Source organism: Panthera onca, chromosome D3, assembly GCF_046562875.1.
Source record: "Panthera onca isolate mPanOnc1 chromosome D3, mPanOnc1 haplotype 2, whole genome shotgun sequence".
Taxonomy (NCBI): Eukaryota; Metazoa; Chordata; class Mammalia; order Carnivora; family Felidae; genus Panthera; species Panthera onca.
This window is the reverse complement of record NC_138350.1, coordinates 29,899,061-29,971,149: the sequence shown is the minus strand read 5'-3', so window position 1 is coordinate 29,971,149 and position 72,089 is coordinate 29,899,061. Positions and strand designations below refer to the sequence as shown.

The 72,089-nt window shown below is 43.9% G+C and overlaps 1 protein-coding gene, 1 long non-coding RNA gene and 1 pseudogene across 2 annotated transcripts; 1 reads left to right on the top strand and 2 right to left on the bottom strand.

The window, feature by feature from the left end:
• Nucleotides 1–19,639: 19,639 nt before the first annotated feature.
• LOC144613974 (28S ribosomal RNA) lies at nt 19,640–23,002 on the bottom strand (annotated as a pseudogene).
• A 22,548-nt stretch (nt 23,003–45,550) lies between these two features.
• LOC145712984 (ankyrin repeat domain-containing protein 26-like) lies at nt 45,551–55,657 on the top strand. Its single transcript, XM_081790765.1, has 5 exons — nt 45,551–45,836; nt 46,374–46,591; nt 47,838–48,066; nt 54,041–54,086; nt 55,487–55,657. The coding sequence occupies exons 1-5, from the start codon at nt 45,642–45,644 to the stop codon at nt 55,618–55,620; spliced, it is 822 nt and encodes a 273-aa protein (XP_081646891.1). The 5' UTR covers nt 45,551–45,641; the 3' UTR covers nt 55,621–55,657.
• LOC145712985 (uncharacterized) lies at nt 49,226–70,390 on the bottom strand. The gene is made up of 3 exons (XR_014135869.1): nt 68,487–70,390; nt 50,116–50,242; nt 49,226–49,918 (listed from the first exon to the last, which is right to left on the bottom strand). It is a non-coding gene; the product is annotated as an uncharacterized LOC145712985 (long non-coding RNA).
• Nucleotides 70,391–72,089: the final 1,699 nt, after the last annotated feature.

Here is a 72,089-nt window from a genome sequence, read left to right as displayed (position 1 = left end):
ATACACAACCTAAACTTACACCTTAAAGATCTGGAAAAAGATCAGCAAATAAAACCCCAAACCAGCAGAAGAAAAAAAAATAATAAAGATTAGAGCAAAAATCAATGCTATTAAAACCAAAAAAAAACCCCAAAACAAAACAAAAAAAAAAACAAAACAACCCCCCCCCCCCAAAGAAAACAGTAAAACAGATCAATGAAACCAGAAGCTGGTTCTTTGAAATAATTAACAAAATTGATAAACCACCATCCAGGTTGATCAAAAAGAAAAAGGAAAGGACCCAAATAAAATCAAGAATAAAAAAGGAGAGATCACAACCATCACAGCAAAAATAAAAACAATAATAAGAGAATATTATGAGCAATTATACACCAATAAAATAGGCAATCTGGAAGAAATGGACAAATTTCTAGAAACATATACACTACCAAAACTGAAGCAAGAAGAATAGAAATAGAAAATTTGAACAGACCCATAACCAGTAAATAAATCAAATTAGCAATCAGACAATTCTGATTGCTAACAACAACAAAACAAGAGTCCAGGGCCAGATGGCTTTCCAGGGGAATTCTACCAAACATTTAAGGCAGAGTTAACACCTATTCTCTTGAGGCTGTCCAAAAAATAGAAATGGGAGGAAAACTTTCAAACTCTCTCTACGAAGCCAGCATTACCTTGATTCCAAAACCAGACAAAGACCCCACTAAAAAGGAGAACTATAGACCAATTTCCCTGATGAACATGGATGCAAAAATCCTCAACAAGATATTAGCCAACTGGATCCAACAATGCATTAAAAAAATTACTCACCATGACCAAGTGAGATTTGTACCTGGGATGGAGGGCTGGTTCAATATCCACAAAACAATGTGATTCATCACATTAATAAAAGAAAGGACAAGAACCACACCATCCTCTCAATAGATGCAGAGAAAGCATTTGACAAAATACAGCATCTTTATCGATAAAAACCCTTGAGAAAGTAGGGATTGAAGGATCATACCTCAAGATCATAAAAAACAGATACAAAAGATGCAACGCTAATATCCTCAAGGGGTAAAAACTGATAGATTTCCCCCTAAGGTCAGGAACAAGACAGGGATGTCCACTCTCACCACTGTTGTTTAACATAGTGTTGGAAGCCTTAGCCTCAGCAATCAGACAACACAAAGAAATAAAAGGCATCCAAATCAGCCAGAAGGTCAAATTTTCATTCTTCACAGATGACATGATACTCTATAAGGAAAACCCAAAAGATTCTACCAAAAAACTGCTAGAACTGATTCATGAATTTAGCAAAGTGGCAGGATATAAAATGAATGCATAGAAATTGGTTGCATTCCTATCCACCAACAATGAAGCAACAGAAAGAGTAATCAAGGAATTGATCCCATTTACAATTGCACCAAAACCCATAAAATACCTAGGAATATATCTAACCAAAGAGGTGAAAAATCTATACCCTGAAAACTATAGAAAGCTTATGAAAGAAATTGAAGAAGACACAAAAAAATGGAAAAATATTCCATGCTCCTGGATAGGAAGAACAAATATTGTTAAAATGTCAATACTACCCAAAGCAATCTACATATTCAATGCAATACCTATCAAAATAACACCAGCACTCTTCACAGAAGAACAAAAAAATTATTTCTAAGAAATAAAAATTGCTACAGATGAAAAATCTCACTGCCCTGCAGATTGTAATTGATACTGTTATTTTTAAAAATATCTTTGCAATCCCATATCAGTTGGTTATAGACTCTCACTTGACATTCTCCCCACCAAGTAAATTGTATATACCAACAGCAATATATGTGCTAAGATTGTAATATGCAATTCTATTGGGAAAAAAATAAAGTAATATTTTGACCTCAGACACAAAAAGGTGAGCTGGCCTTAGGGAAAGATGGGGCCTCATCCTCTCTGCTATCCCTTGCAGGTTCTTCCAATCAAGCTAGCAAGGGACATTGGTAGATACACAGAAACTGTGAATACACTGGTAGGGATGCCCAGGAATCACTCAGGGATGATTGCTTGATGTAGATATGGGCAAAAGTATATGGATGTGGGCGTCTGGTAATTCCATAATTGAGCTGCTGTGGGGCCATCCTCCTTGGTGGATGAAGGAAGGCAGAGGAGAGGAGCAGGGGAAAAATGAGAAAAAAGAGCCTCTGGCTTTGTAGCAAAAAGGAACTAAATGATGTGAAAGAGTCAGCCTAAAAAAATGGTTTAAAAAAAGAGTAAATACTAAAATGTATGCTATGTTGTAATGAGAGTCCTGCCTTTTTGAAGTTCTGCACAATTTCTGCTATGTTCTTGACCTCTTCCAAGACCATTTCTTTCTCCAGTATCCACATGTACTGCTACTGCATTCATCATCTTCTCTATAAGATTTTGTACTTGATTAAAGGCAAACATACAGAGATTTTATTCAATCTTAGTAAAATATTATATTTATTTAACAATCATTTGACATAAAGAAAATCAAATATAGAAGATTTGAAAATAGTGACATCCTACCATTTAACAATAGTCACGATCAATTATGTGATATTTGCCTTCCTGTCTTCCTTTCCTATGTAATGTTCATGTGTCCACTGTGTCTGTGGCCATCCCAGAAGCCATCCAACAAGTGGGATAGTTCATTACAGAGAAAAGGCATGCAACTCTCTAACCCAGGTTTGCAGGGGATTTTGCTCCAAGGGGGTTGGGTATGAAGCTAATACCTATGTTGTACTCTGAGTTCTTATTTGCACTATCTCTTGAATGTGTGGTTACAGATTTGATCATTTCTAAAGCTTATGGTAATGTTATCAATACATTAAGTATCTTTTGTTATCTACTTTTGTCCATGTATAAGAAATGATTCCTGACAGTGCAATATGGGTTTCAGGAGTAGAATTAAGTGATTTCTCACTTATATACAATACCCAGTGCTCATCACAAGTACCCTCTTTAATAACCATCACCCATCTGTATTATCTCCCACCCAGCTCCCACCATCAACCCACAATTTGTTCTCTATCATTGAGTATCTGATGGTTTTCCTCCTCTTCTCATGTGTTCATGTTTTGTTTCTTATATTCCACATATGAGTGAAATCATATGGTATTTGTCTTTCACTGATTGACTTATTCACTTAGCATAATACATTCTAGCTCCATCCTTGTTTGTTGCAAATGGCAAGATTTCATTTTTTTGATGACTGAGTAATATTCCATTGTGTATATATACCACGTCTTCCTTATCCATTCATCAGTCAATGGATATTTGGTCTCCCTCCACAGTTTGGCTATTGTTGATAATGCTGCTATAAACATTGGGGTGCATGTACTCTGTGAATCTGTATTTTTGTATCTTTTGGGTTAATACCAAATATGGCAATTTCTGGATTGTAGGGTGGTTCTACTTTTAGTTTATGTGGAACCTTGAAACTGTTATCAAGAGTGGAGCCTCATTCATGGAGGTTAGACAGGCCCAGGAGGTCTTTTAAAGGCTTGGAACAGATGGTAACACACCTGCTCCCCCCTGAAACACAGCCTGGTTTCCACTATTACACACTTGGCATGACCCAGGGCAAAATCTCACGAGATCTTGGGTGCCCTCTGGTGGGCGCCTGGCAAGAGGTGGAACTCCCGCACCCAGCCTTGTTAATGGTGACAAAACAGTCCAGGAAGCACGTTTCCAGACTTGGGACAGGTGGTGACACACCTGCTCCCCCTGAAACAGAGCCTGGCTTCCACTATTACACACCTTGCATGACCCAGGGCCAAATATCGTGATGTCTATCTAAGGCCAAATCTCATGCAACCTGAGGCTCCAACTGGTGGGCACCCAGCAAGAGCTGGAAGTCCCAAGCCGAGCCTTGTTCATGGCAGCAAGAGGAGCCCAGGGGCTCTTTTCTGGACTTGGGACAGGTGGGAATAGACCTGCTCCCCCTGACACACAGCCCGGATTCCACTGTTACACACTTTGCATGACTGGGGGCCATATCTTGCAAGATCTAAGAACAAAACTCTGAGATACTGGGCACCATCAGCCAGGTGCACCACAAGAGCTGGAACAGCCCAGCTGAGCCTCACTTATGGTAGTGAGACAGGCCAGGAAATCCTTTTTGGAAAGCAGGACAGGTGGGAATACAATTGCTCCCATGAAACAGCCTGGCTTCCACTATTACACACCACCATGACTGGGGTCCAACTCTCATGAAACCTGATGCTACATCTTACAAGATCTCAGGTGCCATATCATGGGCACATGTCAAGAACCAGAAGTTCCAACCTGAACCATGTTCATGGAGGTGATACAGGCCTGGAAGGCCTTTTTCAAACTCAAGACCAAACCGCTCCCCAGGAGACACAGCCAGCCTTACCTTTTTACACACTTCATCTGACCCAGAATGAAACTTCAGTTGATCTAAGGCCAAATCTCGCAAAATATTGGGTGCCATCTTATAGGCACCCCACAAGAGCTGAAACTCCCAAGCAGAGCCTCGTTCATGGAGGTGAGACAGGCCCTGAATTCATTTTCAGAACTCTAGACAGTGGGAACACACCTCCCACCCCTGAAACACAGCCTGGCTTCCACTCTTGCAGACCTTGCATGACCTGGGGCCTATCTTGAGAGATCTAAGGCCAAATCTCATGAGATCTCAGGCAACACCTTGTGGGTGCCAGTGGAGAGCCGGAAAACTCCAGCCCAGCCTCAGTCATGGGGGCAACAGACTTGGAAGGCATTTTCACACTGGAGACAGGTGGGAACACACCTGCTCCCCCTGAAACACAGCCTGGCTTCCACTATTACACACCTTTCATGAATCGGGGTCAAATCTCTGTTAGATCTCCAGCTCCATCTCACAGGTGCCCGGCAAGAGCCAGAACTCCAGAGTCTGAGACTCTTTTATGGCAGTGGGCCAGGCTTGGATTGCCTTATCTGGACTGGCACAAGTGGGAACATACATACTCCCCCTGAAAAGTAGGCCGGCTTCCACTATTACACACCTCCCATGACCTGGAGCCAGATCTTGTGAGATCTAAGGCCAAATCTCACAAAATCTCAGGCAACATCTCGTGGGCACCCAGCAAGAGCCAGACTCCTGAGTTGAGCCAGGTTCATGGAAGTGAGACAGGCCCAGGAGGCATTTTTCCGGGATCGGAACCAGTATGAACACAACTGCTCCACCTGAAAAGCAGGCCGGCTTGCCTTTTGACACACCTCGCATGACCTGGGGCCAGATCCAGTGAGATCTAAGGTGAAATCTTGAGAGAATTCAGCTGCCATCTCAGGGGTGCATGGCAGGAGTCAGAACCCCAGGACCCAGCCTCGTTCATGGAGGATACACAGGCCCAGAATTCATCCAGACTCTGGGTAAATGGGAAAACATAGATAACTACTTAAATGGAGTTCAGATTCCATTTTGACACAACTCACCTGACCAGAGTCAAATCTCATGATGTCTAAGGCCAAATCTCGTGAGATATCGGGCACCAACTCCCCAGGTGCACAGTAAGAGCTGGAAATCCTGAGCCAATCCTCCTTCATGGCAATGACAGGTTTTGAAGGCCTAACCAGTTTGGGACAGGTGGCAACACAAGTTCATCCCCTGGAAAGCAGCCTGGCTTCCATTTTGACACCTTGAATGATCTGGGGTCAAATCTTGTGTGATCTAAAACCAAATCTCGTGAGATTTCGGGTGCCATCTTGCCAGGCGCTCAGTGAGAGCCCAAAATCTTGAGCCAAGCCTCCTTAATGGCTGTGACAGATTAAAAAAAATTTTTTTTTAATCTTTATTTATTTTGGAGAGAGAGAGAGAGAGACAGAGTGCGAGCAGGGGAGGAACAGAGAGAGTGGGAGACACAGAATTCGCAGCAGGCTCCAGGCTCCGAGCTGTCAGCACAGAGCCCAACGGACGGCTCAAGCTCATGACCCGTGAGATCATGACCTGAGCTGAAGTCCGACGCTCAACCGACTGAGCCACCCAGGTACCCCTATGGTGGTGACAGATTTTAAAAGCCTTTATGGGACTTGGGACAGGTGTCAACATAAGTTCATCCCCCAAAACGCAAGCCTGGTTTCCATTTTGACACACCTTGAGTAACCACAGGCAAATCTCGTGGGATCTGAGGCCAAATATAGTGAGATCATCAGGCACCATCTGGCTGGGTGCACAGTAAGAGCCAGAAATCCTGAGCTGATCCTCCTTCATGGTGGTGACAGGTTTCAAAGGCCTAACTAGTGCAGGACAGGTGACAACACAAGTTCAGTCCCAGAAACACAGCCTGGCTTCCATTTTGACACCACTGAGGTCTGGGGCCAAATCTCATGATACCTAAGGCCAAATCTCGCAAGATACTCGGTGCCATCTCCGTGGGCACTCAGGAAGAGCTGGAAATCTTGATCCAAGCCTTCTTCATGGTGGTGGCAGGTTTAGAAAGCCTTTTTTTTTTCAATATATGAAATTTATTGTCAAATTGGTTTCCATACAACACCCAGTGCTCATCCCAAAAGGTGCCCTCCTCAATACCCATCACCCACCCTCCCCTCCCTCCCACCCCCCATCAGCCCTCAGTTTGTTCTCAATTTTTAAGAGTCTCTTATGCTTTGGCTCTCTTCCACTCTAACCTCTTTTTTTTTTCCTTCCCCTCCCCCATGGGTTTCTGTTAAGTTTCTCCGGATCCACATAAGAGTGAAACCATATGGTATCTGTCTGTCTCTGTATGGCTAATGAAAGCCTTTGCAGGACTCAGGACAGGTGGCAACACAAGTTCATTCACAGAAACGCAGCTTGGCTTCCATTTTGAAACACCCCACGAGACTGGGGGCAAATGTTGCCAGGTCTAAGGCCAAATCTCACAAGATATCAGGTGCCATCTCAATGGGCACTCAGTAAGAGCCGAAAATCCTGAGCAGAACCTCCTTCATACTGGGACAGGTTTTGAAGGCCTAACCAGACTTGGGACAGTTGGCAACACAAATTCGTCCCCCAAAACACAGCCTGGCTTCCATTTGGACACCACCCATGATCTGGGGCCAACTGTCAGGCGAACTAAGGCCAAGCCTCACGAGATAGCAGGTGCCATCTCACCAGGCGCACATTAAGAACTGGAAATCCTGAGGCCAGCCTCCTTCATGGCTGTGACAGGATTTGAAGGCCTTTATTGGCCTCAGGACAGGTGGCAACATAAGTTCATCCCAGGAAACACAGCCTGCCTTCAATTTTGATACACCACACTTGACCAGGATCATATTTCATGAGATCTAAGGCCAAATCTCTTGAGATATCAGGTGCCATGTCACCAGGAGCTGAGTACAAGCAAAAACTCCTTAACCCAGTCTCCTTCATGGCAGTGACAGGATTTGAAGGCCTTTACCAGCATCGGGACTGCTGGCAAAACAAGTTCATTCTGGGAAGCAGAGTGTGGCTTCCATTTTGTCACAACTCACATGACCAGGGGCAAATCTCATGTGATAAAATGCCAAATCTCACAAGATACCGGGTTCCATCTCACCAGGTGCTCAGTAAGAGCCAAAAATCCTGAGCCAAGCCTCCTTCACAGCAGTGACAGATTTTAAAGGCTTTTCCCAGACTCAGGACAGGGCGCAACACAAGTTCATTCCAGAAACACAGTGTGGCTTCTATTTTGACACACCTCACGAGCCCAGGGTCAAGTCTCATGAGATTGAAGGCCAAATCTCATGAGATATCAGGTGCCATCTCCCTGGGCTCTCAGTAAGAGCCAGAACTCCTGAGCCCAGCCTCCTTTAATGGCTGTGACAGGATTTTGAAGGCCTTTACCAGACTCCAGACAGGTGGCCACCCAAATTCATTCCAGGAAGCGCAGCCTGGCTTCCATCGGGGTCAAATTTCGTGAATGCCAAAGACACATCTTGCCAGATATTGGGTGCCATCTCACTGGGTGTTCAGGAAGAGCTGGAACTACTAACCCAAGCTTCTTTCATGGTAGTAACAGGTTTTGAAGGAATTAACCAGACTCTGGAGAGGGGGCAACACAAGTTCATTCCTGAGAAACGCAGCCTGGCTTCCATTTGGACACACCTCGCTTGGTGTGGGGACAGATCCTGTGAGATCCTAAAGCAAAATCTTGAGAGATTTCAGGTGCCATCTGAGGGGCGTCCAGCAGAAGCCAGAGCCCCAGACTCAATCCTCATTCATGGAAGATATACAGGGCCAGAATTCATTTTCCAGAATCTGGATCAGTGGGGAAACATGGGTACCCACCACAACTCAGTCTGGCTTCAATTTTGACATATCTCACGTGACTGGGGAGCAAATCTCATGAGATATCAGGTCCCATCTCTCCAGGCACTCAGTAACAGCCAGAACTCCTGAGCCAAGCCTCCTTCATCATGGTAACAGGATTTGAAGGTCTGTACCAGACTCCGGATAGGTGGCAACACAAGTTAATTCCTGGAGATGCAGCCTGCCTTCCATTTTGACATACCTCATGAGACTGGGGGAAAATCTCGTGAGACTGTAGGCCAAATCTCCTGAGATATTGGGTGCCATCTAGCCAGGCACCCAGTAGGAGTCAGAACTCCTGAGCTGGGGGTCCTACATGGCAGTGACAGGTTTTGGAAGCCTTTACTGGACTCAGGACAGGTGGCTACACAGGTTCACCACTGGAAACGCAGTCTGGATTCCATTTTGACACACAACACGTTACCTAGGGCCAGATCCTGTGAGATGTAAGGCGAAATCTCAAGAACATTTGGGTGCCATCTCAATGGCACCTGTCAAGAGCTGGAACCCCCAGGGCTGAGCCTCATTCAAGGAGGAGACACAGGTCCAAAATTCATGCTCCAGAATCTGGATCATGGGGAAACCTTCGTACCCACTGAAACACACCGTTTTCCATTCTGACAATCTCACAAGAACAGGGTCGAATCTCGTGAGATTGAAGGCCGAACCTCAGAGATACCTGGTGCCATCTCTCCAGGTACTCAGTAAGAGCCAGAACTCCTGAGCCCAGCCTCCTTCATGGCCGTGACAGGATTTGAAGGCCTTTACTGGCTTCGGGACTGCTGGCAAAATAAGTTCATCCTGGGAAATGAAGCCTGTCCTCCATTTTGACACACCTCACGTGACTGTGGGCAAATCTCATGAGATCTAAGGCCAATCTCGTGAGATAATGGGTCCCATCATGCCTGGTGCTCAGTAAGTGCCAGAACTCCAGATCTGAGGCTCTTTCATGGCAGTGACAGGTTTTGAAGGCCTTTGCCGGATTCAGGACAGGTGGCCACCCAAGTTCATCCCAGAAATGCAGCCTGGCTTCCATTTTGACATACCTCACATGATCTGGGGCCCAATCTGGTGAGTTCCAAGACCAAGTACAGGGAGATATCAGGTGCCATCTCCACACATGCTCAGTAAAGAGTTGGAATTCCTGAGCCGAGCCTCCTACATGGTGGTAACAGGTTTTGAAGGCCTTCATCAGACTCAGGACAGGTAGCAACACAAGTTCATCCCCAGAAATGCAACCTGGGCTCCATTTTGACATACCTCCCTTGATATGGAGACAGATCCCATTCAATCTAAGGCATAATCTGTAGTGAATTCAGGCACCATCTCAGCTCAGCAACCCCCCCCCCCCCCCCCCCCCGCCCAGGAGCCATTACGTAACCTCTGGGTCTGATCCTCATACATGGAGGATAGGGATAGACAGAGCCAGAGTTTGTTCTCCAGAATCTGGATCAGTGGGGAAACACGGGTACTCACTGAAACACAGCCTGGCTTCAATTTTGACACAACTCACATGACCGGGGGCAAGTCTCATGAGATATCAGGCCAAACTTGGGAGATGTCGGGTGCCATCTTGCGGATTGCTCAGTAAGAACTTGATCTTCTGAGCCTAGCCTCCTTCATGGTGGGGACAGGTTTTGAGGACTTTTACCACACCTGAAACAGGTGGCAACTCTAGTTCATCCCCAGAAATGAAGCCTGACTTTCATTTTGACACACCTAAGGTGATTGGGGGCAAATCTCATGAGATCTGACGCCAAATCTCATGAGATATCAGGTGTCATCTCGCTGGGCACTCAGTAAGAGCCAGAAATCCTGAGACAAGCCTAGTTAATTGTGAAAGGTTTTGAAGGCCTTTACCAGACTTGGGACAGGTGACCACCCACGTTCATCCCCAGAAACACAGCCTGGCTTCCATTTAGACACACCTCGGGGACTCTAGGCCAGATCCCATGAGATCTAAGGAGCTATCTTGAGAGAATTTGGGCGCCATCTCAAGAGTGTCCAGCAGGAGCTGGAACCCTTGGGTCCAAGCCGCATTCATGGAGGATAAACATGCCCATAATTAATTTCCATAATTTGGATCTGTGGGAAAACATGGGTGGGTACCCCCTGAAACACAGCCAGGCTTTAATTTTGACACACCTCTTGTGACTCTGGGGAAAATCTCATGAGATCAAAAGCCAAATATCATGAGATATCGGGAAGGAGTCATCTCGCTGAGCATTCATTAAAAGCCTGAACTCCTGATCCAGGTCTCCTTTGTGCTGGTGACAGGTTTTGAGGGTGTTTGCCATATTCAGGACAGGTGGCAATACAGTTTCATTCTTTGAAATGCAGCCTGGCTTCCACTATTACACCCTTGCATGACCCAGGTCCAAATCTTGGGACATCTCTGGCTGCATCTCACCAGTGGTCAGTAAGAGCCAGAACTCCTTAGCCACCTCTCATTGCTGGCCGTGAGTCAATCTTCATTGCCTTTTCCAGATTCTGGATATTTGGGAACACATCCTCTCTCCCTGAAATGCATCCTGTTTCCGCTGTTACACACCTCATGTGAGGAGGAAAGAAATATCATGAGTATAAGGCCAAATTTCATGAGATCTCAGGCCCCACGGTGTGGGTGCCAAGCAAGAGCAGGAACTCCTGATCTGAGCCTCCTTCATGGCAACAGGTTTCCAAGGCTTACACCAGACTTAGGACAGGTAGGAACACACTTGCTCCCCCTGAAATACAGTTGGCTTTCACTATTAGAAAATTTTCCTCACTTCTGAATAAAATCTCATGAGATCTAAGGCCAATTCTCAGGAGATATCAAGTGCCATCTCACAGGCACCCATTAAGTGTTGCCAATCCAAGTCTCTTTCCTGGGGGTGAGACAGGCCTGGAAGACCTTTTTTGGACTCTGGACGGGTGGAAACACACCTGCTTCCCCTGAAATGCAGGGGTGTTTCACGGGGAGCACTATTATACACATTGCATGATCCAGCACCCTATCTGGGGAGTTCTAATGACAAATTTCTTAATATTTTGGACATCTGCTAGGTGCCATGGCAGAGCCAATACTCGAGGCTCATTCGTGTCAGACAGACCATGATGTTTTTTTCTGGATTCAGGACAGGTGGAAACACACATGCTCCCCCTGAAACAGAACCTGGATTCCATTATTATATACCTCCCATTCCCAGAGACAAACGTATCGAGACCTGAGGCCAAAACTCATGAGGTCTCTGCTGTGATATCACGGGTGCCAGACAAGAGCAGAACTACCTAACTGAGCTACTGTCATGCTGTTGATAGACCTGGAAGGCCTACCTGTAACTCAGGACTTCTGGGAACACACTTGTTCCACCTGAAACACAGACTGTTAATCTTTCAGTGGGAATAGTTGTGTTCCCACCTTTTGTGAATCAGGAAAAGGCCTTACAGGCCTGTCTCACCTACATCAATGAGGCTTGGCTCAGGAGTTCTGGGTCTTGCCAGGCCCCGTGAGATGGCTCCTGAGAACTCACAAAACTTGGCCTTACATGTGGCAATACATGGTCCCTGGTCATGTGAATTGTGTAAAAATGGAAGCCAGGCTGTATTTCATGTGGAGCAGGTGTGTTCCCACTTATCCTGAGTCTGGTAAAGGCTTTCCAATCCTGTCACTGTTATGTACACGGCTCTTCCCAGGAGTTCAGCTCTTGCCAGTTGTCCAGGAGGTGGTTTCCAAGATCCCCAGGTCAAAAAAGGTTTGTAAAAATACAAGATAGGCTGCGTTTCAGGGAGAACAGGTGTATTCCTACCTGCCGTGTGCCCAGAAAAGGACTTCCAGGCCTGTCTAACCTCCATGAAGGAGGCTAACCTCCAGAGTTCTGCATCATGCCAGGCACCTACAAGAATGTGACTGAGATCTTGTGAGATTTTGCCTGTGATTTCAAGTGATCTGGCCCAGGTGTCATACAAGTTCTCTAATAGTGGAAGCCAGGCTGTGTTTCAGGCAGAACAGGTGGGTTCCCACCTATCTTGAGTCTGGAAAATGAATCATGGCACTGTCTCACCTCCATGAATGAGGCTTGATGTGGGAATTTCAGCTCCTGACAGGCACCCCAGAGATGGTGCTTGAGATCTCACAAGATTTGTCCTTACATCTTGCGGGATCTGGCCCTGGGTCATGCAAGGAGCGTAATATTGGAAAACAGGGGGTGTTTCACGGGGAGCAGTTGTGTTCCCACCTGTACTGAGTACAGAAAATTACTTCTAAGCTCGTCGCCACCATGAACAAGGCTCTGCTCAGGACTTTCAGCTCTTGCCCAGCACCAGTGAGATGGAGTCCAATATATCATAAGATTTGGCAATATATACCATGAGATTTGGCCCCTGTGTCCTGTGAGATGTGTTAAATTGGAAGCCAGCCTCTGTTTCTGGAATAGCAATTGTGTTCCCACCTGTCCTGAACTGGAAAAGGTGATCCAAGCATTTCTCACTGCCATGAATGAGGCTTGGCTTGGGAGTTCAGGCTCTTGCCGGGCGCCCTGGGGTATGCACCGCAGATCTCCTGAGACTGTCTTAGATCTCACTTGATTTGACCCCAAGTCATGGGAGGTGTGTAATAATGGAAGCCAGGCTGTATTTCTGGGGGATCAGGTTTTCCCACTATCTCGATTCTGGATAAGGGATCCCAGGTCTGTCTTGAGGCCATGAAGGAGGCTCAGCTCAGGAGTTCCGGCTCTTGCCTGGAAGCAGCAAAACACCACTTGACATGTCCCAAGATTTGGCCTTAGATCTTGTGATATTTGGCCCTAGGTCACACAAGGTGTGTAACACTGAAAGCCAGGCTGTGTTTCAGGGGGAGTAGGTGTGTTCCCTCTTAAGTCCGGAAAGGGCCTTCTTGGGCCTGTCTCACTTCTATGAATGTGGATCAGCTCAGGAATTCTGGCTCCTGCCATGTGCCAGTGAGATGGCACCCAGGACCTCATGAGATTTGGCCTTAGATCTCAAGAGATCTGGCCCCAGGTCAGGGGGTGTGTAATAATGGAAGGCAGTCTATGTTTCAGGGACAGCAGGTGTTTTGCTACCCACTCCAAGTCCAGGAAAGGCCTTACAAGCCAGTTACTGCCATGAATGAGGCTTGGTTTGGGAGTTCCAGCTCTTGTCAGGCACCTTCGAGATGGCGCCCAAGATCTCACGATATTTGGCCTTAGATCCTGAAGGATTTGTCCCTGGATCAGGTGAGGTTAGTAAAAATGGAAGTCAGGCAATGTTTCCAGGGGATCAGGTGTGTTCCCTCTTGTCCTGAGTCTGGATAAGACCTTCAAGCTTGTCACTGCCTTGAACCACGCTCAGCTCAGGAGTTCCGGCTCTTGCCAGGCCTCTGTGAAATCACTCCTGAGATTTCATGAGATTAGGACTTAGGTCTTGAGACATCTGGTCCAGCATCATGTGAGATGTGTAATAGTGGAAGCCAGGCTGTGTTTTTAGGAGAAGCAGGTGTGTTCCCACCTATCCTGCGTCCGGAAAAGGCCTTCCAAACCTTTAACGGCCATGAATGAGGCTTGGCTCAGGAGTTCCCACTCTCGCCAAGCGCCAGCGTGATGCCTCCCAAGATCTCTGGAGATTTGGCCCCGGGTCATGAGAGTTGTGTATTAGTGGAAGCCAGGCTGTGTTTCAGGGGGAGCAGGTGTGCTCCCACCTGTCCTGATTCCAGAGAAGGCCTTTCAAGCCTGTCGCTGAAGGATGCTCTTCCCAGGAGTTCCAGCTCTTCCCAGGGGCCCATGTAATAGCCCCTGGGATCTCCTGGGATTTGGCCTTAGATCTTGCAATATTTGCCCCCAGTCACAGTAGGTGTGCTATAGTGGAAGCCAAACTATGTCAGGGAGAGCAGGTGTGTTCCCATCTGTCCCAAGTTCGGAAAAAGGTAATCCAAGGCTGTCCCCCTGCCATGAAGGAGGCTCGACCTGGGAATTCTGGCTCCTGCCCGGTGCCTTCAAGATTGCAGCCTTAGATCTCAGGAGATTTGGCCTTAGATCTTGTGAGATTTGCCATGGGGTCACTTGAGGTGTGTACAAATGGAAAACAGTCTTGTGTTTTAGGGGGAACAAGTGTGTTCCCACCTATCACAAATCCAGAAAAGGGATTCTGGACCTGACTTGCCTCCATGAATGTGGCTTGGCTCCGAAGTTCTGGCTTCATCTGAGTGCCCTCGAGTTGGCATCAGGTATGTGAGATTTGGCCTAAGGTATTGCATTCTGTGGTCCCGGGTCCCACAAGGTGTGTAATCATGGAAGCCAAACTGCATTTCAGGGGTAACAGGTGTGTTCCCACTATTGCAACTCTGGAAACGGCAATCCAACTCTGTCTCACTGCCATGAAGGAAGGAGGCTCAGCTTGGGAGTTCTGGCTCCTGCCCAGTGCCCACAAGATAGCGTCTCAGATCTTGTGAGATTTGGCCTTAGATCTCCCAAGATTTGACCCCAGGTCACTGGAGGTGTGTAATAGTGGAAGCCAGGCTGTGTTTCAGTGGAAGGAGGTGTGTTCCCACCCATCCCAACTCTGGAAAAGGGATTCCAGGCCTCTCCTGCCACCATGAGTGAGGCTGACTGATGAATTCTGGCTCTTGTCTGGCATCTGTGAAACAGTGCCTGAGATCTCGTGACATTTGGCTTAGGTCTTGTGAGAATTAGATCCAGGTTACGTGAGGTGTGCAATAGTGGAAGGCAGGCTGTGTTTCAAGGCGAGTAGGTTTGTCCTCATTTGTCCTGAGTCCAGAAAATGGCTTCCAGGCCTGTGTTGCAGCCATGAAAGAGGCTCAGTTTGGGAGTCCCAGCTCTGCTGGGGGACAGCCACATGATGCCATATATCTTATGAGATGTGGCCTAGATCTAGTGAGATTTGGTCCCAGGTCACTTGAGGTGTGTAATATAGGAAAGCAGGCTGCGTGTCAGGGGAAGCATGTGCAATCTTACCTGTCCCTAGTCTGGAAAAGGGACCCTTGGCTTGTCTTGCCAACGTGACAATGCTTGGGAGTTCTGGCTCTTGTCTAGGCCAGCAAAATGGTGCCTGAGGCCTCAAAAGGTTTGGCCCCAGGTCACACTGTGTCAGTCAGAAGAGCACGCCATGCTTGCACTATTGATCATAGTCAGTGTTGTGAGTTCAAGCCCCATGTTGACTGTATAGAGTATGAAAAATGAATGGATGGGTGGTGACAGTTGTGTTCTGGTGTGTGTGTTTGCATTCATCAGGTGTAGAGGAGGAAGAGTGTTCCCTCTACTCCCTTTCTGAGTGGTTGGCTGAGATTCTGGTCCCAAAAAGACAGTTCAAGGAGAGAGAAACAGTTGATTTACATGTGCAGTGCAGTGCACCTCAGGTGGAAGAAACCCGAACCAGAAGAAACTGAGAACCTCAGCCTTGAATTCCCATTTCTAGTAAATATTCCACAAAGAATGATCATGTTTGTGGAGAAATGATAGGAGAAAGCAAAGAAGTTTTGGGCTTCTGAGCTCAGCAAACTGTGGGAAGGTCAATTGATGGGAGGAAACTAACAGAGTAAGGTTTTGTTTGCAGGTTCCTCTGGTGCCCACTCTGGATGGATGATGATGTCTTCTTTTCCTCCTACTCCCTGGGGAGGAAGCATGGCTTTCCTAGGGAATTTTAGTTCTTATTTTCAGGTCAGGAAGAAAAGGGAGAGACAGTGTCCTACTTAGGGCTCCTGCTTCTTCAGTACCTTGCATTCAAAATAATCCATGTGCAGAAGTGGTATATTTGGAGTCTACAAAACCTGGTCTTTCCCTAGTCTGCAAAAAGCTCAGGGGCTTCTGGCTGATTCAGTCCATAAAGCACATGCCTCTTGAGCTCAGAGTTGTGAGTGTAAGCTCCACATTGGGTGTAGAGATTACTTAAAAATGAATATATTGGGGTGGGGAACAAAAACAAAAGACCCCCAAAATACCATGGCCCCTGGCAGTATGCTTCTGTAACTCAGATCCCATGAAAAGTACTTTCTATGGTGGCAGAAGGACAGGTACAAGACCCCAACCCCAACCTCAACTCCATAGCCAGTGTCTTTGTTGACCAAAGGACCAAATGACCTGCATCTGACCTGCATCCAGAAGCAGTTTTGAAACATTCTCAGTCAAGGAATGACTTTGGTCTGCTGGTTGGGAAAAAAAAGTGCCTTGCTGTTTATTTCACTCCTAGGTGAGCCGATGAATAGTAAGCAGTAGCTCTCCTCAGGGGAGGGGTCACCACAAGATCCAAGACACACAAGAGCTCTGCTGAGCATGAGATCTGTAAGGCCTGAGGGATACAGGCTGTCCTGTGACTTCTTTCCCAAGGAAAAAAGTGGCAACGCTAGCAGTTTTTGTTGCCAGATGAGGCCAAGTGTTTTTCCATGGTATCTGCTGATGATGCTGGGACTTCTGTCATCAGAGAGGGTACTCTTTTACCACCAGTTAAGCTTTTAATAAAGGGGTAAGGGGACTTAGTAGTATGTGAAAACTCATTTGATCGGTCCATTCGTCTTAATGGCTTATGGTGGGAAACAAGGGTGCCCTACAAAGGAGTAGAGCACTGATCCATGCAAATAAATGAGTGATCCCTGAAAACATGAGGCTAAGTGAAAGGAGCCAGACATCCAAAGTAACATAATACCTTGTGATTCCATGGAGAGGAAAAGGCCAGCCAGAAGAGTCCAATCTTAGTGCAAGCAGATCAGTGGGTGGGGGAAGAGAAGTAGAGAGAGAGCCAGGGTGAGGTGGGGGACTGACCGGGAAAGGGGGGAGGGGTGTTTCTTTCTTTTTGATGTGATGGAAATATTTTGGAATGAGTGGTGAGGGTTGCATAACTTTGTGAGTAGACTGAAAAGCCCACTGAATTGTATACTTTTACATTTATTTATTTAGTTAGTTTATTTTGAGAAAGAGAGAGAAGGGAAGGGGCAGAGAGAGAGAAAGAGAGAGAGGATCACAAGCAGGCCCCACACTGTTAGCACAGAGCCCAACATGGGGCTCAAACTCAAGAACACTGAGATCATGACCTGAGCTGAAACCAAGAGTTGGACACTTCAGCGAACTGAGCAACCCAGGTGCCCCCAAACTGTACACTTTTAAAAGGATGGCAATTTTGGCATTTTAATTGTATCTCCACCTTAAATATGTGTGACCAAAAAATATAGTAGATGAAGGTAGGTAGGTAGGCAAGCAGGCAGGGAGTTGACCTATTTTCCTTCCTCCATCCCTCTCTTCTTCTCTTCCTTCCTTCCTCCCTTCCTTCCTCTCTCCATCCCTCCTTCCTTCCCTTCCCTTCCCTTCCCTTCCCTTCCCTTCTCTAACTTTAAAGGGAAAGGAAGGGAGGGGGAGAGGGAGAGAGAGGGAGTTCATGACATTGGGCATGGGTATTATTCTGAGTGCTTTTAGTGGATCCCCAAACTAATAACCTCTGTGGAGATAAAGATTACCCCACATGAGAACAGGAATTACTTATTGACAGCAAGAAAGTGGGCGGCTACCACCACCTGAGTCCCAGAGCCTCAAATCAAAGGCAGGCAGAAGAGTGGGAAAGCTCCATGGTGGCAAAAGGGGAAGATACAAGGAGTGATTGTTGGGGTGGGGGAGGAGAACTGGAGCTGACTAGAAGAGGGCTGTCCTACCTAATCGGTGAGGGAGGAGCATAGCTGCCTTCCCCTCTTGGTCCCAGGTTAGGCACAAGGAATGAGGGAAGCTGTCCTTCCAGTCCTAACCCTTTCTGTTTGGGTCCCTTGACTGCAGAGATTGTGTTTTGAATTGTCCTTCTTTTGTCCTCTTTTCACCACCTTTCTCAAAAAGAGAAACATGATTTCAGTCTGTGGGTCCACCCATCTAGTTCTCTGTATCTAGCTAGATGAAGAACAATAGCGACGAGTTTACATGTTTCCATTTGTATCCCCGTGTTAACATTCTCAAAGTTATGTGACCCACAGTTTTAGGTTTGTTGAATTTGTTTAAGGTGCTTAGAGAATAACACAGGTTAATATTTCCAAATGATCCTAAAAGATCATTCTCTCTCTCTCTCTCTCTCTCTCTCTCACGAAAAAAATACTTCTAACTACAGCTATTCCTACATCCATCCACTTCTGAACTGCCTCCTCAAACTCATTCTCACCACCCCACTTCCATCCATGCAGGCCAACTCCCAACCCCTCCTTGTCCCCTCCCTGCCCCGGCTTCCCCGCCTTAGTCCTGCTCCTGCCCTGCCCCATCCTGTCTCCAGGGTCCCTCTCAGCCATCTCCCATGCCCCACTCCTACTGTCACCTCCCTCCGATTCCCAACTCTCCCTAACAATGGCTTGATCCAGCCTACCCGCCACTGGGTCAACCTCGTTGGGTGTTATAAAGTCGACCACCGGGCAAGGGACATTCGATCAAGCCGCTCTATGGTGGTTGCGTGAGGGTGTCGGTGTGTGACTAATACGCGATCGCAGTGCGGCTTGTCTTTCCATCGTACCTCCTCATCCGCATGGTCAGTAGCGTTTCTGTGCTCGGGGCGGCGGAAGGCGCGCAGTCAGCCAAAGTCCTTGGGGATCTTTCTCCTACCCTCCCTGGAACAGGGACATCTGCAAGGCTAGGGGACTGGCTCCTCCTGCACGTGCCTTCAGACCCAGGCTGCGCCCATTCCAGGCCGACTTTGACAGGCAGGGCCGACTTTGACATTTCATTGGAGGCACCCTGACACCACCAACCCCAAAGGCCCAGGACACGGAATGGTGGGAGCAGTTCCGGTCAGATTTGGAAGTGTCCGCCGATGGAGACCCCGATCTTCCTGTGTCCTCTTCATTCAACTAGACACTGTTTGGGGATGGTCAGTGTTTTGCCACCATGCAACTTCCACCGCCACTGCTACAACAAAGAAGCATAAGTCAAGAATAGTAATAAAAACAACCAGAATGATAAAATTAGAATTGTTCACATCTTTGTTTTTTCTATAGGCACGTTCGTTTTGGATGTTGTAGGATTTGTACAGAAATCGAAGCAACCCACGAGGCCATGTTCTGTGACCCAGACGAACACGACTCAGGGCAAGACGATGCGTGGCCAAGAGCAATAGTCAGTTGGACAAGGGATGGCCGGGGTCGGCTTGGGGATCAAGTCCTCCATCCTCAGAGGCTCGGACAGGGCTGCTGCATGATGAGGGGACCAAAACGGACTGGGGCAGAAGGGGTGGGAGGTGACTCGGTCCATGGAAGCAACGACAGGACTCGAGGAGGGAGAAGACCACGGGAACAAGGGACAGATGTGAGTTCGGTGGGGGGGGGGGGGGTGTCACACCAGGGCACAGGTCACAGCTCAACATCAGACCCCAGGACTTGGGCAGCCGACCATGCCGAGGTCCAGCCTGCAGGTCGACCTCAGGCTCTCCGGGACTTAAGTGGTCAGTCGCACTGGGGTCCTGGGCAGCTGGTCATCCACAGACTCCCAGGACTTTGGGCAGCCAGTTGCCTCAGGCCCCGGGAAACCCCGTTCGCTCCTCAGCCAAGCACATACATCAAATGTCTGAACCTCCAGTTTCTCTGGTACTGAACAGGATTACCCTGGCAACAACACATCATCAGTAGGGTAAAACTAACCTGTCTCACCAGGATCTAAACCTAGCTCACGTTCCTTATTAGCAGGTAAACAATCCAAGGCTTGGTGAATTCTGCTTCACAGTGATAGGGAGAGCCTAAATCAAAGGATCAAAAAGCGAGTTGCTATAAACACTTGGCTGCCACAAGCCAATTATCCCTGTGGTAACTTTTCCGACACCTCCTGCTTAAAACCCAAAGGGTCAGAAGGATCATGAGGCTGTGCTTTCATGGTCTTTATGCGTAAAAATCAAGATCAAGTGAGCTTTTGCCCTTCTGCTCCATGGGAGGTTTCTGTCCTCCCTGAATTCCCCTTAGGACACCTGCATTACTGTTTGACAGGTGTACCACCCCAAACTCCCCACCTCATACTGTGCCCAGAGCCTGTCTTACCCAGCCATTGCGGCCAGGTACTTGGCACCAGAAGTGAGAGCCCCTTGGGGATTCCCCCCCCCCCCCCCGCCTCACCTGGTCAGTGAAAAAAATGATAAAAGTAGTGGTATTTCACCAGCAGTCCGCAAAGCTGGTGGATCCTGCCTCCCTCAAGGGGACAGGGGAATGCCGAGGGCCTCCTACTTATTCTACACCTCTCATGTCTCTTCACACAGACAGACTAGAGTCAAGCTCAACAGGGTCTTCTTTCTCCACTGATTCCACCAAGCTGGTTCCCTTGGCTGTGGTTTTACTGGAAAGTGGGTAGGGACAGTAGGAATCTTGTTCATCCATTCATGTACATCACTAATTAAATGAGGAGGCATCTGGCTACCTTAAGAGAGTCATAGTTACTCCCTTCCTTTACCCATGCGTCATTGAATTTCTTCACTTTGATGTTCAAAGCATTGGGCAGAAATCACATTGCCTTAACACCCACCAAGGGCCTTCTCGATGCTTTCTTTTAATTAAACAGTTGGATTCCCCTGGTATCCGCCAGTTCTAAGTCTGCTGCTAGGCCGGAGGTTCAATGAGGCAGCCACACAGAACCGAGGCACAGGGGCAACAGGCAGGGTGGGCAGGCCTTGAACCCCGGGAAGAGAGGGGAGTCAGTCCCCGCCCATGCCAGGCTTCCCAGGTGAGGCAGTGACACTCCCTGCAGCTGGGGCGCTGGCCCCCTAGGGGCCCAGATCCATGGGCCCACTGGCACCGAGGGGAGCCCCACCCTCACCTCCACACTCCACCCGCAGAAGGGAGGGGGGAGAGAAGAGCAGAGGCAGCCATGGGCGTGGGGTGGAGGAGGGTCCTGGCGGGGGTGCCCCTGATGTGTGTGAGGGTGACATTGTCTTGTCTAGCCATGTGCCTGACCAGCCCTGCTTCACACCCCAGCCCAAAAAGACCCAGCCCTTATTCCAAAGTTAAGGATCCAACTTTCCAACTTCCCTTACCTACATTGTTCCAGTATGACAGAGGTTGTTCACCTTTGGGAACTGCTGCAGATATGGGTGCAGCCTGGCTTGAGATTTTACACCCTCTCCCCCAGATTTTCAAGGGCCAGTGATAGCTCATCCATGCCAGCCAGAACCGTGATGCTTTCCAAGGTCCAGGTCCTTCTGTCCAGGGTAACCCATTCCAGAGCACCCTGCACTTCACAAAGAAAAAAGAGCTCTCCCCAGAGCTCCTGCTGGCTTCTCCTGGATGGGTTGTATTACTGCACTGGTCACCTCATGATGCCCATCTCCACCACTCTGGATTGGGGGAATCTGAACTGGACTCCGACTCCCTTTCCACTGGTTGAGGGTAAGGGATGCCATCAGCCATCGCTTCTGAATGGCACTTGCACATCTCTCAGGACCGATTGACCTATGTTCAAACTGCTGTTCACATGGAACCCTTCTCCACTTCAGCTTTCAACGTTCTCCTTTGAATATTTGCTACTATCACCAAGATCTGCACTTGTGGTGGCTCCACCTGGGGCTCCACTGGAGCTCCCTAGGCTTCAAGGCTCACCACAGCAGCCTTCCTACTTGTTGTAGCATAGCATCCTTGGGGTGGGGGGTGGGGGAGGCATTGGCCCCCCAAAAAGGGAAACCACCACACACACACCCACTGCTCCCATCCCTCTCGCATTACTGACTGCCAGCAATGGCCGGTATGGGCCCGAGCTCCAGTGCCATTCACTTTCAAGGTTAGTTGATTGGCAGGTGAGTTGTTACACACTCCTTAGAGAATTCAGACTTCCATGGCCACTGTCCTGCTGTCTATATCAACCAACCCCTTTTCTGGGGTCTGATGCACTTCGGCACCAGTGCCTTAACCCTGAGTTTGGTTCATCCCGCAGCACCAGTTCTGCTTACCAAAAGTATTCCTAGGCATTCACATTCCCTGCCCAGCTCCGCGCCAGTGAGCCAGGTTTCTTATCCATTTAATGTTTGAGAATAGGTTGAGATCCTTTCAGCCCCAAGACCTCTAATCATTCACTTTACCAGATAAAACTGTGTGGGTTCAAGTGCAAGAGTGCCACTGAGGGAAACTTCAGAGGGAACCAGCTACTAGATGGTTTGGTTAGTCTTTCCCCTCTATACCCAGGTTGGACAACCAATTTGCATGTCAGGACCTCTAGGGACCTCCACCAGAGTGTCCTCTGGCTTCAACCTCCCCAAGCATAGTTCATCATCTTTCAGGTACTAACACGTGCACTCTTGCTCCACCTCCTAGGCGCCACAGGTGAGATGGGCAGTGGTGTGCCCTCCACCAACAGAAAGGCCTCCAGATTCCACCTTGGCCTACAAGCAGTGCCTGCCTTCACCTTCATTTGCCAGGACAACTTTCCTATGAGCCCTTGACTTGTGCATGAGCCCCTGATTCTTGAACTCTCTTCAAAGCTCTTTGCAACTTTCCTTTGTGGTACCTGTTGACTCAGTCTCCAGCCTTAGATGCCATTTACCACCCACTTTTGGCTGCATTCCCAAGCAGTGACTCCAAGAAGACCTGGCCAGTGTGTGCCCCAGTGCTCCAGGGCCACTACCAGGCCACCTTCAGAAGAACTTGGGCCCACCACAAGCAGCAACCAAGAATGGGTCTTCAATACACATTTCCTGTCCCACCATGTGGGAATTTGGTGCTGAGTTCTTCCCTGTTCACTCCTGATTGCTGAAGGAATCCTAGTTAGTTTCTTTTCATCCCCTAATACTTTTTTTGAATATTTATTTATTTATTTTTGAGAGACAGAGACAGAGTATGAGCAGGGGAGGGGCAGAGAGAGAGGGAGACACAGAATTCCAAGCAGGATCCAGGCTCCGAGCTGTCAGCACAGAGCCCCGCAAAAGGCTCGAACTCACAAACCTGGAGATCATGACCTGAGCTGAAGTTAGATGCTTAACTGACTGAGCCACCCAGGCGTCCCCCCCCCCCACCCCTCCACTAATATTCTTAAATTCAGAAGTCCTCACTTTTGATCTGAAGTTGTCTACTGCGGTGGGAGGAGCCCGGTGAGGCGGAGAGAGACACGTGGTCTGGCAGGACCTCCAGCATGGAAAAAGGCCTTGGTGGACACACCCCAGATCTCAGCCCCCACCCAACCACCCCCACCGGAGGGAGGGAAGGGCACTTGGTAGGGAGGAAGGCAGCAGGAGGTCTGGAGCAGGGGCTAGAGGCACAGGTGGGGGTGGGGGGCGGTGGGAATCAACACACGGTGGAGGAGGATGTGGCCACCATTGTCTGCACTTAGGAGGACTGGGGGCCTGACAGCCAAGATGACCCTCCCGGCCTGCGGAGGACCCAAGAACGAACCCGCCGCTAGGGCGGACAGCCAGTGGGCAGGGCGGGACGGGGCTCACACGCGTGGGCAGGCACCTGCAGGATGAGCCCTTTGGGGGAAGCCCCCAGCCAGGAGGGTTGAACCATTTCCATAATAGCAAAAGCTGGAAATATTCAAATATCCATTAAAATTATTGGATAAGTTTGGTTATATTTAAATTACGAACTAATGAATAGTAAAAGTAAATCAATTAATATTAAGAAAGGGTGCTGGATTTTGCCAAAGGCCTTTTCTGCATCTATTGACAGGATCATATGGTTCTTATCTTTTCTTTTATTAATGTGGTGTATCACATTGATTGATTTGCGAATGTTGAACCAGCCCTGCATCCCAAGAATGAATCCCACTTGATCATGGTGAATAATTCTTTTTATATGTTGTTGAATTCGATTTGCTAGTATCTTATTGAGAATTTTTGCATCCATATTCATCAGGGATATTGGCCTGGAGTTCTCGTTTTTTACTGGGTCTCTGTCTGGTTTAGGAATCAAAGTAATACTGGCTTCATAGAATGAGTCTGGAAGTTTTCCTTCCCTTTCTATTTCTTGGAATAGCTTGAGAAGGATAGGTACTATCTCTGCTTTAAACATCTGGTAGAACTCCCCTGGGAAGACATCTGGTCCTGGACTCTTATTTGTTGGGAGATTTTTGATAACCAATTCAATTTCTTCGCTGGTTATGGGTCTGTTCAAGCTTTCTATTTCCTCCTGAGTTTTGGAAGAGTGTGGGTGTTTAGGAATTTGTCCATTTCTTCCAGGTTGTCCAATTTGTTGGCATATAATTTTTAATAGTATTCCCTGATAATTGTTTATATCTCTGAGGGATTGGTTGTAATAATTCCATTTTGATTCATGATTTTATCTATTTGGGTCATCTCCCTATTCTTTTTGAGAAGCCTGGCTAGAGGTTTATCAATTTTGTTTATTTTTTCAAAAAACCAATTCTTGGTTTCGTTGATCTGCTCTACAGTTTTTTTAGATTCTATACTGTTTATTTCTGCTCTGATCTTATTATTTCTCTTCGTAAATCAATTAATATATCAACATGGATGAATCTTTGAAACCAGTTTCTAACACAGAATAAAAATTACATCACAAAAGGATAATTATTATATGATGCTACTTACATAAAAGGTCAAAAAAGAAAAAGCCAATATATTATTTAGGAACATGCATACATATAGAAATCTCTAATGAAAGTAAGGGAATATCATCGGATTAAGGTACACAGAAGAATTACAACGTTCTATTTATGAAGTTGTGTGATGAGGACATGAGTACTTGTTTTACCATTATTCTTTAAACTACTTATATAATCTAGGAACCTTTCTTTATGTAAATATTTCTCAATAAGGATGGTTCCATATATCAAAATAAATTTCAAATGACATTTAAATATAAAATTTGATGTCAAATACCTCAAAAACAAAATCTAAATATTTTCATATGATCCTGAGATGGAGAAAACGTTTATAAACTGTTATGAACTGAATTGTCCCCTCCCATTTATGTTAAATACCTGGCCCCCAATACCTCAGAATGTGACTCTATTTGCAGATAGGCCTTTAAAGAGGTGAACAAGTTAAAACGAGGCTGTTCAACTGTGTTCTAAATCCAACATGACCTATGTCTTTATAAGCAGAGGAAATTTGGACACAAAAGAAACACCAGGGATGTGTATACAGAGGAAAGAACATGTGAGGACACAGTGAGAAGGTGGCTACCTGCAGGCCAAGGAGAGAGGCCTCAGGAAAAACCAACCTGACACCCTGATCTTGGACTTCCAGCCTCTAGAACTGCAAGAAAATAAATTTTTGCTAAGCCCTCCATTCTGTGGTATTTTATTATGGCAGCTCTAGTAAAATATATAGATAGGTATTATCCTGAACACTGAAGTACATAGAGAAAGTTTAATGGATTTTACTATGCATGTTTTAAAACACTTTTTTTTTGGAAGATATGAAGTTTATTGTCAAATTGGTTTCCATACAACACCCAGTGCTCATCCCAACAGGTGCCCTCCTCAATACCCACCACCCACCCTCCCCTCCATCCCAGCCCCCATCAACCCTCAGTTTGTTCTCAGTTTTTAAGAGTCTCTTATGCTTTGGCTCTCTTCCACTCTAACCTCTTTTTTTTTTTTTTTTTCCTTCCCCTCTCCCATGGGTTTCTGTTAAGTTTCTCAGGATCCACATAAGAGTGAAACCACACGGTATCTGTCTTTCTCTGTATGGCTTATTTCACTTAGCATAACACTCTCCAGTTCCATCCATGTTGCTACAAAGGGCCATATTTCATTCTTTCTCATTGCCACGTAGTACTCCATTGTGTATATAAACTACAATTTCTTTATCCATTCATCAGTTGATGGACATTTAGGCTCTTTCCATAATTTGGCTATTGTTGAGAGTGCTGCTATGAACATTGGGGTACAAGTGCCCCTATGCATCAGCACTCCTGTATCCCTTGGGTAAATTCCTAGCAGTGCTATTGCTGGGTCATAGGGTAGGTCTATTTTTAATATTTGAGGAACCTCCACACTGTTTTCCAGAGCGGCTGCACCAGTTTGCATTCCCACCAACAGTGCAAGAGGGTTCCCGTTTCTCCACATCCTCTCCAGCATCTATAGTCTCCTGATTTGTTCATTTTGGCCACTCTGACTGGCGTGAGGTGATATCTGAGTGTGGTTTTGATTTGTATTTCCCTCATGAGGAGCGACGTTGAGCATCTTTTCATGTGCCTGTTGGCCATCCAGATGTCTTCTTTAGAGAAGTATCTATTCATGTTTTCTGCCCATTTCTTCACTGGGTTATTTGTTTTTTGGGTGTGGAGTTTGGTGAGCTCTTTATAGATTTATAGATTTTGGATACTAGCCCTTTGTCCATATGTCATTTGCAAATATCTTTTCCCATTCCGTTGGTTGCCTTCTAGTTTTGTTGGTTGTTTCCTTTGCTGTGCAGAAGCTTTTTATCTTCATAAGGTCCCAGTAATTCACTTTTGCTTTTAATTCCCTTGCCTTTGGGGATGTGTCGAGTAAGAGATTGCTATGGCTGAGGTCAGAGAGGTCTTTTTCTGCTTTCTCCTCTAGGGTTTGGATGGTTTCCTGTCTCACATTCAGGTCCTTTATCCATTTTGAGTTTATTTTTGTGAATGGTGTGAGAAAGTGGTCTAGTTTCAACCTTCTGCATGTTGCTGTCCAGTTCTCCCAGCACCATTTGTTAAAGAGACTGTCTTTTTTCCATTGGATGTTCTTTCCTCCTTTGTCAAAGATGAGTTGGCCATACGTTTGTGGGTCTAGTTCTGGGGTTTCTATTCTATTCCATTGGTCTATGTGTCTGTTTTTGTGCCAATACCATGCTGTCTTGATGATGACAGCTTTGTAGTAGAGGCTAAAGTCTGGGATTGTGATGCCTCCTGCTTTGGTCTTCTTCTTCAAAATTACTTTGGCTATTCGGGGCCTTTTGTGGTTCCATATGAATTTTAGGATTGCTTGTTCTAGTTTCGAGAAGAATGCTGGTGCAATTTTGATTGGGATCGCATTGAATGTGTAGATAGCTTTGGGTAGTATTGACATTTTGACAATATTTATTCTTCCAATCCATGAGCAGGGAATGTCTTTCCATTTCTTTATATCTTCTTCAATTACCTTCATAAGCTTTCTATAGTTTTCAGCATACAGATCTTTTACATCTTTGGTTAGATTTATTCCTAGGTATTTTATGCTTCTTGGTGCAATTGTGAATGGGATCAGTTTCTTTATTTGCCTTTCTGTTGCTTCATTGTTAGTGTATAAGAATGCAACTGATTTCTGTGCATTGATTTTGTATCCTGCAACTTTGCTAAATTCATGTATCAGTTCTAGCAGACTTCTGGTGGAGTCTGTTGGATTTTCCATGTATAATATCATGTCATCTGCAAAAAGTGAAAGCTTGACTTCATCTTTGCCAATTTTGGTGCCTTTGATTTCCTTTTGTTGTCTGGCTGCTGATGCTAGAACTTCCAACACTATGTTAAACCACAGCGGTGAGAGTGGACATCCCTGTCGTGTTCCTGATCTCAGGGAAAAGCTCTCAGCTTTTCCCCATTGAGGATGATGTTAGCTGTGAGCTTTTCATAAATGGCTTTTATGATCTTTAAGTATGTTCCTTCTATCCCGACTTTCTTGAGGGTTTTTATTAGGAAACGTTGCTGAATTTTGTCAAATGCCTTTTCTGCATCAATTGACAGGATCATATGGTTCTTATCTTTTCTTTTATTAATGTGATGTATCACGTTGATTGATTTGCGAATGTTGAACCAGCCCTGCATCCTAGGAATGAATCCCACTTGATCATGGTGAATAATTCTTATATGCTGTTGAATTCGATTTGCTAGTATCTTATTGAGAATTTTTGCATCCATATTCATCAGGGATATCGGCCTGGAGTTCTCGTTTTTTACTGGGTCTCTGTCTGGCTTAGGAATCAAAGTAATACTGGCTTCATAGAATGAGTCTGGAAGTTTTCCTTCCCTTTCTATTTTTTGGAATAGCTTGAGAAAGATAGGTATTATCTCTGCTTTAAACGTCTGGTAGAACTCCCTGGGAAGCCATCTGGTCTTGGACTCTTATTTGTTGGGAGATTTTTGATGACTGATTCAATTTCTTCACTGGTTATGGGTCTGTTCAAGCTTTCTATTTCTTCCTGATTGAGTTTTGGAAGCATGTGGGTGTTTAGGAATTTGTCCATTTCTTCCAGGTTGTCCAGTTTGTTAGCATGTAATTTTTCATAGTATTCCCTGATAATTGCTTGTATCTCTGAGGGATTGGTTGTAATAATTCCATTTTCATTCATGATTTTATCTATTTGTACACTTTTATGTACAAAAATAAAAGAAGAACTAAAACATCAGAGTGAAAGAAATATTATATTCCTAATAAATAAGTCTTACAAATATATAATAAACATTCCAGCATAAAAATTGGCAAGTTACATAAGCTGGAAAGCTCATATAAAGAAACAAATAGTTGTAAGAAAAATGAAAAAAAAAATACCTGTCTGGGGGCGCTTGGGGGCTCAGTCCATTAAAAGTAGGGCTTCGTCTCAAGTCATGATCTTGCAGTTTGTGAGTTCGCGCCCCGCATCAGGCTCTGTGCTGACAGCTCAGAGCCTGGAGCCTGCTTCGGATTCTGTGTGTCCCTCTCTCTCTGCCCCTCCCCCACTCGTGCTCTGCCTCTCTCTCTCTCTCTCTCTCTCTCATAAATAAATAAATAAATAAATAAACAAACATTAAAAAAAACCAACCTGCTTGTACAAATGAAGACTGTGATATTATTTCTCTTCTATGAAGTAACAGGAATCTTTCATTTTTTAAAATGTTTATTTTTAAGAGAGAGAGAGAGAAAGAGGATAAGCAGAGAGGGGAAGAACAAAGGGGGCAGAGGATCTGAAGCAGGCTTGGAGCTGACAGCTAGGAGCCTTGTGTAGGGCTTGATCTCACAAAGCATGAGATCATGATCAGAGCCAAAGTCAAACACTCAACCAACTGAGCCACCCAGGCACCCCAATAGGAATCTTTTAATATAACATGATACCAGTTAACAAGACTCTAGCCTTTATCCATGCAGATTTACATACTCTACAGTCCTTCCTGTGGTACATATAGATCAAAAAACTTTAAAAATGGTTTCTGCTTAACATAGAATTTTCAATTCTTATTTCTGGAAATTTATACAAAAGAAATAATTATGTAAAACATTTTAATTATAAGAATGTTTACTTTCACTTGAGGAATAATGTTAATTGTTAAAAATAAAGATTTGGTTAAACAAAAATAGTCCTTTTTATAACATACAAATGTTTAAAACAGAAAGGAAATAAATCAAAAGATGAAGAGAGATTATCTCTGCTGGGTAGATTTTCTGTGTTGTGGGGTTACAGGTGAATATAAATTTTTCTTTCAGATTTATCAATATTTTCAAAGTTTGTTATGGTAACTACACAGGACTTTGGTAATAAGAGAAATCTTTGAAAGCTACTTCAAAAGAACCATGAATAGAATCACTGAGTTGAGTGGAGCTAGCAGTGGGGTCCTAGGAGAAGTGAATTGCTGTGGCCATGAGGGCCCAGGAGTCAGACTTGCCTCAGGTTGAATCTTGGTAAGTCATTACTTGCTCTGTGATGTTGGCCAAGTACTAAAAGCACTGTCAGTTTCGTCACTTGGAAAACAAGGAGAATAACAGTACTAGCCCACAGCTTATGAGGATTAAATAAGATCCTCAAAATAAAGGGCTTAGAGGAAGGTGGGCACAGAAGAAGACTGCTTCCCTGTCCATCCCTTCAACCACACACTAGAGTTTCAGCTGGAATTAGATCAGTGTGGCTCAAGGGGCATGTAGAAATAGAAATGGGCCACAAGTGATGAAATGCATCCAAAGCAGAACCAGACCCAACAGACATTGAGAGTGATTACCCCATGCCCAATTTGACAATTAATCACTAATCATTCATTGGTATTATTGGAGATTGCTATCTCCCTTTAGATATGTGCTAATATATACATATCTCCAACAGCTGGGTGATTAGAGTATTGCTATCTGTGATTTAGAAGTAAGGAAATCCAGGGTCAGAGAGGTTAGGTGACCTGTCCAACATCACACAAATATGAAGGGGTAGTGCCAGTATTTGAATGTGTAATTAGGAGCCAGCTTTTGTATTTTCTTAAAAGCATCCCCATTTTTAAGTGGATGAGCCATGTCTAATACAAGCACAGTTTAATTCAGGCTTAAAGAACTGTGAAAAGCAATGGTCTTCTACTTAATAATCTTAATCTTACTTTTTAAATTGAGGTATAACTAACATACAGTGTTACCTTAGTTTCAAGTGTACAATATAGTGATTAAGGAATTCTGTACATTATTCAGTGCTCATCATGATAAGTATCCTCTTAATACTATTCATCTATTTCACCCATCCCTCTCCCCACTTCCCCTCTGGCAACTACTAGTTTGTCTTTGTAATTTAAGAGTCATTTTTTAAAAACATTAATTTGTTTATTTATTATTATTATTTTTAATGTTTATTTGTTTTTGAGACAGAGAAAGACAGAGACAGAGTGTGAGAGGTGGAGGGACAGAGAGAGACACACACACAGAATCTGAAGCAGGGTCCGGGTTCCCAGCTGTCAGATCCAGACGTGGAGCTCGAACTCATGAATGATGAGATCATGACCTAAGCCAAAGTCAGATGCCCAACGAAATGAGCCACCCAAGTGCCCCTATTTATTCTTTTTAGTTTATTTATTTAATTTTGGAGAGACAGAAAGAGCATGAGCAGGCGAGGGGCAGAGAGAGAGGGAGAGAGGGAGAATCCCAAGCAGGCTCCACATGGGTCATTGTGCAGAGCCCAACCCGGGGCTCCTCAATCTCACCAATCATGAGATCATGACCTGAGCTGAGATGAAGAGTTGAATGCTCAACTCACTGAGCCACCCAGGCATCCCAATAGTCTATTTTTTATGTCTCTTTTTTCTTTGTTCATTTCTTCTGTTTCTTAAATTCCACATATTAATAAAATCATGTGGTATGTGTTTTTATTTATCTTAATCTTACTTTGTGTAAAAAAAAATTATAAAAGTTTAAGCATACTGGTATTGTATGGAAGTGTTGAATCACTGTATTGTATACCTGGAACTAATATAACACTGTATGTTAACTATATTGGCATTTTAAAAAGTTTAAGCATTAAATAAAATATTGCTGTCACTTTATCCTAGTATAATATGGAAGAGAAAGAGACAAAACTGAGTTGAATAAAACATATTAGTCACCATGGTTAACTTTTTTCTTCTACCAATGAGACATCATCCCTGCTCAGCTGCTGGTGAAGATAAAGATGCAAAGCCCTCAGGAAGCCCTCTTGGCATGTCCTTGTCCCAGCTGTAGATGCCCTTGGAAGCTCTTCAACAAGGTCCTGCACACACAGCTCCTTCCTGTGTTGTCCCCTGAGGCTCCTCTGCTCACAGTCCCAGCCTGTCTTCAGGGATGGGTCCTTAGCATCTGCCCATAGTTCCCCTTCTCTTCTGAGAGGAGTGGCTCAGAATTGATTTTCAGAGAAAATACATTATCAGAGTCACCCTTCTTCATTCTAATTCCTTGATACAAGGAAGTTTCACTTACCAATATTATACTAAATCTCTGCTTCAGAAAAAATGCATCTCACTACCTACATCAGTTTCCTATTGCTGATGTAACAAATTAACACATTATTTATACTCTTACAGTCCTAGAAATCAGAAGTTCCAAATGGGTGTCACCATCCTAGCATCAAAATTTTGGCAGGGCTGGGCTCCTTCTGGAAGTTCTAGTGGGAGAATCTGTTCCATGCTTTAACCAGCTTCCAGAGGCCATTGACATTCCTTGACTCATTGCCCCTTGCAGCTCTCATCTCACTCCTGCCTCTATTTCTTTTTCTGTCCCGACATTTCCTTCTCTGACTGTGGCCCTCTGAGGACCCTTGTGATTACATTGCACCCACATAAATAATCCATGGGGAATGTTTCTCTATATCAGGATCATTAATTTAATCACATCCTTACAGTCTTTTTTTTTTTCCATGTGAGATAGCATATTCACAGGTCTGAAGATTAGGAAGTAGGACTACTCTGTGGGAGTCATTATTCTGCTGAGCACACCACCCTTTCTACACAACTTGAAAATTATTTTATATGGTTAAAAAAGTTTGTTTACATAAGTCCAGAATATAATCAAGAACTAAAATACAAGTTATAGATAATAAATCAATAGGGATGATGAGAGTGGATTGTGATCCACAATAAACGGGGCTAGTACAATGCTTTCTTAATTTTTCACCAGCAGGAAATACGGAGAGGACTCTGGTGGATAATACCTGCCCTGGCAGGAGAAAATACATTGGAAAAGGAGGTAGGGAAGGGCAGGTGGGATCTGCATAGCTTGGGAGGAGCAAGGAGAGGACCAAGTGGACACAGGTGCATTAAAGGACACCCAGTCCTGCACCAGAGTTTATTCAGGTTGAAACCAAGACATTGGAATCAATGGGCCTGGTTGCTGGTATGCAGCTATGGATGTGGATTTTTCTGAGAGGCTAAGACTCCTCATTTCAGCGATTTGTACAAGTACCCTGCTCTCCTCAACATCTGCTGTCACCTTGATTTCCTGATCTAGAGTGGATTCAAAACAAAAACAAAAGGCAGCAGCAAGATGAGGACCACAGAGGGAGATCCCTACCACTAGAATAAAGGAAAAGACACCAAAGGCAAGGCCTTGAGGTGAGAACTGTAAAGACTGCTTCTATTTCCAGACATGGACGTTGAGACTATGGAAGGGGAAGGGCTCTGGCCAGGGGTGAATGGCCTCTGGCAGCTGGCAGCCTGGCTGCCACCATTCTGCCACCCTCCTGCCCCAAACTCAAAACGCCTACCCTGCATCACTGAACCTGCCACTTCATCTCCCAGATTTTGGAAGTGCCACAGGCCAGCGCTTGCGTCTGGTCAGGTCTGGGATGGGGGCCCAGCGCCCAGAGTCGGGGAAGAAAGGAAGAGAAGGAAACAGGGACTCAACACTCAGGGCCCCCTCTTGCTTCCTAGCCGCAGGAGGAGCCAGGGCCAGAGAAGTTCAGTCTCCAGGGGAATCTTGGCTAGGGCTGTGCTACCTGAACTAGTCTGGGCCAGGAAGGTGACACGGAGACCCTGGAGGCTCCGCTGCTAAGTTTGAAAGCCCCATATCCTGAGTCCTGCGGAGACTCTCCTGCGCGCGCGCGCGCGCGCACACACACACACACACACACTCACAACCGCATGCTAGGAGCTGCCCGCCCTGTCCTCTAAAGGAGGGTGGCGAGGTCGGTGTTGGCACCAGGCCCCAGCCCAGACGCTCATTTCGGGACAGACTTCTGGAGGGACAGGAGTCCCTGCCGCCGCGCACTTCAAGGCCGCGCTGCCCGCCAACCCTAGCGTGCAGGCCGCCAGGTCCCAAAAGCAGCGGCAGAGACCCAGCCAAATGCTCAGAAGCCGGGCAGTTCCCGGAGGCGCTGGCGGCGGAGCCTCCAAGGCGGGAAGCCTTGCAGCGAGGCCAAGAGCGGCAGGGGCAGTCCACCCTGTTCCTGGCCTCCGATGCCCCCCCTCCCCGTCTCCCTCCCTGCGCCCTCTCTCCGTGCTGCCTCTGGTGCTCCAGCCAGGATTCCAGCCCTTCCGCTGAGCTGTTACAGAGGCAGCGATGTGCCCAGGGCTCCTGTTCCCTGGGTCTTGAAGCTCAGAGTGAGGGGTTCCAGCCAAGTACTTGGCAGCCGGGGCCCAGGGCCCCGGCGGTGCTTACCACATGCAATTAGGGCGGTCTGTCCAGGACAGGTGGACGCAGCAACAGCCAGAGCTGCTGGGGTTCTCTGCTGGGTTGGGGGGTATGGAGGAGCTTTCTCCTGCTTTCTTCAGGCCTGAAGTCCAAGGAAGGGAAGGGGGGGGTCGGGGTGGGGGGCACATTATCTACTGCACCATTGTGTTCCAGCTGTGCCCAGGACATTTGCTGGGAAAACAAACTGGGCCACTCCCACACTAAACCCAGAGTGCCCTTTCTTTGATCCTCTGTCTCTGATGGGAAAGGGCCCAAATATCCCATACTGAGCAAAAAACATTCTTTAAACATGTTTTCTAGAAGGCAGTCTATCCTCTACCAAATAAGATGTTCAGTAAATTTGAAGCGCCAGAGTCAACCATTCACCTTGGCTGTGATCCCCATGGGCCTGTCACAGCCCCCAACTCACTTGTATGAAGAGCACAAATCAGCTGCTACCTCCACTGGGCCATGAGCAACCAGAGAAGCTGGACTCTGTCTTGGACTACAAGCCCAGCAGGTGAGGGACAGAAAGGCAGCTTTCTGTCCCTCTGGGAACCACAGTAGGTAGCAGCGACTTGATGGATGAGAAAACCTTGCTCAGCAAGTAAATGCTGCTCAGAACTAGATGGGACAGCCTGCATGCTGCAGGACTGTGTGCACCTGGTCTGGATGCTTTCATTCGCTGCTGGTGGCTGGGAATGCCAAGGGGAGGTGGCCATGCATCAGCAGGGCAGGTAGACATCCTGGGTGAGGACCTGATCTCTCACACTTTAGTCAGCCCTTGCTAATTTGTCTTTTATTTTTCAGTATTCTTATTTTTGGGCACATGGCTAGTACAATCAATCTGTTTTGGAATAGTAGTCTCTAAGGAGGCCTGGTTTTGCTGTTGCTCTAGGGCCAAATTCTTCCTGTAGCCTGTTCTGATAGGACCTGCAAGCTAAGAATGATGTTTTATTTTAAAATGGTTGGGGAAAAATTATAAAACCCTATTTTGCCACACATGAGAATTATGCTTAAATTTCAGTGTTCATGAATAAAGTTTTATTTGAATACAGCTATACTCCGACTTTTACCTTTTATCTGTGGCTGCTTTCATGTTGTAATAGTAGAGTGGAATGGGTACAATAGAGGTCATAGGGCAAAGTCAAAGTTATTATCAGGCCATTTCTAAAAAATTTTCAATCGCGGTTCTAGACAAGTAGTATTTTTTAACACTATGTGCTGTTATACTTAATAAACAGTTAAACTTTTAGTGAATTTTGCCACTTGAAATAAACTTCTTTTCAATAAAGGTAACAGTGTTTATATTCTTCTAAGGAATTTTGGTTAAAATAAACACTAAGAATCTAAATGTGCAATTATTGCTGCACTAGGAAGGGGCATCCACTTACTTCCCTCTTTTATCTAAGAAATAATTACAAATCAGTGTAACTGAAATACAGCATGAATCTGAATTAACATTAGCTACAAAAACACAGATTTCTTGCCTCAAAGTACAGTCTCTGAAAGTATAAAATTGTTTATTTGAACTTTGCTTTGGACCCATCCCTTTTGACTCTGGCAGTGTATTTCCCAAGTTAATTGATCATGGTTAAGTTTTATTTAATTTATTTATTTTTAATGCTAATTTAAAAAATATTTATTGAGAGAATACTATAAAGAATTAACTAGTTATAACTTATATTTTGAAGAAAGCAGACTATAAAAATGGTCATATCTATATAATAACAAATACTTAATTCACATAAGTTTACAAAACCTTTATAACAATGAAAATAACCAATAATTAGAATTATATAGTTTTTCTGTTACTAAATTCAAAAGGAATCAAGCATTTTCATGCAACTTCCAGGTATTCTTGTACCTACTATACCGTTTCTTTCTTAAAAGTGCATTATTATTATAATTTCATAATAACAAAACTTAAATACATTTTATATTTTTTTCTTATGCACTTATAAATACATTTAGTTCAAAATTATCCATAGTGTATATATAGCTCATAACACAGTTTGGAAAATGCTGGCTTAAATGATAATAATGTGTTGTTTTAGTTTGCCTTGGATTATTTAATTTTTTTAATGTTTATTTTATTTTGGGGAGAGAGACAGAGTGCAAGTGGGGGAGGGGCAAAGAGAGAGGGAGACAAAGAATCTGAAGCAGGCTCCAGACTCCCAGCTGTCTGCACAGAGCCCAGTGCGGGACTTGAACTCATGAGCCATGAGATCATGATCTGAGCTGAAGTCAGACGCTTATCCAACTAAGCCACCCAGGTGCCCCTGCTTTGGATTACTTAAAATTAACAAACTCCACAAGAACAAACTCCACAACAAAAGGGAGAGAAGAGGCCACATCAAAGAAGGTCCTTGATGCAGAAATGTCATCTAGAAGAGAAACAGATCCTGGCTGCTGCAGAGGGGAGGGAGTCGAGGCTGTGGATAAGGGTGAGAGAGAGGAACGCACAGGGAAATGCACAAAAAGAACATTTCCCCATACCCGCTGGCTTGGAAAACAAGAGGGGCTGCATTGCATGAGTTCTTGCAACCAGTAGTGCTTAAAGTCTGGAGTTTTAAAGGGCATCCGGTTTAGCTGGGTTAGAGCCCTGAGGTACTACACTGCTCTGGACAGAGGGCAAGCAAACAACGTGGAAGCATACAGCATGGATACCGTGGTCTGAAGAGTGCCTGGGGCACACAGTGGGGAAATTATTTGCTCTTCTCAGAGCACGTCCCTCAGAGGCAAAGTTCAGAGAGACCTGTCTGTAAGAACAAAGCCGCTGGCTGGCACCATCTCCTTCTCCTGCCCCTCACCACAAACATAAAGCCACCTGCAGGAAGCAATGCATTGCTATCACTGGCTACCTAACTTGCTTACACCAAGCACCACCCCCTTGCACTCTGGTGGAACTACCTTTCTCAATCACTCTTGCTTGAGTTCCAGCACAGCAGACCCTCCCCCAGAAGACCAGGACAAATGCCTGCCCACACACATCTCCCAACCAGAGAGTGTCTCTTGGCCTCAGTTCCAGTAGAGGTGGTGACAGGTCTCATTTCATAAGCAGACCAGAGCACACCTGGTTAAAACTCGCTACATTCAGGCCAGGGACCAAACACACACCAGACCAGGCAAGGAGAGCCTCTGCAGATGACTGGCCTGAAGGATAGCATAGCCAGAACACAACAGCAGGACACATGAAGCACACACTGGTGACACTCCCTGAAGTGCTAGACCCTGGGCATTACATGATGTCTTTTCCCTAAGTCCATTACTTTTCGGGAGCAGGTGACATAACTGGCTTCTCTAATACACAGAAGCTGGCAGATACTTAGACAAAATGAAAAACAGAGGCATTTATCCCAAATGAAAGAACAGGATAAAGCCATGGCCAGAGACCTAAATGGGACAGGTGTAAATAACATGCCTAATGGAGAATTTAAAACCATGATCACAAGCATATTCACTGGACTTGAGAAAAGAATGGAAGACATCAGAGAGACCCTTACCACAGACATAAAAGAGTTCAAGAATCAGAGATGAAGAGTGCAATAAAAATGAATAGCAAGCTGGAAGAAGCAGAGGAACAAATTAATGACCTAGAAGACAAAGTAATGGAAAGCAGTGAAGCTGAAGAAGACAAAGAAGAATTATCCAATGCAAGAATAGACTTAGGGAACACGGTGACTCCATCAAATGTAAAAACATTCATATGATAGGAGTCCCAGAAGAAGAAGACAGAGAGAAGGGGACAGATAATTGATTTGAAGACACAATAACTGAAAAATTCCCTAATGTGGAGAAGAAAACAGACATCCAGATCCAGAAGGCACAGAGAACTTCCATCAAAATCAACACCCAAGACATGTAATTAAATCTGCAAAACATATTGCTAACATCTTTTTTTTTTTTAGTGTTTTGTTTTTTTTTTGTTTTGTTTTTGTTTTTTTTTTTCTGTGACAACTTGTGTCTGACAACGCAGACACAAGCAGGGGAGGGGCAGAAAGAGAGAGAGAGAGAGAGAGAGAGAGTATCCCAAGCATTCTCTGTGCTGTCAGTGCAAACCCATGAACTGCGAGGTCAAGATTTGAACTAAGATCAAGTCATGCTTAACCGACTGAGCCACGCAGGCGCCCCACTGCTACAAATCTTAAAAGCAGCAAAACAAGTCATTAACTTCCAAGGAGAAACCCACAAGGCTAGCAGGAGATTTTTAACAGAAACTTTGCAAGGCAGATATATTCAAAGTGCTGAATGAGAAAAATCTGCAGCCAAATATATTCTATCCAGTAAGGTTATCATTCATAATAGAAGGAGAGATAAAGAATTTCTCAGACAAACAAAAATGGAAGGAGTTTGTGACCACTAAATCAGCCTGTAAGAAATATTATCGGGGACTCTGAGTGGAAAGGAGAGATCAAAAGTGACAGTATAAAGGCAGGAAATGTAAAAGCAGTAAAAATGTATATTTCTGTAAAAAAATCAGTCAAGGAATGCCCCAAAAAAGGATATACAATATAATAGCTTATCTAAACCATGGAGAGGAGAAAAAAAACTGAGCTCTAACTTAAGTGACCATCAACTTAATATAGACTGCTACACGCAGAAGAGGTGATATACAAATTAATGCTTATCATATACCAAAACCCACTAATAAACATGCAAAGAATAAAGAGAAAGAAATCCAAATATATCATTAAAGCAAATTAGAAAGACATCAAAGAGAGAAAAACAATAAAGGATTTGAGAAAATCTCCAGAAACAACAAAAAACAAGTAGTAAAATGACAATAAATACATACCTGTCAATAATTACTTTGTATATAAATGGAATAAACACTCCAACCAAAAGACCTAGGGTGACAGGATGGATTAAAAAACAAGACCCATCTGTATGCTGCCTATAAAAACCTCATTTTAGACATAAAGACACCTGCAGATTGAAAGTGAGGGGATGCTTGCACTGTTGGTGGTAATGCAAACTGGTGCAGCCGCTCTGGAAAACAGTGCGGAGGTTCCTCAAAACAATTGAAAATAGAACTACCCTATGACCCCTCAGCACTACTGGGAATTTATGCAAAGGATACAGGAGTGCTGATTCATAGGGGCACATGTACTCCAATGTCTATAGCAGTGCTTTCAACAATAGCCAAATTGTGGAAAGAGCCTAAATGCCCATCAACTGATGAATGGATAAAGAGATGTGATTTATATATACACTGGAATACTACCTGGCAAGGAGAAAGAGTGAAATCGTGCTATCTGTTGCAATGTGGATGGAACTGGAAGGTATTATGCTACATGAAATAAGTCACAGAAAGACAGATATCATATGTTTTTGCTCATATGTGGAACTTGAGAAACTTAACAGAAGACCGTGGGGGAAGGGAAGGGGAAAAATAGTTACAAACAGAGAAGGAGAGGGGCAAACCATAGGAGACTCTTGAATGCAGAGAACAAATAGAGGGTTGATGGGGGAGGGGGGCGGTGGGTGAGAAGGGAAATTGGGTGGTGGGCATTGAGGAGGGCACTTGTTGGGATGAGCCCTGGGTGTTGTCTATAAGTGATGAACCACGGGAATCTACCCCCAAAACCAAGAGCACACTGTAAGCGCTGTATGTTAGCCAAGTTTACAATAAATTCTACTAAAAAAAAAAATGAAAACGAGGGGATGGAGAAAAATTTATCACGTTAAAAAAAAAGTAGCGATAATTTTGTTAGACAAAAGAGTCCTTAAAACAAACACTGTGGGGCACCTGGGTGCCTCAACCATTTGAGCGACCGACTAGGTCTTGGCTCAGGTCATGATCTTATGGCTGGTTGCTTTGAGCACCATGTTGGGCTCCAGGCTGACAGCATGGAGGCTGCTTGAAATTTTCTCTCCCCCTTTCTATGTCCCTCCCCAACTCTGTCTCTCTCAAAATAAATAAACTTAACCAAAAACAAAGACTGTAGCAAGAGCCAAAGAATGCTACTATACCATAGTAAAGGGTACAATCCAATAGGAAGATCTAACAATTGTAAATATTTATGCACCCACCATGAAAGCACTCAAGTACATAAAACAATAACCAAAATAAAGGAACTAATTGATAATAATACAGTAATAGGGTACTTTAACACCCCATTTACATCAATAGATCTTAACAAAAAAATCACGAAAAAATACATCTTAACAGAAAATCACCAAAGAAATAGTGGCTTTGAGCCATACAGAGAAAGACAGATAACCTATGTGTTCACTCTTATGTGGATCCTGAGAAACTTAACAGGAACCCATGGGGGAGGGGAAGGAAAAAAAAAAGAGGTTAGAGTGGGAGAGAGCCAAAGCATAAGACACTCTTAAAAGCTGAGAATAAACTGAGGGCTGATGGGGGGTGGGAGGGAGCGGAGGGTGGGTGATGGGATTGAGGAGGGCACCTGTTGGGATGAGCACTGGGTGTTGTATGGAAACCAATTTGACAATAAATTTCATATATTTAAAAAAAGAAAAAAGAAACAATGGCTTTGAATGACAGAGTGGACCAGATTGGACTTAAGAGATTTTTTCAGAACGTTCCATCCTAAAACAGAATACATGTTGTTTTCAAGTGTACATGGAATATTCTCAAGAATGGATCACAAACAAAAAACAGGCCTTAATTATTAAAAACAATACATGCAGGTTAAATAACGTGCTACTACACTGGAATAGGTTAAGCAGGAAATAGAAGAAGAAATTTAAAAAAATACGTGTATACAAATGGAAATGAAAAAACAATGGTCTGAAACCTTTGAGATGCTGCAAAAGTGGTCCTAAGAGGGAAGTACATAGCAATATAAGCCTACTTCAAGAAGCAAGAAAAATTTCAAACAACCTAACCTTACACCTAAGGGAGCTAGAAAAAGAACAACAAATGAAGCCTGAAGCCAGAAGAAGAAAGCAAGTAATAATGATCAGAGCAGGGGGCCCTTGGGTGGCTTAACTGCTTAAGTGTCTGACTCTCGATTTTGGCTCAGGTCATGATCTCACAGTTGTGAGATCAAGCCCCGTGTTAGGCTCTCTGCTGGCAGTATGGAACCTGTCTGGGATTCTCTTTCTCCCTCTCTCTCTCTCTCTCTCTCTGCCCATCCCCCACTCATGTGTGGTCTCTCTCAAAATAAAATTAAAAAAAAAGAGATTAAAGCAGAAATGAATGATAGAGAAACAAAAAACAGATAAAACTAGAACAGATCAATGAAACCTAGAGCTGATTCTTTGTAAAAATTAATAAAACTGATAAGGCGTTAGCCAGAGTAATCAACAAGAAAATAGAAAAGACCGAAATAAATAAAACCACAAATGTGAGAGTAGAAATAAGAACCAACACCACAGAAATACAAACATTTATGAGAGAATATTGTGAAAAAATGTATGCCAACAAGTTGGACAACTTAGAATAAATGAATAAATTCCTAGAAACATATAACTTACCAAACTAAAACAAGAAGAAATACAAAATTTGAAAAAAATCAATAGCCAGCAAGGAAACTGAATCAGGAATCAAAAAACTCTCAACAAACACAAGTCTAGGACCAGATGACTTCAGACATAAATTTTAACATGTAAAGAGCTAATACAAAAAAAAAGAAAAAAAAAGAAAAAGTTTAACCTGTCCTTTTCAAATTGTTCCAGAAAAACGTAACAGGAGGCAAACTTCCAAATTCATTCTATGCCAGCTTTACCCTGATACCAAAACCAGATAAAGACACCACAAAGAGAATTACAGGCCAGCATCTCTGATGAACATGCAAAAATATTCAATGAAACAAGCAAACTGAATCCAACAATTCATTAAAAAATCATTCACCAGGGGCAGGGGCAGCTGGGTGACTTAGGTAAGCATCCAACTTCAGCTCAGGTTATGATCTCATGGTCCGCCAGTTTGAGCCCAGTGTCAGGCTCTGTTGACAGGTTGGACCCTGGAGCCTATTTCAGATTCTGTGTTTCCTCTCTCTCTGTCCCTCCCCTGCTTGTGCTCTTTCTCAAAAATAAACATTAAAAAAAATCATTCACTATAACCAAATGGGATTTATTCCTGGTTTGCAGGGGTGGTTCAATATTTGCAAATCAATGAATGTGATACCTCATATTAATTTTCAAAAAAGCATAAAATCATATCATTGCAATAGATGCAGAAAAAGAATTTGACAAACTATAACATCCATTCATGATACAAACCTCAACAAAGTAGGCTTAGAGGAACCATACCTCAACATAATAACGGCCATATATGGGAAATGAGCAGCTAATATGATCCTAACTGGGGAAAACCAGAGAAAAACTTCTTAGATCTTGCTTCTAGTTATCTGCTTCTTCTCATTAGCACTATTGGTTGTTAATAAATTAATCTTAACATTTATTACATCCTACTTTAATGGAGACCAACTTCTCCTATACAAGTTTATGTGTCTTATCTCTTTTTTTTCATCCAGTTTTCAATTTATCATTTTTGGTTTTTTCTTAACAAACTCCCCAAAGGTTAGATTTCTTTTGTTCACAAATCTGTTAGGAAAAGTGTGGCCAGGACAGCTAGTGTCTGCCCCGCTCAGCTTCAGGTGGGGCAACTGAAAGGTTTGGGGCTAGATCCATTTGAAGACTTGTTCACTAACATCTGGTTGTTGATGCTGGCTGTTGCCTGGGACTTCAGTTCAGGAGGCAGCAGAAACACTTAAACTGACACACCTAGACCCTCTTTGTGGCCTAGACTTCCTCACTAGATGGGGAGCTAGATTCCAAGTAAGCAGCCTGAGATACAGAGCAAGGCAGAAGCTGTATCGCCTTTTGTCACCTAGGCTTGGAATACACACAGCATCATAGTCACATATTCTGTTCATTAGGAGCAAGTCACTAAGGTTGTTCCATAGTCTTTTTTTTTATTGAATTAATATTTGAAACCTATGGACACCTTTAAAAAGCAGTATAATTTACCCACTGGCCACAAATGTTTGTATTCCTCCCACCTGAAACATGCATTCACTCCCCTCCCCCTCCAATACCTCCTGCAAGTCTCAGTTATCATGGCATCAGGTTCAGGGCTTGAGTCCAAGATCTTACCATCTTAATCAGGTGCACTGGGGATAAGCTGCCTGGGTTATGGTATCTAAAGTATAGCCCCTTGAGTGCAAGTGTTCTCAATATGAGGACTTGAGAACGAAAGAGACAGTTATTTACCACTCACAAATGCAACATTCTAGTCAACTGCTGAAGACTCTCCCATTCAGAAAAAGAAGATGGGAAGCACCCTAGTCCATAAGAGTTTTGAAATATGGCCTGATGCATGCTGTCAGTTCTTAAGTTAAGACTTAGTCCTAACCACGGGAATACTTTCTCCATGTCTCTTCCCTTTCTTTACTCTTTGAGCTCTTGGTTCCTTCCTTTTCATAAGGAATGACCTGTATTTGCAGCTGTTTTTTCATCCTGCTTCCTCCCTGTGGGACTTCTAAGACCCAAAGGCCTCTTTTCATTTTGCACTATTTGGTCTCTTTTAGTCCAAGGTAGCAAATAGTATGTTTGCTACTATAAATCTCTTACCTTTTTTTAGTTTCCTGTAAATATTACTGGATTTCATGCTGTGTTTTAGCAAAGCAACCTTCCCAAGTCCTTTTGAGATAAGCTTTTTGCTTCAGGTTTCCTGTGAAGCTCTTATATGATGATGCCTTTAAAATTCGTCTACTCTTGGGGCTCCTGGCTGGCTCAGTTGGTAGAGCATGTGACACTTGATCTCTGGGTGCTGAGTTTAAGCCCCATGTCGGGTGTGGAACCTACTTTAAAAAAAAATCTTATACTCTTAAGATCCCTAAAGAAATTGGAGGCATACCTTAAATCTTTCTGTTTTGATTTTCTTTTAACCCAAAAGCCATTTCTTTATTTTAGCATTATTTGACAGTTCCACATGTAGAGAGGCTGTAAATGAGAAACAGATACTTGAACCCAGTAAGTCCTGGTTCCTTTCAGTTGCATAGTCTTTCTTTAGTTTCTCTTTCCTATCCGTTTTACTTTCAGGTATTTTGTAGCATGACTTCCCTTTCCTCCAGTGTCATTTCCTTCACTTGCTTAGAAACCCTTGCTGTCAGCCTCTTCACAGGCCATCAGGTTTCCACTAAGAGTCTCGTGGAGGCCCTTTTTGGGTCTCACTCTTATGCTTTTCTACATCTTTCCAGGTTCCACATACCTCCTGGTTCAAAGGAAGTTTAGTTTTAGGTTTTTTTGAATAGCAGCACACCATTTTTAGTATTAGTATCTGTGGTAGTAATTTACTGCTGCATAATAAGCCACCTCAAAACCTAGTAGTTCAAAACAGCATTTACCTTGTTCACCAATCTTTAGTTTAGGCAAAGCAGAGTAGGACAACTCATTTCTTCTTCATTTGGCATCAGCTGGCATAACTGGAAGCTGGAGACTAGAATCATCTAAAGGCTTGTTCATGCACGTGTTTGGCTGTTGAGGCTGGCCTTTGTCTAGGATGTTGGCTAGTCTCAGCTGCATTATCTACATGAAGACTCACTAGGTAGCCTGGGATTCCTCACAACGTGGTGACTGGGTTCTAAGGGTGAGCTTTCCTAGAGAAAGAAAGTCAGATGGAAGCTGTATCACATTTTCTAACCTGGCCATAAAAATCACAGCAGTACTGCATATTCCGTTCACTAGGAACCAGTTACTGAAACCAGCATACATTTAAGGGGAGGGATTTTCACAGAAGTATCAATGAATTTATAAAACCACCACATCCACTCACCTTGTCTTACCAATCATATATAATGGATCGAAGTCCTTCCCAATTCAGCATCACTGAACTCCAGCCAGTTTTGTTGTTGTTGTTGTTGTTGTTGTTGTTTAGTATGATCTCTTATTTTCTAGAAAGTAACAAAGGATTACAAGATAACAGTATTGAATTAAAAATTTGTTTTGCCTCAAAAAAATATGTGGATCATCCAATTAAAGTTTTATACTGGGAGATGTGATTTCTTAACACATCCCGAAGAATCATTTCTCCTGGGAATGCAGTTCAAATTAGCATAAAACATTTGCAGTTCATAAAAAGGCTGTGGCATTAGAATCATTACTTATAGATTCATGAATTAGAGTCTTATTTTCAGAGTTTTATCTTGGGACGTATTTTTGGACTCGGGCATACATAAGTCAATATGATTTTGCTAAATCTTCTTTAAAAACTATGGAGTGTTAAGATGGGGGAATGGCTAAGAGACTTTCTCCTAAGGGGGGACTTATTTTATGAAAGAAAGATATGAAAAAATCATAGAAAAATAAAGGCATAGTATCAAGTGCAAATGTTGTGTAGTAAAGACAACGATAGCAAAGATCTATTTCAGTAACACCTGATGGCTTTTTAACTTTGCTCTTGATTTTCTGAGTTGTTTAAGGTTCCACATTCTAAGACAGGTAACATTTTATTGCAAATGAGTTTATTTAAAATTTTGAGTGCCTGGCTGGCTCAGTTACTCTTGATCCTGAGATTGTGAGTTCAAGCCTCACACTGGGCTGAGAGATTACTTAAAATCTGAAAAAAAATTTTGATAGTAGTTTTGAGTTAGACTCTTTTCACTCCACTTCCAAACTATAGTGTTTTATTCATGCAGGCTGATGTCCTTACAACAGAACTGGAAACTACATCTTCAAAATGTCTACACCTGGATGCAAAAAATCAAGTTCTTCAACAAGAGTTATTATCAATGAAAGCTTTCAAAGAAGAACGTGAAAAACTAGAGAGCAATAACAAGAAGTTACAAGAAGTAGTAAAATTGAAACAATTTATGGAAATGAATATGGTAGAACGCAGTCAAGTGGAACAGTATAAATGGGAGATTGAAGAAAGAGCACGACTGGACATAGTACAAAAATTACACGAAGTCAACCTGTTTTTACAGGTTAATTGATTGATCTTTAATGTGCTTTCATTCATTTCACTGCAAATTGCATTTTGGATAGATGTATTGTATGGGTTTCCTCTATTTGCTTTATGGTAATTTGTAGATTTCTGGAGGCATTTGTTCCTCCCTTTAAAGATTTCAGTTTTCATCACTGATCCTACTAAATCAAGAGGAAAAGAAAAAATGATGATTTAAACAACTAGTCTCACTATTAAGAGGAAAAGAAAAATTATGATTTAAAAATTGCACTGTACTTGGATTATTCTTAAGTTTATTGTTGACTTTTAAAATTTTGTCATTGATTCTATTATTTGAATTATCAGATTGCGTGAATACTAATACAAGAATGATTGAACTTTAATTTTATAAATCATATTTAATTCAGTTGACATTGATGATAAATATTTTACACTTGAGCTTTTTTTTTTCATTTAAAATTGCTCTCTGAATCATTGACTCAGAACTAAAGGAAACAGGTATAATTAATTATTCAGATTATAGCTATTTTAAAACTATCCCGTTAATTTGCTTTAGGCACAAGCAGCAGCTCAAGAAAACTTGGACCAGTTAAGAGAAAATGCTCATGCTTCAACGAGAAGTCAAATGGAACTTAGAATTAAAGATCTGGAATCTCAGGTCTCTACAATGAAGACGTCTCAAGAAGATTCTACTAAAACAGAGTTGGAAACCTACAGGCAACTCTACCTAGAAGAATTAAAAGTTAGAAAGTCCTTGAGAAATAAGCTGAACAGGTAAGTCAAAACAGAATCATAGACAAGAAATTTAGCTTATTAATTTACCTCTAAAGCATAATTTCTGTGGAGCCAAGTTCATGAGATGAGTAGGAAATGAAAGCCAACTAGATCGTGTAATTTTGGAAAATGATGTTTCTAAGTGAACTTACCTTTGAAATGTTAGTCCAGGACAGTTTGCATCCCTCCTCTTTTTTTTGGTTTTACAGGACCTCTTCTCCCACCCCACCCCCCCACACCCCCTGCCCTGTATATTTTCCAATGATCGGATCTGCTAGTCTTTAAGTGCATTGTTTGAAGCTTTCTCATTTAGAAGCATATTATTATAAAATTGCTTGTCAGAAGTACACTAAATAGAAATGTCAATGAGTTTGTTTTTGGAAGATGACATCTTTAACCTAAAAGGTCAAGTACTACTACTACTCATCCTGGCAGCTTGGTACATTTATTCTCTTGATTGTGAACTTTGGTATTATTACTAGAGTGGGCCTTGAGACAAACTATCCTTTATGGTTTTTCTACTTTACATAATGGCATACATGTGAAATATAGAAAGACTCACACAGGGCTGAAGGGGGGTATAGTTCCCAAAGTGGCTAAAAAGAACACCGTGGTGGGAGGGAGGTATGTGGAAGACTGAAGACAGAAAGGGCAGATTCTGCCTCCAATGCCTTGGTAACTGTTATAAGTTAATTGCCTCTGTAGCTGTTTTAATTCTTTCTGATCACACGTCTGCCATCTACTATCTCCCCTAGAGATTGTTGGTCTCAGTGATTCCTCGGTGTCAAATGCTCAGTTTCTTTGAGATAGTAAGTGAAATGTACAAGAGTGGTGAAAGCAAACGCTTGAAAATGTCTTTGAGGGATGGTTTATTTTTATATCTGTAAACAGGTTTACTAAATATAAGTATGTATATATACTGGCATCCTGAAGGATCCTGTCAGTACAGCCATTCCAGAAGACAGCAAGTATTATTCATTAAGCCATGTACATCACTGATAGCCACTTCTCTCCCTTCCCTAATTTGAATTGTTAGTTAGAGATCCCCCTGGAAACACAAATATTTCTTTAGAACAATTTTAAAAGTATAATTTTAGATAGTAGGTGTGCTCTGTCACATGTTCAGTGTTAAAACACTGTTCAATGGCAAATGCTATATACTATTATGGAAACTTAAAAAGATGTAAGTCATTTAGGAATGATTTAGGGAAAAAGAAAATGTATTTGTGTTTTTTAATGTTCACAGGACTAATGAGAGACTGTCAGAGAGCAATACAAAACTTCTTGTGGAGAGACAGCAGCATCAAACTTTACTCAGGACTCTTACTATGAGCTCAGGCCTGGAAACACCTTATTGTGGACATTTTGAAAATAATTCAGTGCTCAATGGAAACCTTACTCCAAGAGGAAACTTAGTGATTCCTACCTTATCCCCACGGCCGTCATATGCCTACTGGGAGACTTCCTTGTGGAAGGTTAGTTATATTATCTGTTTTACTTTGGGTTTCAGATATCGGATATAATTGTTGCTTTTAATTTGGTGAAATTCTGAGTTAAGTAACTAATACATACAAAGTAAAAGTCATAATTATCTGTGCTAAGAAAGAACTGAGGTAAATTATATATATATATATATATATATATATATATATATATCTGTATGTGTATATATATGTATGTGTATATATATGTGTGTGTGTATATATATATACATATATATATATATATATATATATATATTTTAGTCCCTTGATCTCTCATTTCCAAGAGATACTTATTTTTATTTTATTTTAGCAAGAGAATTAGTGAGTGCATGCAGGGGAGGGGCAAAAGGAGAGGGAGAAAGATAATCCCAAGCAGGTTTCATGCTCAGCACAGAGCCCAATGTGGGGCTCAGTCTCAAAACCATGAGATCATGACCTGAATCAACATCAAGATTTGGACACTGAAAACAACTGAGCCACCCAGGTGCGCCACAAGAGACACCTAGTATTAACTGTATTCAATAAATATAACTAAACTGACCCATGTTAAATTTCTTGAAAAGCTTTCACTTACATTTGATTTTAGAAAGTAAATGTTATTGCCTACTGACCACAGGTACACTTAGATGCTTGAACTTATTTTCAGTTGGCAGTGGTTCATAAACATTTGAAGGTTTTGCTATCATCCAGTTTTTGCACCACTGTATGTCAGTGAATGATCGTCCTCCAAACACTTAACAACATATGAATGTTTACGATTTAAAAGAATCCCAGGGGGTGCCTGGGTGGCTCAGTCATTTCAGCGTCTAACTCTTGATCTCAGCTCAGGTTTTGATCTCAGGGTCATGAGTTCAAGTCCTGCATTGGGCTCTACACTGAGCATGGAGGCTACTTAAAAAAAAAAAAAAAAAGAATCCACAGTAAGTCCTTTTTATGAATTAAATCAACTCGTAACACTAAAAAGGTTAATTTCTCTTTTAAATTAAATTTTTGCTATTTTCTAACATGAGAATGCATCTTTAATTGCTTTCTTATGGCACTTTTTTTCTTTTTTTTTTTTTTTGACTTATAGCACCTTTGTTTCAATTTTTATAAAATATCTTGCTGAGCGATTGTAGAGCATTTTATAAATAGCTAAATCAAGCAAATATTTGAATTTTTAAAATGAAGCTTTTATTTCTTCAAATGAGTTCTTTGCCCCTTTCTCTTTTCTTTTTCTGGAACCCCTTGAATGCAAGTATTATTACACTGGATATTGTCCGACAGGTCCCTTAACCTAGCCTCATTTTTAAAGTTCTTTTTTCTTTTTGTTTTTCAGCTTGGATGATTTCTACTACCCTGTCTTGCAAATTGTTGATCTGTTCTTCTGCATCTTCTTCTCTGCTGTTGATTCCCTCTAGTGTATTTGTCATTTCTGTTATTGTATCCTTCAGCTCTGATTGGTTCTTTTTTATATTTTCTATCTCTTTGTTGATGTTATCACTGGATCCATTCATTCTCCTCCCAAGTTCACTGAGCATCTTTATGACCTTTCCCTTGAACTCTTTATGAGGTACATAACTTATCTCTGTTTCACTTTTTTTTTCTTAGGTTTTGTCATGTTCTTTCATTTGGAAGGTATTCCTCTGTGTCCTCAGTTTGTCTGACTTTCTATGTTTGTTTCTAAAATGGTTTCTTTCAACTTTTTCCCTCTTTTGAGTGGGCGTTGCTTTTGAACAATGTACATTAGTTATGAAGTCAAGGAAGAAGAGAATGTTTCTGTAAGTGTTGTCTAGTCATTTTTCTTGGTGGAGCTGTGACAGGTGACACTGGGTAGGTGACAAGTAACACTGCTCTTCTCTTTCTAAATTCAGAACACAGGAGACAGGGAGATGGAGAGAAACTTAGTAGCTTTATTACTAATACACACTAACAAATTGGAGGATATGATTTAGGTTATGTTAGCCACATTGGGCTTCCTCCCAAACTGGGCACTTCCCCACACAGTTGTAAATTGAGGAAACAAATGCTTGACACCCACCCTGGGGGGAGGGTGCTTACCACAGAGCTGAGAGCAGACCCAAATTCATGTTACTGTGGGCAGGCACATCTTTTCAAAGAGGAGATTCAGAAACACATAAGCACTGCTTAGCTCCTTCTCCCAAATTCACCCGTTAGGTAAGTCTCCCTTCCTGTCGGGAGGGAGAGAGAGATAAGTCCACATGTGAGAAGTGAAGGTTCACCTATTATTTCTGACTGGATTTAAATTATAAATAAAGCGAATTGTGTCTTTTGTACATACCAACTAATGATGAGAGGTTAGACAGAAGCATGCTAGATGGGAAAGAGAAATCTGTGTTGGGTTTTAAATTTTGCTATAAATAACCACACCATGGGTTCACTCATTTGTTGATTGATTTTGAAAAACCAAATTTTCTTTGGAAGAAATACATCATTCTTTCAGGATGAATTTCCTCAGTTTCAGCTTGCTTGCTTCACCTAAAGATTTTCTCTCTCAAGTTCTCTGTCCTGTGGTTTAAAAAAGTTGTGCATGGGGCGCCTGGGTGGCGCAGTCGGTTGAGCGTCCGACTTCAGCCAGGTCACGATCTCGCGGTCCGTGAGTTCGAGCCCCGCGTCAGGCTCTGGGCTGATGGCTCGGAGCCTGGAGCCTGTTTCCGATTCTGTGTCTCCCTCTCTCTCTGTCCCTCCCCCGTTCATGCTCTGTCTCTCTCTGTCCCAAAAATAAAAAATAAAAAAAAATAAAAAAATAAAAAAAAAAATAAATAAATAAAATAAAAAAGTTGTGCTTAAAAATTGACTGCTACTAAAAGGAGTTAACATAATTTCTGTTCCTCTATTTTTATTCATGACTTTAAAATTTGTAATTTAGTTAGAGAGCTACTTTTGTGTGCCTCATACCTAAACATCATTGAGCCACATGACAAAGTTTTATGTATTCATTTTCTCTGAGTTATACTTAAAATATACGTATTTTTCCTGACTATAAGGAAGTAACTGGCATAGAACTCTAGGCTTGGTAAGACCAGAAGTGTATTCCTGATCTGCATCTAGTTGGTTTCATGACCGCAGGCAAAGTACACTCTCTCTGAGCCCTTTTTGTCTATTACGCAAAATTTGGGATTTTGACTAAATTAGTGACTTTTATACCTTCAACATAATTTTTTTTCAAAGAATAGAACATAATTTTTTTTTTTGCATTAAACTGTATTGTGTAAAACAGAGAGAAGTAGAGCTGTCTAACTAAAGGAGCGATGGAGACTATGGCTGTGACTCAATCCTGCAGTGTCCCTCAATCCTGCAGTGTCTCCCACCGAACCTTAGATTTCTATGGGCCATATTTGAATGCTAACAGTTAATGAGAAAATCCTTCTAATTAAAAATTCTTTAAAAATGTTCTTTGAATTAAAATTTGCTGATATATAGTTTTTCTGTGTATAATTTTCTCACCCTCTTATATTTCTGATAAATGGAAAGGTATACATAAAAGTACACATGTGTTCTTATTCATGGACTTGAAAGCTATTTTCACCAACGAAACACAGTTTTTACCTAGAAATAAACATAAAGGTCGCAGAGGTAAATATTTAGGAAAAGAGCTTTTGGGGAAAAGATGCAACATTACCTTGGTAGTTCCTTAAATCATGTCATGTAAAAAACGTGGTTTATATTTTATATTGTATTTATTAATGGTAATATAAAATTGTTTGAATAAAGCCTTCCCCCATCATCTGGTATTGAGTTATTAATTTTGTAAGCCTGGTATAGTAATGTTGTCCCATTCATTTTATAAGGCCTGAATATAATGCTAATCAAAAAAGTGTTATGGTTCCTCAAAAACTGAAAAATAGATATTCATTAATTCCACTACTGCGTATTTACCCAAAGAAAATGAAAACACTAATTTGAAAAGTTGTGTGCATCCCTATGTTTATTGAAACATTGTTTGCAATAACCAAAATATGGAAGCAATCTAAGTGTCCATAGATAGATAAATGGATAAAGAAGATGTGTAATATGTATACAATGAAATATACCTCAGCTATCAAAAAGAATGAGATCTTGCCATTTGTGACAACATTGATAGACCTAGAGGGTATTATGCTAGGTGAAATAAATTGGAGAAAGACAAATAAATACCATCTGATTTCACTTACATGTGGAATATAAAAAAACTAAACAAGTCAACAAACAGAATCATAACTACAGAGGACACATTGGTGGTTGGTAGAGGGGAGGTGGGTAGAGAGTAAGGACAAAATAGGTGAAGAGGAGGAAGAGGTACAAATTCCAGTTATAAAATAGATAAGTCACAGGAATGAAGAATACAGCATATGAAATATCGTCAGTAATATTGTATTAATGTTGTATGGTGACAGAGAGTAACTACACGTATGGTAGTGAGCATAGCATAGTGTCTACAATTGTCCAATCTGAATTTGTATACTGAAATTCGTGTAACATTGTCTGTCAACTATACTTCAATTAAAAAAAGGTATTAGGGAAAACAGTCTCTGAAAATATTGGGAAACATGTCAGCCAAAACATTTGTCCTCACACCTAAATTTGTAAAGACATTGGAATCCTTATCACCAGTGTTGATTATGTTCAGTACACTATTTTGGAGCCCATTTGGGGCATTCAGGAAGAGGCTACCTTGTATAAGAAAGATCTAAATAAGAACATTCTAGACAGGAACAGTTGTAATATACAGTTGACCCTTGACCAACATGGTTTCGAACTGTGCGAGTCTACTTTACTTACACATGGATTATTTTTGGATACTGTATAGTACTGTAAGTGTATTTCCTCTTCCTTCTGTTTTTCTCAATGTCAATTTTTTTGCCCTGGCTTATTCTACTGTACAAAATATGTACGAATCGACTGTTTATGTTACCGGTAAGGCTTCCAGTCAACAGTAGGCTATTAGTAATTAAGTTTTGGGGGGATGAAAACTCATATGCAGGTTTTTGACTGCACCCCAACCCCTGTGTTTTTCAAGGGTCACCTCTGGTTGGAAATATTCGTACACATTTCATAAGTAAGTAGATAACCATAACTTTAATAAGTCAAGTGTTTCTAAACTTGGTCCTAATTTGGACAAAGGAAACAAAGTTACAATTGAAAATTGTATATTGTTTTCCTTAACTTTAATTGAGAAAGTTATAAATCAGAAGCTAAGTTTGAAAATTGTTGTAACCCTCTATTTTTCCTTTCTTCAAAGAGATTTTCTGAAATCTTTGTGTGCATATGAAAAGAAATAAGTGTTTTAGTCATAATACAGATAGCAAAATATTATTACTCAATTTTTTGCCAGTAGAATTTCCACATGACAGTATGACAGTCCCACTTTCTTCATTTTATATGTATTTAAGAGTCAGTCCTGAAAAATTCATAGTAAAAGCATTCCTTCAAATTTTGTTTTTCTAAAAGTGAAAGAATGGAAAGCCCATTTTAAGGAACAATTCATTAAGATAAAAAACTGATTAAACTTTCATAAATGGCAGGGTTTCTAATCATTTCCAAGTAATAATTCAGTATACAATATGATTCTTGTTTAAACTTTTTTGTACCAGTAAGATCAAACATCACCTTTCAGAGATTATACACATTCAATAGATCAATATTAATTGTGATTTTTATCAGATTCACTTAAATAGCATTATATATATATAATATACACATATTATATATACGTATATATACATACACACACACATATATATATACACATATATACGTGTGTGTGTGTATATATGTATGTATCTGTTCTCAATTATCTAAAAATAACATAAAATATGTAGGAATTTATTTTATTCATGTGATTGTCTTTCTATGTAAGCAATCCCTAACTTTGGTTTAATCTCTACAAGTATTGTTTGAAGACCACATGTTGTAAGCTATATATAATTCCTACAATGTCTTTTGTTTACCTTACACATTCTAAATAATATTTGACTTATTTCAGATGCAGCAGGAGTTGGAGAAAGGAGTAACCAGAGCACTAGAAGAAGGTATGTTGCCAAAAATGTATGAAGTTAGGATATCATTGATTTCTGAAATAAACTATAAATAGTAACTGGCATCCCTTTCCATTGTTTGGATAATGGATACTGCATTCACGTTTTTTTTGTATATATCTAATAAAAAATGTAAAAGCATGAGCATAATGAAGAACACACTTCTTCCTCATTTAGTCCTCATGTTTCATAGCTCTTTTAAAATCTCCCAAAAGTCTAGGGGCACCCAGGTGGCTCAGTCGGTTGGGTGACTGATTTCAGCTCAGGTGGGTTCAGACCCTACAGAGGGCTCTGTGCTGAAAGCTCGGAGCCTGGAGCCTGCTTCAGATTCTGTGTCTCCCTCTCTCTGTGCCCTTGCTCGCTTGTGGTTTGTCTCTCTCTCAAAAATAAATAAACGTTAAAGAAGTTTTTTCAATCTCCCTAAGTCTATATATCTGTTATTATTTCTGGCGATAATCTTCCTTCACTGGTGCCATCCCTATGGAACTGTCAACCTGCACAAGTCTCAGAAAAGGTGTGCTTTATCAAATTGTTGTTTCCGCTAGTGATAGAAGACCCAAAGAGCCAAAGTCATCTTAGTAATGCTTGGTTAAGTAATTAGAAGTCATATAGCTGTCACTTGACAGGTAACAGGTTTCAATCTTCACTCATTGACTTTGTCATTGCTTTTGCCCTTGGGTAAAACTTCAAATTCCTTAGCATGGAATGAAAACACCCAAATCAGTTTGCTTCTTGCCAGATTATTCAGCCTTGTCTCACTATTTGCCCTACTCTGCTGCTTTGCTCTAGCACCTTGTCAAACTAAACTACTCATAATTGCACAAGTGTTCTTCCTCACATCTAGCTCTTTGTATGTGCTTCTTCCCTCTACCTAGCATACTATTTCCTTGTCCTTCAGGTGTCAGCTTACATATCACCTTCTCCAAAAAGCAGATAATATTGACGGAAAATTGGGATGTCCCTTCTGTATGTTCCAGTAGTGCTGTGTTTTATACCTGTCACTTACATTTGTATATCAAGGAAGGTCCTGTTCAGAAATGTTTGGAAATGCTTGTTTGATTTTTCAGTTTATAGTTTATAACTGTTCAGGGTGGACTGTGTCCCCATTTGTAATTTCACCTTGTAATGAAAAAACCAGAAACTCTGATATTTATCCACAATAGCAATTAATTCAGTGTGCAACCCTGAGCAAAATATATTTAATACTAATCTTGGGTTTCATATTGCAGTTGTACGTAGTTATTTTTCATTTTTCTTAACACCTTTTCATAAAGGCCCCAACTTTCTCTTTTTCTTTTTCTTTTTCTTTTCTTTTCTTTTTTCTTTTCTTCTTTAAGGACTTGTAGTGAAAAGTATTTTGGAGAAAGAAGATAATTCTTTCTTTTCCTTTTCAGCTGCTACCGAAGTTGAACGAGGATCCTGTAGAACTCCTTTAGTATCTACTGATGATTCAATTCTAAATCAAGATCCAGTATGGAAAGCGTCACGAGAATATGTACAGATTTTGAACAAAAATTATATGATTTGAAAAATAAATAGAAAAAATTTGCTGGATGCTTACAAAACATTGTCATTGTTTCCCAATTGAACACACTATATGGCAAAATCTTCATTAAAATAAAATGTTTTTGTGTCATATGTGTGTAATGAAAATCTGTATAATATTTTAAACTATGTTTCTTGGCATCTCATTAACTTTTAAGCACATTTTGTACGTGGAAACCAGCACTAGAGGGTTTGACATACATCAGACTGTTCCACTCCCTGCTGTTTGAACAGCACCCAAACAACGAAGTTGTCATTAATACTTCAGTAGTGTTCATGGATGGCTTTTTTGTATTTTCCAATTTTTATCACTATATGTGGGCCTAAAGATTTAGACGTTAGTTTGATGTATTCCTGCTATGGCTATTGCCAATGTTTGTACATATTACAATTTTTTATAGTGCCATAAAACCTATTTATAATTTTAATTGTAAACACTGATTCATAGCTCTTTCCACATGGAGAAATAAGATTTGCCTAAGGCTTTTCACCTTTTCTATTTATTTATTTATCTATTTATTTATTTATTTTTGATTTGCTTTTTGGAAACAAAGTTAGAGAAAAGAAAAAATAGAGAAAAAAAAGAACTCCTCCCCCCGCCCGAGAGCCATTCGCAGGTAAATTGCTAATGGGATGCCTGATTCCTGTATCATTTAAATCCTACAAGTCAGTACATTCCACATAACTACCATACAACCTTCACAATCAGAACATTAATACACTCAATGCTTGAACAATGGGGTTAAGGGCTCTGACCCCTGCCCCCCACAGTCAAAAAGCCATGAAAAACTTTTGAGCCCCAAAGACTTAACCACTACTACTACCAATAATCTTTTGTATATGATCTGTATCGTACCATATTCTTAAAATAGAGTAAGCTACAGAAAAAAAATACCATGAAGAAAATTATAAAGTACATTTCCAGTACTGAAAAAAAAATCTGTGTGTTGTCAGTGCACCCATTAAAACTCTTTTGTTCAAGGGTTCAGAATAATTCTATCATTTATTCCTCATAATTCTTTTTAAGTTTGCTCACTTATCTGTAGTATACGCAATACCAAGGAAGGTCCTGTTCAGAGCCATGTATTGAATTCAGTTGTGTGTCTTAGTCTGTTTCACTTTAGAACAGTTCCTTTGTCTTTCCTTGACTTTCATGACTTTTAACCTTTTGACGAGTAAATTCCAGTAATGTGGAATGCTTTCAATGTCGATTTTTCTTAGGTTTCCTTACGGTAAAATTCAGATCATACATTTTTAGCAAGAGTATCACTACAACCTACTCTTTTCATTGCATCTTATCGTGTGACCTACAATTTTGATTTGTCCCAATACTGGTGATGTTAATGTTGGCCACCAGAGGTAGTATCTGCCAGGTTTCTCACCTGGAATGTTAACTTTCCACTTTCCAATTATTTAGTATTTTGTGGGGAGGTACTTTTAGACATGTACATATCTCCTTTCTCAGACACCCTGTGCCAAGCCACCTCTTCTGCAGATGACATGCCCCCCTGCAGGTTCTGAAAACCCACGCTGGGCTATTCTTCCCCTGTGCAGATGCCTCCCCACCCGTTCAGTCTGTGATACTTCATTATTCTATATCATTCACTTTTCAGGCATGCTCTCACTTGAGCTCCAACACTGTGCAGGGTGACTGTCCCACACGTAATGCCTTCCCCATTCTGTCTAAGCTCCAGCACCTCATTCAGGACCCCCACAACTCCATGCCTCTGTTTCTAGGACTGGGAACTAAAATGTTGGGGATGAGAAAGAAGAAAGGAAGGAAGGGCTCCACAGGTCTTCTTTAATCAACTTGGCAAGCTCTCCAAAGCCGTTTCTCATTGGAATTGCATTGAATCTGCCAATAGTTGTAAGGAAAGACATTTCTTATACTGATTTTTCCAAACAACTAGTCTTTTAATTGTCTAAGCTTATTCCCCACAATATATTGTTTCTTACTCGAGTGTTTTATCTGCAGATTCCTTTGGATTTGGGGCATGCAGCGACATACAATCTATAAATAGTGGCATTTTCATTTCTTTCCAATTCCTAGAGCTTTCATTTTTTTTTCTTTCCTACTACAAGAATGACGTTGAGTAAATGTGAGGATAGTGAGTGTTCATGTCTTCTTGAAATTCCAACACGTAAAAGTAGTTTTCTAGAACTATGTAGATAGTGGGGTTTTTTTAAGTGTATATCTTTTATCAGTCTCTTAGTTTGCTCTTGCCGTTTACAACAGAGCACCATCAACACAGTGTCTTACAGCCACACACATGTATCTCACATTTTTATGGGTCAGAAGCTGAGCAATGGCTTAGCTGGGTCCTTTGTTCAGGTTCTCACAAGGCTGTTCCCAAGGTGTCCGCTAGACTGCCCTTCCCCATTTGGGTGATTCGATGGGAAAGAATCTGCTTCCAAGCCCATTGCGTTTGTTTTTAAGAGAATTTCCTTGTGACTGTATGACTGGACTCATTTCCACAGCTCTTTGCTAGTTGTCGGCTAGTTGGAGGCTTAGGTCCTAAGCGTTCCCAGGCACTTGTCTTAGTCCTTTTGGGCTGCTCTAAAGAAAATACCATAGGCTTATGAAAAAAAGTTTTATTTTTCACAGTTCTGGAGCCTGGGGAGTCCAAAATGAAGGCACTGGCAGATTCAGTGTCCAGCGACGGCCTGCTTCCTGGTTCATGGACGCTGGTCTTCCTGCTTGGCGCAGGGCCAAGGGAGCTCTCCCAGCCCTCCTTTATAAGGGCACTAATCCCATTCATGAGGGCTCCACTTTCATGACTTAATCACTTCCCAAATCCCCCACTTCTAAATACTATCACGTTGAACATTAAGATTTAACACATGAGTTTCGGTGAGTGGGGACACAATATTCAGCCTAGAACAAGGCTGTTCCTTGTTCGTGGCCACGTAGACTTCCTCGATGTGGCCGCTTCATTTAGGAGGCCAGCAAGGAGAATGTCACTTCAGAGAAGGCTCAGTCCTCCTTGAAGGGTGTTCACGTGATCAGATCAGGTTTGCCTAGCATAATCCTCCTTTTGATTGACTCTGAATTAACTGAATTAATTATGTCTGCAACATTCCTTTACATTTGCCATATTCTAATAGCTAGAGTCAAGTCACAGATCTTAAGAGAAAAGAATTATAAACAAAAGGTGACAACACTAAAGGGCAGATATTATGGAGTCACTTAGGGTCTTTCTGCTACAAGTATATTGAGGAAGTTCCCTCATAATACTAGTTTTCTAAGTTCTGTCATGAATGAATATTGAATGTTAACAGATGTTTATTTCACATCTATTGAGATAGGTTTTTTAACTCTTTACTTTTGAGAGAGACCAAGCAAGCCAGCAGGGGAGGGGCAGAGAGAGAGGGAGACAAGATCTGAAGCCAGCTCTGCGCTGACAGTGGCGAGCTCAATGCGAGCCCCACGTGGGGCTGTAACTCACACACTGTGAGATCATGACCTGAGCCTAAGTTGGATGCTTAACTGACGGAGCTACCCAGGCACCCTGAGATAAGTTTTTAAAATATTTGTGAATGGGGGGAGGGGCCAAGATGGTGGAACAGCATGGAAGTTTTGTGTGTGTCTCCCATCCATGAAATACAGCCAGGCCAACACGAAACCATCCTACACACCTAGAACACTGATTGGAGGACTAACACAACAATCTGCACAACCTGAACCACAGAATTCAGCAGGAATTTACCCCAAAAGAAAGAGCATGAAGAAACGACAGCCAGGGATTTAACCAAGACAGATAGAGGCAAGCTGTCTGACCCAGAATTTAGAATCACGATAATAAGAATGTTAGCTGGGATCCAAAATAGATTAGAACCCCTTTCTGCAGAGATAAAAAAAGTTAAAAAATAGCCAGAATGAAATTAAAAATACTATCACTGAGCTGGAATCACAGATGGATGAGTGGCGGCAAGGATGGACAAGGCAGAACAGAGAATCCGCGATATAGAGGACAAACTTATAGGGAATAACGAAGCAGAAAAAAAGAGGGAGATTAAGGCAAAAGAGCCCAATTTAAGCTAGAGAAACCAGTGACTCATTAGAAAGGAACAACATCAGAATCATAGGGGTCCCAGAAGCGGAAGAGAGAGAAATAGGGGTATTAGGGTAATGTGAGCAAATCATAGCGGAAAACATGTACGAAACCTGGGGAAAGACACAGACGTCAAAATCCAGGACGCACATTGGACCCCCATTAGATTCAACAAAAACCGACCATCAACAAGGCATATCATAGTCAAATTCACAAAATACTCAGGCAAGGAGAGAATCATGAAAGCAGCCAGGGGAAAAAAAAAGTTCCCTAACCTAAAGGCGAAGACAGATCAGGTTTGCAGCAGACCTACCCACAAGAACTTGGCAGGCCAGAAAGCAGTGGCGGGATATAGTCAGTGTGCTGAAGCAGAAAAATGTGCGGGGGCGCCTGGGTGGCTCAGTCGGTTAGGCGTCCGATTTCAGCTCTGGTCGTGATCTCGCGGTCTGTGAGTTCGAGCTCCCTGTCGGGCTCTGTGCTGACAGCTCAGAGCCTGGAGCCTGCTTCGGATTCTGTGTCTCCCTGTCTCTCTGCCCCTCCTCTGCTCATGCTCTGTCTCTCTCTCTCTCTCTCTCTCTCTCTGTCAAAAATAAACATTAAACAAATAAAATAAAAAATAAATGCAGCCAAGAATTCTTTATCCAGCAAGGCTGTCACTCAAAATAGGAGAGAGAAAAAGTTTCCCAGACAAACCAAAATTAAGGGAATTTGTGACCACTAAACCAGCCTTGCAAGAAATTTTAAGGGGGACTTTCTGAGGGAAGAAAAGATGAAAAAAAATTACATATACATACATACAATATGTATACATATACATATATATATATACATGTATGTATACATATACATATATATATACATATATATATACACATATATATATATGTATATATATATATATGTGTATATATATATCAAAAGCAACAAAGATCAGAAAGGACCAGAGAACACCACCAGAAACTCAACGTCTACAAGCATCATAATGGCAATAAATTCATATCTTTCAGTACTCACTCTAAATGTCAATGGACTCAATGCTCCAATCAAAAGGCATAGGGTAACAGAATGGATAAGAAAACAAGGTCCATCTATATGCTGTTTACAGGAGACCCAGTTTAGACCTAAAGACACCTTCAGATTGAAAATAAGGGGATGGAGAACCATCTATCATGCTAATGGTCAACAAAAGAAAGCTAGAGTAGCCACACTTATATCAGACAATCTAGACTTTAAAATAAAGACTGTATCAAGAGATGCAGAAGGGCATTATGGCATAATCAAGGGGTCTATCCACCAAGAAGACCTAACAATTGTAAACATTTATGGGCCAAATGTGACAGCACCCAAATATGTAAATCCATTAATCACAAACATAAAGAAACTCATCGATAGTAATACCATAATAGTAGGAGACTTCAACAGCCCACTCACAGCAATGGACAGATAATCTGATCAAAACAATCAACAAGGAAACAATGGCTTTGAATGACACACTGGACCAGATGGACTTAACAGATATATTCAGAACATTTCATCCTAAACCAGCAGAATATACATTCTTCTCCAGTGCACACGGAACGTTCTCAAGAATAGACCATATACTGGCACATAAATCAGCCCTAAGTAAGTACAAAAAGATCGAGACCATACCGTGCATATTTTCAGACCACAACACTATGAAACTCGAAGTCAACCACAAGAAACAATTGGGAAAGGTAACACATACTTGGAGACTGAAGAACATCCTACTAAAGAATGAATGGGCCAACCAAGCAGTTAAAGGGGAAATTGAAAAGTATATGGAAGTCAATGAAAGGGATAACACCACAACCCAAAATCTCTGGGACGCAGCAAAGGTGGTTATAAGAGGAAAATAGATAGCAATCCAGGCCTTCCTAAAGAAGGAAGAGAGATCTCAGATACACAACCTAACCTTATGCCTTAAGGAGCTGGAAAAAGAACAGCAAATAAAACCCCAAACCAGCAGAAGACAGGAAATAATAAGGATTACAGCAGAAATTAATGCTATCGAAACAAACAAACAAACAAACAAAAAACCCCACAAAAATACCAGTTGAACAGATCAATCAAGCCAGAATCTGGTGCCTTGGAAGAATTAACAAAATTGATAAACCACTAGTCAGTCTGGTCAAAAAAGAAAAAAAGGAAAGGACCAAAATAAATAAAATCAAGAATGAAAGAGGAGAGATCACAACCAGCACAGCAGAAATAAAAACAATAATAAGAGAATAGTATGAGCAATTACATGCCAATCAAATGGGTAATCTGAAAGAAATGGACAAATTCCTAGAAACATATACACTACTAACACTGAAACAGGAAGAAATAGAACATTTGAACAGACCCATAACCAGTCAGGAAATCGAATTAGTAATCAAAACTCTGCCACAAAACAAGAGTCCAGGGCCAGATGGCTTTCCAGGGGGAATTCTCCCAAACATTTAAGGAAGAGTTAGCACCTATTCTCTTGAAACTGTTCCAAAACATAGAAATGGAAGGAAAACTTGCAAACTCTTTCTATGAAGCCAGCATTACCTTGATTCCAAAACCAGGCAGAGACCCCACTAGAAAGGAGAACTATAGACCACTTTCCCTGAGGAACGTGGATGCAAAAATTCTCAACAAGATATTAGCCAACCGGATCCAACAATACATGAAAAGTATTACTCACCACGACCAAGCGGGATTTATACCTGGGATGCGGGGCTGGTTCAATATCCGCCAAACAATTAACGTGATTCATCACATCAAGAAAACAAAGGGCAAGAACCATAGGACCCTCTCAGTAGACGCAGAGAAAGCATTTGACAAAACACAGCATCCTTTCTTGACAAAAACCCTCAAGAAAGTAGGGAGAGAAGGAGCATACCTCGAGATCCTAAAACCCATATATGAACAACCCGACGCTAATATCATCCTAAGTGGGGAAAAATGGGAGAGTTTCTCCCCTAAGGTCAGGAACAAGACAGGGATGTCCACTCTCGCCACTGTCACTCAACATAGCATTGGAAGTCTTAGCCTCTGCAATCAGACAACACAAAGAAATAAAAGGCATCCACATCGGCCAGGAGGAGGTCAAACTTTCCCTCTTCGCAGATGACATGATACTCTATATGGAAAACCCCAAAGATGCCACCACAAAACGGCTCAAATGGATTCATGAATTCGGCAAAGTTGCAGGATATAAAATCAATGTGCAGAAATCGGTTGCATTCCTATATGCCAACAACGAGGCAACAAAGAGAAATCAAGGAATCAATCCCATTTACAGTTGCACAAAAAGCCACAAAATACGTAGGAATAAATCTAACCAAAGAGGTGGAAAATGTATATACTGAAAACTATAGAAAGCTTATGAAAGAAATGGAAGAAGACACAAAAAAATGGAAAAAGAGTCCATGCTCCTGGATAGGAAGAACAAATATTGTTAAAAGGTCGATAATACCCAAAGCAATCTACATGTTCAATGCAATCCCTATCAAAGTAACACCAGCATTCTTCACAGAGCTGGAACTTATAATCCTAAAATGTGTATGGAACCAGAAAAGGCCCCAAAGAGCCAAAGCAATCTTGAAATAGAAAACCAAAGCAGGAGGCATCACAATCCCAGACTTCAAGCTATACTACAAAGCTGTAATCATCAAGACGGTATGGTACTGGCACTAGAACAGACACTCAGATCAATGGAACAGAATACAGAACCCAGACATGGACCCACAAACGTATGGCCAACTGATCTTTCACACAGCAGGAAAGAATATCCAATGGCGTAAAGACAGTCTCTCCAGCAAGCGGTGCTGGGAAAACTGGACAGCGACATGCAGAAGAATGAACCTGGACCACTTTCTTACACCATACACAAAAATAAACTCAAAATGGATGGAAGACCTCAATGGAAGACAGGAAGCCATCAAAATCCTCGAGGAGAAAGCAGGCAAAACCCTCTTTGATCTTAGCTGCAGCAACTTCTTATTCAACACGTCTCCGGAGGCAAGGGAAACAAAAGCAAAAATGAACTACTGGGACCTCATCAGACTAAAAGCTTCTGCACAGCGAAGGAAACAATCAGCAAAACGAAAAGGCAACTGACAGAAGGGGAGAAGGTATTTGCAAATGACATATCAGATAAAGGGTTAGTATCCAAAATCTACAAAGAACGTCTCAAACCCAACACCCAAACAACAAATAATCCAGTGAAGAAATGGGCAAAAGACATGAATAGACACTTCTCCAAGGAAGACATCCAGATGGCCAACCAACACATGAAAAAATGCTCCACATCACTCGTCATCAGGGAAATACAAATCAAAACCACACTGAGCTACCACCTTACGCCTGTCAGAATGGCTCACATTAACAACTCAGGCAACAACAGATGTTGGCGAGGATGTGGAGAAGGCGGATCTCTTTTGCATTGTTGGTGGCACTGCAAACTGGTGCAGCCACTCTGGAAAACGGTATGGAGTTTCCTCAAAACACGAAAAATAGAACTACCCAACGACCCAGCAATTGCACTACTAGGCATTTATCCACGAGATACAGGTGTGCTGTTTCGAAGGGACACATGCACCCCATGTCTATAGCAGCACTATCAACAATAGCCAAAGTATGCAAAGGAGCCCAAATGTCCATCGATGCATGAAAGGATACAGAAGATGTGGTATCTAGATACAACAGAGTATTCCTTGGCAATCAAAAAGAATGAAATCTTGCCATTTGCACCTACGTGGATGGAACTGGAGGGTATTATGCTACGTGAAATTAGTCAGTCAGAGAAAGACAAAAATCATATGACTTCACTCGTATGAGGACTGTAAGAGACAAAACAGATGAACATAAGGGAAGGGAAACAAACATAATATAAAAACAGGGAGGGGGACAAAACAGAAGAAACTCACCAATATGGAGAACAAACTGAGGGTTGCTGGAGGGGTAGTGGGAGGGGGGATGGGCTAAATGGGCAAGGGGCACTAAGGAATCTACTCCTGAAATCATTGTTTCACTCTGTGCTAACTAATTTGCATGTAAATTCTAAAAAATGAAAAATTAAATTAAAAAAGTAAAAATAAAAAAAATAAAATAAAGTATTTGTTACTGTGGGAAATTACATTATTTGCTCATGATAAACCAACTTTGCATTTCTCAGAGTAAGTGAACATAGTTGTGATTTCATTCGTTTTTTTTTCTTTTCATTATCTTATTTTATTTTTTTATGTTTATTTTTGAGAGAGAGAGAGAGAGACCGAGCGTGAGCAGGGGAGGGGCAGAGAGAGAGAGGGAAACGCGGAATCTGAAGCAGGCTCCAGGCTCTGAGCTGTCAGCACAGAGCCGGACGCAGAGCTCAAACTCATGAACTTCGATATCATGACCTGAGCAGAAGTGGTCAGCCAAGTGAGCCACCCAGGTGCCCCTATTTTATTTTATTTGGGAGAGAGAGAGAGAGAGAGAGAGAGAGAGAGAGCGCACACACAAGAGTGGGGGAGGGGGGCAGAGGGAGAGAGAGAGAGAATATTTTTTTTTTTTTTTTTAATATATGAAATTTACTGTCAAATTGGTTTCCATACAACACCCAGTGCTCATCCCAAAAGGTGCCCTCCTCAATACCCATCACCCACCCTGCCCTCCCTCCCACCCCCCATCAACCCTCAGTTTGTTCTCAGTTTTTAACAGTCTCTAATGCTTTGGCAGAGAGAGAGAATCTTAAGCAAGCTCCGGGCTCGATGCGGAGCCAGATGCAGGGCTCAATCCCATAACCCTGGACTCCTGACCTGAGCAGAAATCAAGAGTCGCATGCTTAACCCATTGAGACACCCAGGCGCCCCTCGGGGCCTACATTTTCATTTGGCACTGGGCCCCACAAATTCTGTCACTGCAAAGTCCCCACCAGGCCACGCCCCCCCTCCCCTCGACCCCACCTGCACACTAGTCTCCCTCAGAATGAAATGCAAACTCCTCTCTGGGCCCACAGACCCCGCCAAGCTGGTCCTCGAATCTTTGCTGCCCTCGCCGCCCTCGTCCACTCAGCTCCAGTCACAGTCCCCACCTTTCAGTCGCAGGGTCCTCCCACTGGCTGCTCCTAGGCCTGGAATGTGGCTGCCTGCTCAGAGGGGCCCTCCTGGCCCTCCAGCTACAGCGGCTGTCCCCCGCCCGGGTCTTCTGCTCCCCGGCACTCACAGCGGAAGCTAGCTGGCTCCTTATTTACTTGTTCGTGGTCTGTCTCCCCCACCCACACCCTGGCGCTCAGAATGTCAACAGGAGAGCAGGGTCATCTTAAGCCTGTAAGCCTCAGTCATCGGTCACAGGTCGCGGTGGCGCCCCAGCCCCTACCCCCTAGGACAAAGCCTGGCCCAGAGCAGCGCTCCCTAAACAACTGTGGCCTGACGAAGCACCTGGCCTGAGAAGTGATGACAGACTCTGAGTGACAAGTACCCTCTAGTGTGGGGCGGCAGGCCCGGCCAGTGCGAGCCCAACCTGGCAGGGTGTTCTCCCCTGATCCCAGGCCCAGAGAACCCACCCCCCCCCCCGCACCCCCCGCACTCCCCACCTGGATCCTCAGTGCCGCTGAGATCAGCACAGGGTGTCGGGCAGTGCCAGCCCCTCCCACCAGGCTCCCCCCTCCCCCAGGGGGACAATGTACAAAGGGCCACTTCAGCACGGAGCTTCAGCTCCATCTCTAGCCCACAGGCCTGAGGTGGGGGAGGGGAGGGGAGGGTGTGCCCCAGCAGTCCTCTGTCCTCAGGGAGCCTGCTCTAGCACAGGGCCAGGAGGGTGACAGATTCAAGCTGTAGTGCGGAGAGGCTTTGTTCCAGGAGCTGCGCCTTGAGGCGTGGGGGAGATGCCCTTGCACAGTGAGGGGATGAGACACATCAAAGCACAGGGTCGGCGTGCCGGGACAGAGGGCGGTCCCCATGGACCCAGGCAGCGGGAGTGGAGTGGCGCTCCCCCATGTGGACAGGGCACAGTTGCGAGGTGCAGCCGTGGCACTCAAGAGGCTAAGGTGCCTGCAGGGTTAAGGGAGAGAGAGGAACAGACCCGGCGGGGTCTGGGCCAAGCTGGAGGGCAGAGGCCTGGGCTCAGAGTCCGCTCCCATCCTGCCTGGGACCCTCTGCTGCAAAACCAGCCACAAAGAACTCGCTCAAATAGTGCTTCCCGAAACCTGAGCTGATAACCCGAGATGTGACCATCCACCCAGTCTCCCAGGCCAGGAGCCCTGCAGTCATCCTGAATCTGGTTTCTCGCTGACCTCGCGCTCCCCATCGCCAGGCACATCTCTTCCGTGCCCAGGTACTTGTCGTCCCACCCGGCCCCCTGTGCCACTGGCCCACACTGCCTGCGCCAGCATCCACGCTCACCTGGACAACAGCAGCAGCCTTGCCAGGGAAGGGGCTCCTGGCTTGAGCCCCACGAGCCAAGCAAAAGCCACATCTGATGCTGCCCCTCTCAGCTTGGAACACCTGCTCCCAGGATAAAGTCCAAATCCTCTAGGAGGCTCCAAGTTTCTGTGTAATCTTTCACTCCCTGCCCAGGGAGGCTCAGCTGAACTGCACTTCCCCCAGGCTGAGGAAGGACTGAGCTGCCTCACCCCTGGCTTGCCCCCCAGGGCTCCTCACCCCACACTGGGTGGTGCTGCCCAACTCTCCTGGGCCCCAGCACAGAGCCTGATGCAAAGGAGGCGCTGACCTTGGCCTCTTGAATGAATAAACGACACCCCCTCTCCGCCCCCAAATCCACACACCTGCACCTGCAGTCAGTGCTGCTGGGCTCTCAGAACTGGTCTGGGGTTGGAAAACATCTAGTCCTGCCTGGGCAAGGCACACCCCGATGAGGTGGCTCATGTACAGGAACTCGACGGGTCCCCCACAATGGGAGGGAAGTGGTGGAGAGTGGAGACACGGGAGGACTCCAGCCCTCCAAGCGCTCTGAGCAGGATGGCTGATGGTCCGGAGGAGACCCGGCAAGGAAGGAGGGGAAACAGGAAGGGATCTCGGTTCCCCCCTGGGTGCTCAGTGCCTGGCACCATGCCAGGCTGCTGCTGCCTCAAAGGATGGGCTGGAACCCTGGCTCCAACGCCCCCCGCCCCCAACTCTGGAATCCTGCTCTCTTGGAGGCAGAAAAGCGGGGGCTGGTAGCGCCGCCTCACAGGGATCTGGGGAAGTGACCGGGCTGCTCCTGGCCCAGATCCTACAGCTCCAGCTCTCTGGGAGCCCGAGCAAGGTCATCCACCTCCTTCAGGAGAGGTGGCCTGGAGCAGGTGCACCTGGGGAGCCTCCGTGGAGCTGGAACAATGAGTCCTTTTTCTTTTCCCTTCCCAATCCACCTCTGCCCACCCCTGCCTTCGAGGGGCCGCGGCGCCCTCGGCTCAGGACCCGACCGTCTCCACCGGGGGACACTCAAGAAGCCCTCACCAAATGGCACAGGGCACCATGCAGGGCTATAGGCACCCGGCCCCTGCTCCTTCCTATAGAGCCACCGGTCTGTTCTTGCTCCTCTGATTAGTCTTTTCCCTCTGCTAGATCCCGAGAGCATTCCGGAAAAGGGCCGCAAGTGCCCAAATGTCCCACTGAGTGTGAGAAAGAAGAGAAAGGAACAGCAGTGACCAGACCATCACCACAAGGGGACAGAGTCATTCAGGAGTCAGGTGGCCAGGGTCCAGGCCTTAGCCATGCCACTAGCTTGCCAGGAGAGCCTGAGCACCAGGTGAAGTGCTCCATCTTGTCTCACCGTCACGTGACCATTTCACAGAGGGGCAACCTGAGGTTTGGAGAGGGGACAGGACTTGCCCGAGGTCAGGCAGCAGCGAGCTGTGGGGAGGTCCTGGCTCAGCAGAGACCACGTGCGTGCCACTGCAGCTCACCAATGCTCAAGGCCTCCCCGTTCCTGCCGGACCTCCACCTTCCCCGCACTGACCACCGGGGGCACAGACTGGATCTTCCAGCTTCTGGCCGACTTGAGTGTTCCAGGTTCTAGAAGGCCCACATTCTAGGTCTGCTGCTCCATCTTCCTCCTCTAAGTTCCATGATCCCGCTTCTCTGGTCTGGATCACGGGGTTCTACTTTCCAGGTGCTGTGTTCTGGTGCCTGGTCCCCAAGTTCGCCTCTCAGAAAGGTCTGCAGCCCAGGCAGGTTCTCCAGCCAACAAGCTTCATTTTCATTCCCTGTATTCTCTCCCAGCCCCCAGCAGTCGGGGCCCACGGGTCACCACCTGGAGCTCCGGTTCCGTCGGCCCTCGGGGGTGCTTTAGGGCATGAAAATGGCTGGGGAGGCCTGTCCCAGGCCCCAGATCACTGGGCTGAAGGGGATACTGGAGATCATCCTCATAGCTGGGCAGGAACACCCTTCCCCACTCTTCCCCGTGTCTCCAGGACCACGTTTCTGACCACCCCCAGCCCTGCCGGCCTCTGCCCCCACCAATCCGCACTGCGACAGCTCCCAAGACGGCACTTCCCGAGGACGGAGACCTTGGGTCATTTTTCTTTGGGGTCAGAGCCTGGTACTTCCTTAGTGGGTGTCTGTTAAACACTTGCAGAATGAATTAACCAGGTGTGCCCAGAGTCCCGGCAGGATTACACACTGTCACAGCCTCAAAGACCAGAGTTCACATATGACAGAGATGCTCACGCTGTGTGTGCGTGCAGGTGATGCGCACAAAACACGTGCTCAAAAACACAGACACGTCACACCCTCAAGTCAGCAGATCTGTGCCCCTGGCACCTAGCTTGGGCCCTGGCACTTGGCTGAATAACAGCTGACCGAATGAATGCGTGCTCTGTACTAGGTATATGGGGGAGACGGAGATCGGATCCTCACCCAGGATCAAGGCTCAGCTGTGATTCCAAAGACCATTTGCACGAGGTCGAACTTGACTACATTGTAGGAGGACCCCCTGGAAAGGCACTTCGGGGCCGGAGTTGGTAAGGAAGGCAGTCAACAGTGCTACGCACCCACCTGGGCACCCGGATGGAGGTGAAGCAAATAGCCCTAGGGCCACCTCTGGCTGGGAGGGGCAGAGGACAGCCTGGGGTGGGGTGGGGTGGGGTGGCTTTCCAGGTGGAGGTGGGAAGGCGAGGGCCCTGAGGCCTAACCCACACGACAGGAAGGACAGCAGAGGTTTGAATGGCATTCTGGCTGTGCTACATCCCAGTAGCCCCAGGTCTGGACTCTCGCTGACCCAAATTCCGAGAAAGAGAGACACACGGGCTAAGCTGTCTGCCCCAGGCGCGCCTGTTCTGGGGGATGGGCCCGGGGCCAGGGTCCCTCTGGAAGCCACTCACACATGGTGACCCCAGAGTCTCATGAATGGGGAGCTGGCTGTTCTCAGGGCACCTTTTCTTAGACCTCTCTCCTTTCCATGGTAACTTCATTTTTCTGGTTATGAAGGTTTCACCTACAACCTAGGAAATGTGAAAATCACAGCGTAAGAAGGCTAATATCGCCCACCATCCCCGGGGCTAACATTTTGGCCTAAGTTCTCACAGGCTCTTTTTCCCCCCGCGCACCTTCTTGCTGGAATGAGCTATCGATGTGCATTTCCTGCCAGCTTTTGGACAGCAAGCATTTTCTCTAAGGAGCTTTGTCCTCCACATGGGAAGACCAAGTGCAGACCTGAGCCCTGGGGACTTTGCTCTCCTGGGCTTCTTCCCATCCCCCCCAGACCTGACCTGGATCCTGCAGACAAATGCTCCAGCTGGGGACCGGAGTGGGGGAGGGGTACGGCCACATAGCCTCCTCTTACAAGCCACAAAGGGACTACCAACCACTCCCCAGAGTGCTCTAGGTCAGTCCCAAGCACCTCGGGCCTTCCACGTTCCCTCCGTGAAATGGGCATGTTTGGCTAGCTATCTGGCCTCAAGGCTCCCCAGCCTGGTCTCCTCTGTGGGCTGCAGCGACAGTCGCCTGAACTGGGCTGCACCTTACAGCTGCTTTCCCTGTCCACTCCACTGGCATCTCAGACCAGGCCCTCAAGGTTCTCAGCATCCCGTGGAGCAGCCAGGTGGAAATCCTGGCAGGGCGGATCAGCCTGGCCCTTGGGGTGGGAGTCAGGCAGGGCTTCCTGGAGGGGTCTTAAAGGATGAGCCAGCACCTGCCAGGAGAGGAGGGGAAGGCCACTGCAGACAGAGGGATAGCATCTGCAAAGGCCCGGCGGCGGGGCGGGGCGGGGTGAGGGAGGTGTGTGTGGGGGAAGCCAGCACCTGGATTTCTAGTCTGGGTGCGGTGCTGGTGCATTTTGCCCTCCCCACATGCCAGTGCCTGGAGGCAGACCACAGAGTCTGTTACTTCCCCCACTGGTGGCTACAGGACCACTGCCCCTACTCAGGTATGGTCCCGAACTTCTGTGACAGCAATAACACGCCAGGCCCCACAGCAGTCCTGGACACCCCCGAGAGGGGTTTGCCTGGGGACCCTTTGGGGCCAGGCTCTGTGGTTGATTGGCTCTGACAGAGGTCATCCCGCACAGACAGAATCCCCCTGACCCATTCCCTGGACCTCTCGGCCGTGGTGGAGGAGCCTCACACCCTCTGCTCTAGTCCTTATGGCAGGTATGACCTTGGACCCGTCACCCACACCCTGTGGGCCTTGGCTCAAAGACTGAAGACTGATCTGGGCTGTTCCAAGGTCCAGATGGGACCAGAGCTGGCTCTGCCTGAACTGACCACAGGGGTCCCCAAACACCTACTATGTGCCAGAGCCCCAACACTGCCTCTTTGTTTCTCTCTCCCGCCAGCGCGGAGGCGGGATCTCTTCCCACCACCGCCCCTTACAGACACAGAAGGCCCATGGATGCAGGTTTTCTGACCCTGGGATGTGGGCATAGGTGAAAACGTAGAGCCACACCTCCAAGCCACAGCTAGAATCAACTGAGATAATATGTTACTGCTTCATAAACTGTAGAGTGCAGACTCATTGATTTTTTTTTCACACAACGGGCAAGGCTCTGTTCTGCAGGACCCCCTCCCAGCTGTGTGACCCTACTAAGTCACCTGTCTAGGGCTCAGTTTCTGTTGAACGAAATAAGGATTACATCAGCACCCCCTCCCAGGGCTTCTGAGATACTGAAATGAAATCAAGCAAGAAAGCACCAGCCCCTCACTCCCATCCGAGCCATAAATGAGTTCGGACCATTAATATTCACGGTCCTCAGAGATGGCCCGGAAGGCACCTTCTCCATCTTTTGCCTGAACCGGCCAATCTGCACTGCTTCCGAAAGTGGCTCTCACCTGTCACACGACCTATCACCATTCATTAAGCAGTTAAGAAACAGTCATCAATTGCCTTTTGCATGCTAGGCAAGGTGCCGGCCCCCAGAGAGTGCCTGTGGGCCCAGCCTAGAAGCCCCACCTGTCATGGGCAGCCCTCCCTTGTTCTGCCTTCCCCGGCCACCA

Excerpts from the sequence above, each read along its gene's own strand:
- LOC145712984 (XM_081790765.1), top strand. The coding sequence starts at position 45,642 with ATGAAAGCTTTCAAAGAAGAACGTGAAAAACTAGAGAGCAATAACAAG. Across the intron at positions 45,837-46,373 it reads AAGTCAACCTGTTTTTACAG|GCACAAGCAGCAGCTCAAGA; the intron begins GTTAATTGATTG and ends AATTTGCTTTAG. Across the intron at positions 54,087-55,486 it reads AACCAGAGCACTAGAAGAAG|CTGCTACCGAAGTTGAACGA; the intron begins GTATGTTGCCAA and ends TTTCCTTTTCAG.